We start from the raw sequence: 71,831 nt of genomic DNA on the forward strand, positions 1-71,831 counted from the left end.
TATGGTTGAGGCCATCAGGGATTCCATCAAATGAGCCTCTCTCCCAGTCTCCCCTATGTCTGTGGGGGGGGGGGGTATTGACCATCTACCCCCCATATATGAGCAACCATATGTGGTTAAGCTGCACCTCCACTTCCATCAGATGCTATATGGTTTTTTATATGGTGAGTAGGTGTTTTATTAGATGGCTGTGTTAAATGATTGTGATTTTATCTCTGTATATTTTATCTACTGTTGTGACCTACCCTGAGCCCGCTTGCGGGGAGGGCAGGATATAATAAATAATAATGATGATGATGATGATGATGATGATGTAATCTGTAAGAGCTGGTTAGGAACTAATTTGAAGCTAGATTAATCCTGTTTCTACATATTTGTTAATTGTTCCTAGCAATTATTCATGGTTGTTGCTATAACTAATTTTACTTGTTTCAGATTTGAGATGAAACAGCTGATGAGCATTCTGTTGTTCTGCATGTATTTTTGTGAAGCATCATCAGAGCATTGATGGGGGCAGAATTTTCATAAATCATAAGATCAAAACAAAATTTTATGCTGTGGTTAAGTCTCTGAATCCATGTGCAACGTATCTAAAACTTCATTGTGAGCAAATATGGATCCTCACAAATACAATGTGGCTGATTATATTTACAATTAAATACTTCAATGACAGATGACTGGTATCATAGATTCCAAAGCCCATGCTAGCCCAGCGTCACATATATAATATATCAGAAGGAGACTGCCAAACGAGTTATGTACAATTAAGCCATTTGGTGAATCACTATTTAAAACATTTAAAATTATAGTCTTATGGTTTAGGATGGTTATAAACACATCATTTGGAAATAACTATCCTACTTCCATGTTCAATTTTTACTCATTATACATGCAATGATTATATTTCTCTGTAAAACATGCAGAAATTACCAAGTGGTGAACAATTAGAGGGGAAATTGCTAGGATTCAACATCTTAAAAACATAGTTTTGAAAAGGAGAAGAATTGAGGATTACGCTTGGCCTTTAATATACACTGGTGAGTGTAAGTTTTTGGAAAGCCTCTTTGAACTCAGTTGGATTTGAGTAAACATATAGGATTGCACTGCATAAGGAAGAGACTCATGCAGGAAAATCTTGGTCTTCAGTGTGTGCCGAATGGTAAATCTTGGTAAAAATTATTGTTTATTATTTGAATGTAAAATCAAAAAGAGTCCAGTAGCACCTTTAAGACTAACCAATTTTATTGTAGCATAAGCTTTCGAGAATCAAGTTCTCTTCGTCAGATGCATGGTACAGAAACTGGTCAAATATAGAAGAGGAAGGGAGGAGAGAGAAGATGCAGTTAGGGGGGGAGAGAGAGGGATGGAACCAAAACATTCCTTTGCTAGTAAATGTAAACATCTCCTCTTGGTATAGAGATTAATTGGCTTGTGTGAGGCTTCAAAGGGGTTTGCCGTGTTGGTTTGTGGCAGCAAAACAACCAGACCATCCAATTCCAATGTAGTCTGTGTAAATAATATATACAAACTTTTAAGAGAACCAATTACTCTGTACCATAGCCCTTTAAAAAACACAAGCTCATACCTGGATTAATTCTATGAAATAATAAAACTGCATTATTGTTAAAATTACTGTTACTGACACAGAAAGCCAGTGCAGTGTAGTGGTTAGGCGTGCTGGACTAGGCGTGTTGAGACCTGGGTTCAAATCTTCCTCTGCTAGGAAGTGTACTTGGTGCTCTTGGGCTACTCACTATTCCTCTATTTAATATACCTCACATGATGAAGATAAAATTGGAAGGGTGGAGGAGATGTATGGCTCCTGAGCAACTTGGAGGAAGGCAGGAGCAGATGAGTCATTGCAGTTACCTGGAAAAGTCCTGATGGGCTGATGGCTTGGGGGGCCTCCAACCTCAGCCCCATTTGAGAGATGGCAGCTACCAGAAGCCAAGCTGGCAGCTCTCGTCCTTTGTGAGGTGGGCACAAGGCTGCCCTTCCTTTCTCCTAGGGCAGGGCCTGTGTTTTTGCTTATATTACTCCTTAAATTCCGTGTACATTGATGGAAAGTGAATGAAGAAAAACAATTATCAAATCTCCACATGAAGCCTAGGTGACACAGGAAACCAAGGAAATACTTGTAATTACAGAAAGGGTCTTGCTAACATATGTGTGCCCAAGAACCTCTCTTGGTTCATCTTTTCATAGGGAGTTAGTAATACTGGCCTACCTTGCAGGGACATTTAATTATTATAACAATAACATAAGTGTATTTTGAACATCCCACAGCGCTATCATCATCTATTCTGATACCCACCTCAGCCAAATCTGAGGATATTTAAATCCGGAGATTGGAGCCATGAATGGGTAAGACCAGGGCTTTTTTTCAGGGGGAACGCGGGGTAATGGAGTTCCGGCACCTCTTGAAAATACTCAGCAATAGTGCTTGAAAATAATATGATTTCAAAGAATCCCATATGTTTCTTCATCGTTTCCCTCTTGAGAGTTCCGTCATCTCTTTTCCCAGAAAAAAAACCCTGGGTAAGACAGATCTTTCTACAAACCTGGAAAAATGTCCTAGTTTGCAGAAAAATCTGAAACCTAAAATGAAAGTACATTGGTGGGGTTAACTTCCCTCAAAATAATGAAAGGAGTGTCTGGAGCTTTAAGAAATGGATGATTTCTGGGGCTGTTGCTAGACGACCACAACAGTATTATCAATCCCTGGTTTCTGTGAGGAAAAGGCTGGGGTCCTGGTTTTGACCTTTGTGGAAGGATTCAGTGGGGCCAGGCCTAGCAGCAACCACTGAACAACTTGCACTTGCTACTGCACAACTTGCATGACTCACACAGCACTGGCAGCTTGAACAACAGCCACCCCATGAAAACCAGTACGATGTAGTGGTTAGTTTTGGACTAGGAGGATCAGGTTCAAATCCCCACTCTGCCATGGAAGCTCACTGTGTGTGTGACCTTGGGCCAGTTGCACATTCTAAAGCAATTTACCTCACAAGCTTGTTGCTAGGATAGGGTTGCCAGCCTCCAGGTAATGGCTGGAGATCTCCCAGAATTTCAACTGATCTACAGCCACAGAGATCAGTTCACCTGGAGAAAATGGCTGCTTTGGAGGTTAGACTCTATAGAATTATATCAAGCTGGGATCCTTTCCCTCTCTAAACCCTGCCTTCTCCAGGTTTCACCCCCCAAATCTCCATGAATTTCTCAACTTGGAGCTGGCAACCCTATGCGAGGATAAAATGGAGGAAAGGGAATGATGCAAGCTGTGGGTCCCCATCGTGCAGAAAGACGGGTATAAATGAAGTTAATAAATAATAAATATAACTGAAGCTGGGGGGGGCAGAAAAAAGGCAGGTTGAGTAGGGGAGAAGGAGAGAAGTGGGCAAGGAAGGGGTCGCCAGGACGAGGCAAAGAGGGAAAAGTGTAGGAAAGGGGATAAAGAAGAAAGTGAGGTGCCTCCCCGCAAGTCTTTGCCGGTTCCCCACTATGTGATTGGACCTTGCCTGGACGCTAACACCGCACAACTGGATCATAGTTTTCCACACAACTGAGTCATAGTCTTCTGAAGTAGAGGATGTTCGGATGCAGGGAAAGACGGAGGACAGACAAAGGTAGGTTTCTGGTGGGTGGGAAGGAGGCAAGGGGAGAAGCTATGGGGGATTTCAGGGAGTGGAAAATGAGATACCCCTGCAAGTTCTTGCGGATCCCCCACCTGAATTACTATTATTCCATAGTTTAAGCTACGCTAGTCTGTAATAGAAGAGCAAGATTTGGGTCCAGTAACATCTTAAAGACCAACTAAATTTCCAGGGCCAGAGAGCTCCCTTGACTCTCAAAACCTCATACCCTGGAAATTTATTTGGTCTTTAAGGTGCTACTGGACCTAAACCTTGCACTGTTATTCCATAGGGATGTGTTACAGTGCAGTCTTACGCCATTCTACCTGCAGGATGGCAGTGTGAATCTTCTGTGGCAGTAACAGTGAAACTGATGGGGCACCTTAAATATTTACACATTTACTGTAGCATAAGTTTTTGTCAGATGTTACAGAAAACTTTGTACCCCTCTTATTATTGCTTACTGTTGTTGTTGTTCTGCTGCTCTGATGCCGTGAGGAGGAGCCCATACTTGCCCTGATAGAAAAGAGTCCAGTAGCACCTTTAAGACTAACCAACTTTACTGTAGCATAAGCTTTCGAGAATCACAGTTCTCTCCTTCAGATGCATGGAGGGTAAGAAGAAACTGGTCATACTTGCCCTGTGCTTCATAAAGGAGCAACACCTCATGTTTGCTTCCACCATATTCCTGGTCAGATTCAGAATCATGCTGGCCTGAACCAAGGCAACCAGGTAGAGTTGCCAACCACCAGGTGGTGGCTGGAGATCTCCCAGAATCACATTTGATCTCCAGGTGAGAGAGGTCAGTTCACCTGGAGAAAATGGCTGCTTTGGAGGGTGGATTCTATGACATTATATCATGCTGAGGTCCCTCCCCAAACCCTTCCCCCTCCAGGCTCCAATGTTCAAACCTCCAGGAATTTTCCTATCTGGAGTTGGCAACCCTGCGAACGAGGGTTCACACACTGGATTCTCAGTATTAAGAATTCCGGTGAACTCGGAAGTCTGCATAGTGTTTTGTGTCATTTTGGTAACATAAGGTGTGCCATGGCGTTTGTTTTTCCAATATAGAAGAGATTCTTTTGTCCATCTCTGTAGATTTCCTTCCCCGACTGTAAGAGCGGAACCACAGTCTTCGAGCGGAGGGGAGGGTGGGACCGGTGCAGCGACACTCCCAGCCCGGGTCGCGACGCCAACTCAGAGAAAGCGAGAAAATGGCGGCAGTGACAATGCCCGAAGAGCCGCCGCCTGGCTCTGGGGTTGCCCCTGTCTCTGCGGCGGGCTTCCCCTCCCCACAGGGCCAAACCGGCACCTCCGGATCCAACCCGCTGTCGCGCAAGCTCCGCAAAGTGCTGGAGACACGGTTGGAGGCTGACAAGGTGAGCAGCGCCGGCTCTTCCGCCTCTCCCTCCCTCCTACCAGGCGGGGGAGCTTCTGCCGCCCCCGTTCTCCTCCTAGGATGGGGAGGGGGCGTGCCTGAGCCTCCGCCTCCGTTTCCCGGGGACAAAAACTGAACTGCGAGGTGGATGGCTCTCAGGGGAAAGCCTCCTAGATGCTCTAGCCCCAGCCCTGAAACTAGGCTAGGATTAGTTAGGGAACTGATCTCTGCCATCTGCAGAGCAGCTGTAATTCCAGGAGCAATCCATACCCCACCTGGACATTGGCACCCTTTCCACTTCCCCCTCGCTGATGCATGCCTCTGCACTCATATGGTGTTGGGAGAGCATTATGAATACTGTGGAGTACTATGTTTGTTGCTTGTTTTTATTTATACCCTGCTTTTCCTTCCCATGGAGACCCAAAGCAGCTTGCATCATTCCCCTGCTCATCTATTTTAACAACAACCCTATAAGGCAGGTTAGGCTGAGAGCGATAGAGTGACTGGTCAAAAGTCACTCAGCTATCTTTCCTGGCAAAGAGGAACTCAACCCTGGTATGCCACTCTTAACCACGCTCTTAACTATACTCCCTACCCAGTACAGGTATTATTAGTGTGATAATTTACTAATAAATGTATTTATTACTAATTTAGTAATACTTCCCAGTAAAGATATTATTACCACTTAGCTTAACGAGGGAATGGTCCCTGTATATTTCTTGATTTAATTTTGGATTTTGCATTATTCCATTTTTTCCTGTATTATAAGGCCCCTTCACCCTACTGTCTTTTTTTTTTTTAATACCCCCTACTTATATTTGCCAACTGGCCTGGAGAAAAACACCCTGCCCTGTTAATAGAGGCTTAAGGTGTGGAAATGGGCAGCTGAAGCTTTTCATGGCATGGAGGTAAATAATATCTTGAGTCTCAGATAAAGAACTTCATAAACTCCATCTCAGTAAAGGGACAAGATATCTTTCTCTAGGCCAATTGGCAACCCTGTCTGAAAAGGTTGGCTGTACTCCGAGAATACTAATGCTGAAATGAAATGTTGGTAGTCTTTAAAATGCCTCCAGGCTCCTTTGTATTTTTCCTACAACAGACTAATATGGCTGTTCCTCTGGAGTTACTACATTTCATCCTGCACTTCTTGCATTCCATGTCTGCTTGACCCTTCTGGTTCCCCCCTCCCCCTATAAAATAACAGAATAGTGAGGATCTACTCATTGCATATAAATAAATGAGCATTAGCCCAACAAAGTTTAAATGGGAATTAAAAATCGTTAATCTGTAGAGTGCCATGAGTTTCCTGTTTATTTCAGCCCTAAACTACTGTCTCTGATAATATTCCCACTGAATTCTGTATTGATAGCATGCTAGAGTCAGTGTCTGAATGCCCCATTCCTTTAGTATTGCTCATTGTGGGGGGGGGTGGGTTATTCCTATTTTTTGGCACTGTATTAATTTGTTCTACAGATATCTGATCTTGTACTGGCTTCTAAAGTAAACAGGTATGGATATCTGTTGATCTGACCAGAACTGTCATCACTTTTTAATAGTATGTAATTTAATTTCCCCCTTTATTTCTTTCATTTTGCGGCTTTTTTGATGCTGCTTTTTACTATTTTTTCCTCCACAATATTATGTATGTGTTTGCTTAGTGGCAACTCACTACATGCATCTGATGAAACTGGCTCTAGACCAAGGAAACTAGAATGCCAGAATAAAATTGATTTAAAGTGATACAAGACTATTGTTTACTTAATCTCACAATGGACCCATTTAACCAATAATTGTGTCTCCAAATGTAATCTGCGACATGGACAATCTAGAGAGCTGCTTATGAGGTAGCGGGGGAGAAAGTGAAGCTAGTGGATACCAACAAATCTTTTAAAGTGGTTATTCCTAGGAGCCAGTGTGGCATAGCAACTAAAGTGCTGGACTGGGAGATGTGGGAACAATAAACTCTCTTTTATAGCTGATCCTACCTCACAGAGTTGTTGTGAGGAGAAAATTGCAGGGGTAGGACGATGTATGCTGTCATAAGCTTCTTGGAAGAAAGGTAGGGTGAAAATGGGTAGGTCAGGTTCACTTTCCCTAAACAACAAAACGTGAAAGTTGGACCGTGAAGAAAGCTGACAGGAAGAAAACTGATTCATTTGAAATGTGGTGCTGGAGGAGAGTTTTGCACGGACAGCCAAAAAGATAAGTGGTACTAGATCAAATCAAGCCTGAATTCTCCCTAGAAGCCAAAATGACAAGATTAAGGCTATCGTACTTTGGTCACATTATGAGAAGACAAGATTCTCTGGAAAAGTCAACAATGCTAGGACAAGTAGAAGGCAGTAGGAAAAGAGGAAAACCTAAAATGAGATGGCTTGACTCAATAAAAGAAGTGATGCCCTCCAGTCTGCAAGATCTGAGCAAGTCTGTTAATGAGAGGATGTTTTGGAGGTCTTTCATTCATAGGGTCGTCATAGGTCAGAGGCGACTTGACAGCACATAACACACACACACACACACACACGAGATTTGATTGGGACCAGAAAATAGGGTCAGTTGGAGTGTATGCATTTGCAAAATCAACAGTTGAATCATACAAACATTTACACTGTAGGGTTTTGTTGTGTTTTTTCCCTGAAAATTCCATCTGTAAAGAACGAAACAAAGGTGTTGAATTGGTTTGTTGGATCAATTGACTGCTTTAAATGCAAATTAAAACGCTGGGGAAAAGAGTGCTTTGTTGTGATGATATTTATTGTCCTTTGGGGGGGAGGGATCTTGATCCAGGCAATGTGTACAATAAATTGGTGTTAAATCTGACAAAAGAAATCAAAACTTTGCCAACCATCCTTAGATGGCTGGTTTACTTGATCGTTGCCAGGAGAATGTGAGGAGAACATTGTGTCTGAGGTGATGTAAGTAGATATGGAAGTTCTGACTGACTGTGACTTATCTGGGTGGCCCATTCACGCATCACAGGCATCAAGTGCTGAACATTTACTTGTCCAGATACTGCAAAGTTTAATAATTAGCAAATCCATCTATTACACATTTATAATCAAGGTCACTAATCACATTAAACAATAAAGTTACTAAACTACGATTTTTATTTTATTAAAGGGATATTCTCCTTAGAGTGTGATTACTCCGAGGGCTTCTTTGGAATGCAATCCTTCTATGATCTTCTTGGATCTGCCTGAACTGGTGTGCATTTTTATAACTGCAACAGTCCAAGCTGATACTATAACTGATGTCCACAGAGCACACTGTGAAAATTGCTGATCTGGTGCTTCATGTAACCCTTACCTAGAGGCATTAATTTTTGCCTTCCGTTGGGTTACTTTGTGGAAGCTATCAGTGTTTTGGACTTGGTATAAGGCAGTTCATTGCTTTGTGCCATTTCAGTAACACAGACAGTTGGATCGGTGCAATATTGCCTATCTGTAAGAGAATATTATTACTATTTATGTTTTTATTCATTTAGAAAATTTGCATGCTGTCTCACCAGAACTCCTTGAGGCAGCTCACAACTAAATAAAACAAAGCCAAAACATGACAGTTAAACCATGTCAATAAAAACAATACACAAATCAATAAAACAAGTCAAGTTCATAAAATAAAGTAAGACCAAGTCAATTTAAAAAAAGCTGATACCAATAAATACAGCCAATAAAAGCAAACGAGGGCATAAAAGCATAAAAACCATATCCAAAACTCGAGGTAGTATTTTTGTGTAATTCTTTTTCTCTAGGATTACCGGAAGGGAAAAACTGGTTGAATACATTCTCAAAAAGGATGCTTTTATTGGACAGATCACATTGTTGAATTATGGGAGGTTTTTTAGTCATACGGAGCTAATCCTGAGACAAAGTGTTTAGAAGAACAACAAAAAATATTAAATATGTTTTCCCTGTGAACCCCTTTGCCTAAGGAAGAGCACTGTAGAAGTCTCCAAAGTCAAACATGTTTCTCTTGCTGCTTCTTACACAACTGCAATTGAACATCTTCATTGTAATGCCCATTAGAGCTCTACTGAGCTGGTTGGAGTCTGCATACGGAGATGTGTAAAGTTGTTGGACATAACTAAATGCATGCAACTAGGGCTGGATCAGGGCCATGGAATCAGATTTTAGTCTGTGCTTGCAAAAGTGATTAAGATTATGTGTTTTTTTAAAAAATCGGTCATCATTTTTGGCATGTTTACATGCAGTTCAATCCTATACTTTTGCAATGAGTAGTAAGACGGTTTCACACTGAAACGTGATGGTATCTGAAAATAAGTTCTGTCTTCTTTGATGTGTGCCTTTTTAAAAGGTAAATTTGTGTATATCTTCTCAGTATTCTTCATTATGGTATGTCATGCCTTAGGTGTTTTTTGTTGCCTTAGGCAGCTTTTATTTATTTTATTTTACTTCATGTGTATCCTGCCTTTGCTTCCCAATAGGGATCCAAAGTGGCTGACGTCATGCTGCTCTCTATTTTATCTTCATAACAATCCTCAGTGGTAGTTAGGGTTAGAGAGTATGTGACAAGCCCAAGGTCACCCACCAAGCTTTCATAGCACACTGGGGATTCGAACCTGGGGCTTCCAGATCGTAGTCTGACACTGTAACCACTACACCATGCTGGCACCTCATCATTTACTTTGCTTTCCAAATCTTTGTCAGCCTAATTCTAGTGCTTTGTTTATTGGAGGTATTTGCTATCCCATTGAATTGCTTTTTGTGGTTTGTAATCCACCTTGAGTTTCAGTGAAAGGCAGGCTATAAATGAAGATAATAACAACAGTCTTGTCTTTGTGTATATTTTACAGGAAATGTTGGAAGCTCTCAAGGCTCTTTCAGTCTTTTTTGTAGAAAACAGTTTGCGTACAAGAAGAAATTTGCGTGGGGATATTGAACATCGGAGCTTAACCATAAATGAGGAATTTGTCTCCATTTTCAAGCAAGTGAAGGAGGTATGTTATCTAATTCATGAGCACCACATGTCCAGTGCAAAGTTCATCCTCAAACAAACTTACAGTGAAATCCTAAGCAGAGTTACTCCAGTCTAAGTCCATTAATTTTAATGGACTTAGATTGGAGTAACTCTGCTTAGGATTTCATGGTTAGAGTTCTCAATGCAAATTAGCTCTGGACTGATACAATTTAGAGTTTTGTATCGTCTGCTATTTTTATCACATGATTATATAATTATATATTTTTCTATAATTATATATTTTTCTATAATTATATATTTTTCTATTGTCAGGGGGGACTGATACTTTCAGAACCTTAGATATATTAGTTTGTATAGTCAAATTTGCAGGACGAGTATTTATTTATTTATGTCATTTATAGTCCGCCTTTCTCGCTGAGACTCAAGGCAGATTACATAGTGTGAGATTAGTGCAATCAGTATCCAGGCCATTTCCATACAACGTCAAAGACGTTTCCATAAACAATGCCATGGGGTAAATAAATATAAGTTTAGAAACACATAGCATTATCAAGGATCCAATACAGAGTAGAAGAAATGCTGAAACAGAACATAATTAATTCTAGTACTGACATTAGACAACATGAAGCACAGGAAGTATACAGGAGTACATATTTAAAACAACAAATAATATGTGCGGCAACATAGTGGTGAAGTCTATGGTCCCTCATTAGAGAAGCATCTGAGACCCCCTCCCAAGAGTAAACAAAGACAAATGGGAAATTCAGCTACCTCTGGACAGGGAAATTCACCCATTTTTGGACACAACTGATCTGGTTTCACTGATCTATGTCCTGTAACCTCAAGGATCCAGTCCTTCCACGAATTAAGTGAATTTTCTGCACTAGATGTAGAGATGAAACAGCGCCAAACTGAATGTGATGGCGAACTCATGGCCACGATGAGTTTGCCAGTGCCATTTCAAGTGATTTTAAAACGCCGTGAAGCTTTTTCTCCCACACCCCATGCCTTTTAAAATGCCGAAACAGCTGCAGGGAGAGAGCTCTGGACTGCAGGCCCAATCAGGATTAGGCCCTTGTGATATTTTAAAATCACTTTAAAATGGTGACAGCAGACCCATGGCGGCCACGACTTCACCGTCACATTTAGTTTGGCTCCACAGTGATGCAAGCATATAGCACAATGGTCCTGTAATGAGGATCAGAGTCCATAGGCCTGTCTGTACCTTTATTTTTTTTTTTTTTTAATAAATTTTTTATTGAACATTTGTTGCAACATATCATTTACAAACAAAAGCATTTTTCAAGTCAAGTCAAAAATCCAATCTACAATACAGTATAAATCTTATATTTTGAAGAATATCATTGATGCATCCTTATGACAACTCAGTTATGCTGTTAGTTTAATAGAAGGAAAGGTAACCATCGTTTGTCACAACTTGGAATATTTTTGAGTTAGGTTGCAGATTGTGTTTTTCTATATATTCCAAAAAAGGAAGCCATTTGTCAATAAAACCGGTATTTTCTGTGAAATGTTCTGCATTTTGTATATCGTTACTTATTTTCTCTAAAATAAAATGGTTCCAAATTTTGGAAAACCAAGTCTCAATTGTTGGTGGTCTCTTTGCTTTCCAAACTGTCGCGATAGCACTTTTGGCTGCAATCAAGAGTGAAGCAACGAGTTCCTTTCTAATCTTGGGAATGTACAGGTTTCCCCATAGGTCTAAAAAAATCAGTTTCGGCTCAAAAGGAATTTCATAAGTGGTGATATCTTTAATTTTCATTAACACCTCCTCCCAAAATTGCCTAACTATTTTACATTCCCACCAGCAGTGAGCAAAGGTTCCCTCTTCACCGCAGTTTTTCCAACATTTAGGGGACGATCTAGTTGATATTAGTGCTAGCTTTTTGGGAGTTAGGTACCATCTATGTATCACTTTAAAAGTTTGGAGTTTAGTTACAATGACTTTTGAATTAAATATGCCGGATGACCATATCTCCTTCCAAACCTCTGGGGACTTTTCAATGGAACAGTCCTTGCTCCAGCTGTTTTGGCAGCTGAGATGTTTATTCTCCATTGTGTTTAACAGTATTTTATACAATTTAGCTATCATCCCTTTTTTTTGATATGAAGACAAGTTTAGTATTTGTTCAAATTCTGTCAGAGGTTCTTTCATGATGTTTCTTAGTTTTATTATCTCTGTCATGTGTGAAAGTTGTAAGTAGCTAAACCATTGTAATTTTTGTCCTAGTTTTTCCTCTATTTCTATCTTCTCTATTAGCCCCGACTGTGTGGCGATATCAACTAGTCTGGTAACTTTTGCCTGTCGCAGACTCAGAATGAGTGACTGATCCCACCCCGGCGAGAACCATTCTTGATTTATAAATGTCGAAAATCTAGACAGTTTTGGAATAATTTTGATTTTAAATTGGTCCCACGTCTTCAATATAGACGATAGCATAAAACTATTTTTGATACCTTGTGGTCTATTATTCGTTTTATTCCAAATTATGTCCATGAGGTCCCAGTGTTGTAAAGAGGATTGTGAGATCTTAATCCAATCCGGCAGAGTGGAATTAGATGACATTTGTAGGAGATTGGCTAGTCTTGCTGCTGATTGATATAAAAATAAATCCGGGTAATTGAAACCTCCATTTATTGCTTTCCTCCTCATAGTTTTAAAGGCAATTCTCGGGTGCTTGTTTTGCCAGAGGAATTTATTAAGCAGTATTTGCCATTGTGCTATTAATGATCTGTTTATAGTGAGAGGGATCGCTCTGAACACATAGAGAAATTTTGGTAATATAAAAGCCTTTATCAAATGAAATCTATCATACCACGTGAGTTTTAATTTATTCCAATTAGCAATATCTGATTTAATTTGGTTTGTTAATTTGAGGTGATTTAATTTTACCAATTCATTCAATTTAGGAGAGATATTAACACCCAAATATGTTAAGTGTGACGGGGACCACTGAAAACTATACAATTCATTTATTTGTTGGGTCGTTTTGTGATGGATATTAATAGTAAGGTAGTAGGATTTTGTTTGGTTGATTATTAATCCTGATATTGCTCCAAAATTTATAAGAAGAGATGAGAGGTGGGACAACGAATTTAGTGGTTCAGTCAAGTAGAGTAACATGTCGTCCGCGAACAAACTGATTTTGTATTCTGTGGAGCCAACCTTTATTCCCTTTATATGATTATTTTCTCTCAGGGCAGTTGCGAAGGGTTCTAGAGCAAGTGCAAATAATAGGGGAGATAAGGGGCAACCTTGTCTCGTGCCTCTTTTAATGTATATGTTTTCTGAGTACATAGTGTTTATCTTGATGTTTGCTATTGGTTGATGATAAATCGCACTAATTATATTTAGAAATTTTTCTCCAAATTCCATGTGTGACAGTGTTTTTAAGAGGTATGATAGTTCTACCGAGTCGAAAGCTTTTTCGACGTCTAATGATAACAAAATAGCTTCCCTGCTTTTGTGATTACAGTGATCTATAAGGTTTAAGGATTTATAAATATTATCTGTAATGTCTCTTTTTGGTATAAATCCTGACTGGTCTGTGTGTATGTAGTTGGATATAAATGTGTTTAGACGATTCACTATGATGGAAGTGAAGATTTTATAATCGTGGTTGAGCAATGATATGGGACGGTAGGATGCAGCTTTCAGAGGGTCCTTTCCCTGCTTATGGATTACAATGATGTCAGCTCTTTCCCAAGTAGGTGGCATTTTACCCTTGTCTAGAATTGAGTTGGCCAGATTAGTTAGGTGCGGTGCCAGTAGATTTGTGTATTTTTTATAAAATTCTGCCGGATAGCCATCTGGCCCTGTAGCTTTGTTATTTTTAGCATTTTTTATTGCGTTTGTTGTTTCCTGAATGGTGATGGGTTTGTCTAGAAGTTTTCGGTGTATGTCCTCTAATTTCTTTAGACTTTTTAGTGAATTTAGAAAGTGAGTTATTTTAGCTTGGTCAGGGTTTTTTGTAGAGTATAATTGCGTGTAGTAGTCTTTGAAGACCTTAAGAATTGATTGTGATTTATTCTGTAGTACATTTTTACTGTTATAGATTCTGTTGATATGATTTTGTGATCTTCTTTGTTTTACTTTATATGCTAATAAGCGAAGAGTTTTTGGTGAATTGGACCAGTGTGACTGCTTGACCGCTAGCAACTGTTTATATATCGCGTGACTTTCCAAGGTTTCTAGGATTTTCCTTTGTGTTAAAAGTTCTTTATATGTTTTTTTGCTACCTGTTAGTTTATGGTTGATTTCTAAAGTCTTAATATTGCTTATTAACTCTTGCTTTTGTTTCAGTTTTTCTCTATTTATTTTAGCTGTAAGGGCTATTATGTGACCTCTAGACACTGTCTTGATTGTGTCCCAAAGTATATGCATGCCAATTTCTTCAGATAAGTTTTCTGCGATAGCTGTTTCTATTATTTTCCCAATTTCTTTGGTTGCATATTGGTTGAATAATAAGTGTTTTGGTAGGCACCATTGTTTACTGTACTGAGTTTTGTCGTCCAGGTTTAGTGTCATTGTTACCCATGCATGGTCTGAGATCGTATTACTTCCTATTCCAGTTTCCTCTACTTTGTCTATCGTGGTATTGGAGCTTAATATGTAGTCAATTCTTGTATATGTGTTATGTCTTTGCGAAAAATATGTGAAATCCTTTTCTCCTTCGTGGTAGTGCCTCCATGTGTCTATTAGATGATATTTCTTTAAAATAGTTGCTAGTTTTGTTGTTTTATGAATGTTTTTTGTGTGTAGTTTGTTGAAGTTCGATTTGTCTAGTTGGTGGTTTATTATGTAGTTTAAGTCACTTCCAATTATCAAGTCTCCTTCCTGGAATGTAGTTAATTTTTGTAATGTTTCCTCTATAAAGTCTAATTGATTTATATTTGGAGCATACAACGAGGCTAGCGTGATTTTATGTTCCCCTATTTTCCCTTTAACAAAGACGTATCTGCCTTTTTTGTCCTTAAGAGTTTTGGTATGTTGGAATTGTATGTGTTTTGTAATTAGAATGGCTACACCCCTTGATTTGGAGTTGCCAGTCGCGTGATATTGTGCTTGTAGCCACCTAGCTTTAAGTGAATCAATATTGTTATGCCGCAAGTGGGTCTCCTGTAGAAAAATAATTTGTGCCCTAGTATGGGTTAAGTTCGAGATTACTCTCCTTCTTTTTATTGGGTTCCCCAAACCTCTGACATTAAAAGTTACAGCTTTGATTTTAGAACACATTTCTGAATTGGGTTGTAATAATTACCTGTGTCTTACTCTTTATTTTTATTTATTTATTTATTTCTATTATTATTATTATTATTATTATTGTTTTACTATTACTAGTGTACCACTCTAAAGATTCCGATTTGGCATTGTAGTTTTATAATCCCTATTGTAATTTGAGTTCTCCCAATTATATGCAGTCTTTCTTTATAATACCGGTTTTTTTGATTAATCCTTCTCAAATAAAAAGTGCAATATCTATGTCTTTTTTACTTTCTTTTTAGACAGTATAAAGGTTAATAATAATGACCTTAAAAGATCAATCAATAGTTTAATGTTGTATCACAACTTGTAACTTCTTAATAAAGTATTGTATTATAGTTATTAACAAGGTGTTACTGATATCACTATGTTTTCCCTAATATGTTATTTCAAAAATACTATGTCTAACCACACTCTTCAAATTAATTTATAGCTATCATACATTACCATCTTTCCTTTCTCCTTGTACTATGAACCTTTCAGATCTTTAGAGTACAGTCCAGGTGTACCAATTATACTCCTCCCGCTCCTAATCCTGATTCGGTTCCTTGCCGTATATACACCTTGTACTATTATTCTTTCCCCCTTTTATGGTCTTTCCTACTATTATCTTCTCCCCCCCCCCTTCTTTTAGCTTTCTTTCTTTGTTGCGATCTACAATCTGCTTTGAATTTATCCTTTCCCCCTCCCCCTCCCTGCAGCCACCCCAACCCCCCTCCCTTTTCTTTTACTCTCTTCTTTCCCCTTCTATGCTAGTAAGTTTTAACAACAACCTATAAAATGTGAACTTTAAATACTTTTTTTTTAATACATATGTATATATCTATATGCTTATATAATTTTTCTTTATTTTTTCCCTTGTACTAATTTTTTTTTTAGTTTGTTTTTTTTTTTTATTATTATTATTATTTTTCCTTAGTCTTATTGTTGGAATTACTAACTATATAAATCTATTTGTCTACTATATGCCGTTTATTAACTATCCCAAAATCCTCCCCCTTCCCCTTTTCCTCCCTCCCACCCTTCCTAAGACCACTTTGTACTATAATGAATTGAGTAAAACCACTTAGTGGATTATAAAATCAATGTTCTATTTTGTTTTCCCTTTAAGATTTATTCAGTTTTAACTCTCTCAAACTGGTGAGTTAACTTCACTCACCGGTTGTGGAATTCAACCTCCCTCCTCGTCCACTTATGAGAGTTAAATAAAGTTATATGAGCTAAGTTAAGAGCCCCCCTCCCTCCCCCACAAACCTCTAAATTTCTACCTTTATTTACAAATACACTACTTTTCCTGCAATCAATCTGTTATACTAACGAACATTTACCAGCACGTTGAGAGACAGCGATAAAAAAAAAAAAAAAAAATTAAGTGTCTCTGATGGGGATCTTGCTCCCTTTCTGAGGAGATAGTAGATCAGAGGATTTTCTCTTCTGGTTTTGCTTGGTCGTCTCCATTGGAGTTTCCAGTCCAACTGCATTCAGTAGCTCTAGTCCCGTGTCAACATTCGTTGCTATATACCTTTTGCCTTGGTGAAAGACCATAAGTTTGCATTGATCCAGCCATTTATATCTTCTGTTCGCTCTTTGCAGAGTCTCAGAGATTGGTTTAAGTTCACGTCTTTTGGCAAGCACTTCCTTTGGAAGATCAGCGAAAATATATATCAGTTTGCTTTCATATTTAAATGATCCCCTTATTCTGGCTTCTTCCATTATCTTCCTTCTTGTCCTTTGATCTGGTATTTCGATGATTATATCTCTCGGACGCTCTTTATTTTTAATTTGGTGATAGGGCCCCACTCGGTAGGCTTTTGTGATATAGGGGTAGACTCCTTCCTCAAGCTGTAATTGTTTAGCTAGCCAGTTGGCAATGAAGCTTGTGAGATCTATATTATATGTGTGCTGTTCATCCATCCCCCTTATTTTAATCTGATTTTGTCTGGCATTCAGTTCGAGTTTCATTAGTCTGTCCTGTTGTTCTGTAATTATACTTTGCATGTCGGTGACTTCCTGTTGAGCTTTCACACTCACTTCCATAGCTTTTTCCGCTGTATAATTAACTGATTGTAGATCACGTTTTATATCTGTGAGTTGTGCTGTGATCGGGCTAATGAGTTTGGCCATTTGGTCTATAATATCTTGCCTTAGTTGCACTAGTTGGGGATCCAAATAATTTTCTGGTAAGGTTACCTCAGTGGCGCCTTCTTTTGCCGCGATTTCCGCCATTTTTTTTCCCTCCGTTCTGCCGCGTTCCTTCCCCGTCGGCTCTCCTGAGGCCACAAAGAATGCTTGTAAGTTTTTCACCGCCTTCGGATTGTTCTTCTTTTTCTTGATAGAGTTCGTGAGCATTATTTTCCTTGATTTATTTCCCCTCGTAGTGTGTCTTAGCGAGGTTTTAGGGTCGGGAGGGTCGGAGCGCTCTTAACATGCGTCCATTCCTCTCCGCCGCGACGCCACGCCCCCTGTACCTTTATTTTAATAACAACAACAACAACAACATTCAATTTATATACCGCCCTTCAGGATGACTTAACACCCACTCAGAGCGGTTTACAAAGTATGTCATTATTATCCCCACAACAAAACACCCTGTGAGGTGGGTGGGGCCGAGAGAGCTCCTAGAAGCTGTGACTAGCCCAAGGTCACCCAACTGGCTTCAAGTGGAGGAGTGAGGAATCAAACCCGGCTATCCTGATTAGAGTCCGGTGCTCTTAACCACTACACCAAACTGGCTCTCTTTTGACACTTGATGTTTTTGGCTGTTAGCACAATATTACCCAGGCTTTTTCTGAACCCAGCTGTCCACTCCTGAAAAGGCATTGCATGAAAAATCCATTGTTTGGCTCATCTGTCTATTTTTCTCCTTCCCGCATATGGAGCTAGGAAGAAGCTGGAGGAAAGGCGGAGGAGGTATCCTGATCGTAACTGATATATCATTTTTCAAAATGTTAACAGATACTTGCTGAAACAACAGCTGACTACCCCATCAAACCTCCTAGAGCTCAGACTGTTTTAGATACATGCCACAGGAAGCATGGATGCTTAAACTCATGCCTCTTTCTGAGCGTACACAATTGGTTTTTCAAGGCTGTATGAGGTGACTCATAATCAGGGCTTTTTTTCTAGGAAAAGAGGTGGTGGAACTCAGTGGTGGAACTCAGGACCACACAATGACGTCACTTTGGGTTAGCTGGAACTAGGGGGGAGTTTTTTAAAGTTTAAATTGCCATCGGCGAAAATGGTCACATGGCCGGTGGCCCCGCCCCCTGATCTCCAGACAGAGGGGAGTTTAGACTGCCCTCCGCGCCGCTCAGGACTATTTTCAAGAGGTGTCAGAACTCCGTTCCACCACGTTCCAGCTGAAAAAAAGCCCTGCTCATAATACTTAGGAGAATACTCGGTGTGGGAACATTCCATTAGGTAGTTCTGGTGTTTCGAAAGATGGTGCAAGGAATGGAGGCAGAATAGCTGCTTTTTTGTAAACTAGTGTTCTAGGCCGCTAAGAACAATGTATGCTTCTATACTTTTTCAGGAGCTTGAAAGCATTAATGAAGATGTGCAAATTATGAATAACTGCTGCCAGGAAATGACCAGTCACTTGAAGGTACTATAAAAAAAGGGAGAGCAACTTGTTTTCTGCCCCTTGACGTTTTTCTTTTCTATCATACAGTATTTAAAGTCTCCTCCTCCTTCCAGTCTGTACAACTTAAGAGCCTTCATATAGAAAATGTACAAAAAATATGATTTCAATCAAAGTTTGAGTAAAATTAAAAATCTAACACCACTGTTTAAACGCCTTTGTTAATTTTTTGGGCTTGGATTCAAGCTGTAACATCTCGATGGAAATAGATCTAAATCTGATTCTTGGAAAGATAAATGGGAGAAGGACTCGCAATTATGCTTTTCAGATAAGCAGTGGAAATGCTTGTGTGACGAGCCAATTAAGAATCTGGCTGATACAGCTCCTAGAGAAAATTATTATAACCGTTTGTATTCCACTGCTATGAATTTAAGAAATATTTATAGACAAGTCTTGTATGTTTCTTGGAGATGTAAGAGGGGAGAGGACTTATTTATTCATGCAAGCTGGAGATGTAAAAAACCCTACTGACTCTGTATGATATTATTGAATATAAGCTTAGAATTGTCCCTGTAGTCACTTTGTTGACGCATCTAAGAAAAGAGATTAACAGTGCAATCCTAAAAAGAGTTACACCTGTTTAAACCCATTGATTTCGAAGAGATTAGACTAGAGTAACTCTTCTTTGGATTGCATTGTAAGAACATGAAGAGTTAATTGATTGCAGCGTGCATTCTAGCTGGCAGTGTTTTGAAAGCATCACAATTTAATATTTGTGGGTCCAACAGGGTTCTGTAAAGTTTGGCATCTGATGCTAATGAACAACCTATATTTAAGAGAAGGTAGATTTAATTTATCAGAAGATTTTAGCACATTAGTGTTTTACGGAATATTGAAGAAGGACAATAGCAAAAGAAACTGTAAAGGTTGTATTTCCATCTTTAATGTGCTATGGTTTCATTTGCTTGTGTCATTTAAAGTCTGTAATTTTTGTTTTTATAAGAAAAATAAAGCTGGTATACATGGGTAGAAAAATATAGTTTGAATGAAGTAGTCCCCTGTGCAAGCACCGAGTCATTACTGACCCACAGGGGGACGTCACATCACGTTGTTTTCTTGGCAGACTTTTTTTTTTTGTTACGGGGTGGTTTGCCATTGCTTTCCCCAGTCATCTACACTTTACGCCCAGGAAACTGGGTACTCATTTTACCGACCTCGGAAGGATGGAAGGCTGAGTCAACCTTGAGCCGGCTACCTGAACCCAGCTTCTGCCAGGATCAAACTCAGGTCGTGAGCAGAGCTTGGACTGCAGTACTGCAGCTGACCACTCTGTGCCACAGGGCAGAATATTGGAAATGTGTATGTGTTTACAAAATTATTCTCCATAGATAGTGACTGCGGCTTGGATCCTGCCTAAAATGTCTATGGAGAGAAAGATTTCCATCCACAGCAGTGCTGTTTCTCCACTTCTTGTTGCATCCCAGAATGCCCTCAAAGTGCTATTCCTGGAATAATAGGGGTGGTGGGGGTGGAATTTGCTGCTGGAGGGAGGAATCGGGGGATACTGTCCTTCCCCCTTATGCACATGATTGTACATAAATAAAACCTATGTCCTTTAAAAAAAAAAAAAAACCCTGGAAGGATATTTCAGAAGTGACAGGCCAGATTTTAGCACACAGAGAAAAATCCCTGTGGTGGTTTTACTAGACTGTTTAACATTAGCAAAAGAACACAAAGAAGAATGTTTGTTATGGGAATGCTAATAGCTTGAAAAAACCTTGTCAGTGATTCCGCACTCGTTGGATAATGCACTTTCAATGCACTTTATCAATCGTTTGAGGTGGATTATTTGTTCCGCACACAAAAAAATCCATTCCAAATGATCTATAAAGAGGATTGGAAGTGCATTATGCAACGTGTGCGGAATCACTCTTAGACAAATCTGAGAAGTTCTGATCAAAACCTTCCAGGAAAGAGAGGCTGGGAAAAGTCGGCTATACTGCAGAAATGGAAAAACGGACATTATTGGCTGGCACCATATAGTACAAAGAGCCCCGTGGTGCAGAGTGGTAAGCTGCAGTATTGCAGCCCAAGCTCTACTCACGACCTGAGTTCGATCCTGGTGGAAGCCAGGTTCAAGTAACTGGCTCAAGGTTGACTCAGCCTTCCATCCTTCCGAAGTTGGTAAAATGAGTATCCAGTTTCCTGGGGGTAAAGTGTAGATGACTGGGGAAGGCAATGGCAAACCACCCTGTAAAAAGTCTGTTAAGAAAATGTTGTGATGCGACATCCCCCATGGGTCGGTAATGACTCGGTGCTTCCACAGAGGACTACCTTTACCTACCTTTGACCATATAGTACAATGTAGGTACAGAATCTGTTAATAATAGTTGGGCAAAATTTGTGGAGGTTTGGAAAAAAAACTATAGTAAGTGACAGGTCTGAGAGGCCCCCCCCCCACGCCCGTGTTGTGCATTTTTAAGGGATATGAGAGCCAGAGTGGTGTGGTGGTTTGAGTGTCGGACTAGGGTCTGGGAGACCCAGGTTCGAGTCCCCACTGTGCCATGGAAGCTTGCTGGGTGACCTTGGGCCAGTCCCACTCTCAACCTAGCATACATCACAGAGGTATAAGGACAAAATGGAGAAAGGGAGAATGTTGAGATTGTGATGGTAATAGTAATAATAATGTTAACAGCACCAACAATAAAAATTAAAAGCGTGACGAAGAGAGAGAGGTCTGGGAAAGGGGCAGGGGAGGCTGAGGACAGAGACATAGGCCTTAGGGAAGGAGGGGCGCAAAAGGAGCTGTGGTGAAACACAGGGAGGGCAAGGCAGAGGGAGAGCTGGCTGCAGTAAAGAGACACCCTTTTGAACTGGGGCTGCAGAGAGCTAGGAAGTTTTGCACGGGGTATGCCAGGAGAGGGATGGGGAAATCGTGGAGGGTTCAGGTATGGGAGAAAGCTGTTCTATAAGTTGAGTTATGAAATGGGGCATCTTGAAGGCATACAGATTAAGGGGTGGCAAGAAAACTGGGGAGAGGATGGGGGAAAGAATCCTCACGCCTGTCTTAGAAAGGGGGTTGCTGTGTATAGTTGGTGGAAAGAGGCAGGCAGGTGTGTTAAACGCCGACCACTGATGTTCAGAGGCAGGACATTTCTGGATGCCGTGTGGTGCAGACAAACACCAGGGAGAGCAGTGGCTTGGAAGTGTTCTAGTGGCACGTGGCTGTCTGCTGCTGGAATTGGAAAGCTGGACTAGAGGGACGTTTGATCTGTTGCAGGGAGATGTATCATGGATGACCAGTGCTAAATTTCATTCATTGATTCAAAATACTTAGTTCTTCTGGAGGGGGAGAAGGGCGGGCTGTAGCCCTGGGACCAAGGGGACAGACAAAGTGCATGGATGGGCATATTGATTTCCTTACTATAGGAAAATTAATTCAAGTCTTCTGCCGATACACATTTCTAAAGCATTGACATTGTTTTTTAAGATGCCCTGTGCAGTAATTCTGTCTCCAGGGTCCAGATATAAATTGGAATCTGTATTTCTGCTGGGCTAGGAAAAGAAATGTTTAATTACTTCTAAAACAGAACTGCTTTCTTCCACCTCACCGTGTTTAAATGGCATCTAATTACACTGAAATTAAAACAGTATAAACCATACCTTGAGGCAGTAGGAGTGCTTTAGTTTTAATTAATCTCATCTGTGTTCCAGGCAGCCAAGGAACAAACTCAGGACTTAATAGTCAAGACAACTAAGCTTCAAGCAGAGAAGTACGTATTTATTTTTGTTTATATTTTACATAAAGCAAGAGTGATGTTTAAGGATCCTGCTACTTTGAGCTGCTCTTCACATATGATGATATGTAATACTGTGAGATAAGACAACAAGTTGTTGATTTGGCTGTGCTGGAGTGCTTTAGCAGATGGAACCACATTTCAGGTGACACTTTGGGCAGGCAAAAACATTGTGCTATGTGGGTAGAAGCCTTCCCATGGCTTCAAACTACCATATCCTAGAAATTTGTTGCATGAAGGTAAATCACCTTGTCCAAATTGCACTGAAATCTTGCTACACCCTCCTTACGTGCTTGAAATGATTATATTCATTCCAGCACAAATTTGCAAAACGTGTCACCCAATTGCTACAATTATAAGCGCATCTTTTAGGGTTGGGGTATACAGTACCAATGTCATGGGGCTTTTCAGCTGTTTGCATCTCATGTGTGTAATTAAGTTAGGGCATAACATGGAGGGGGGATTCTATTTGGGGGTTACCAGAACTGTCTTTTGTGAATTTTTCTCCGCATTTAACATGATGTTGTCATTGTTTCCTTCTGTACATGTTTATAAAATTCTTTTGCTCTTCCGCTGATCGGGAGAGTTTCTAAATTTCTGTTAATCCAACCACTTTCCTCCTTTTCTCTAAAGTTAATGATTAGAAAACAAGAACTTTACATTCACTGTCACTTTACATGATATATCCAGAGTGAAGATCTGGCTTGTAGAAGTGTCAAGTTTTTTTTAGAGGGATGGTTGATACGTTATGCCCGTGAAAATATCTATAGGTATGCTCAGCTCAAGCAGTAAGGATCAAGAGGCCCAAGCAGAGATCAGAACACAGGCAGTGTTCTGAACTCTGGAGCCCCTTCACTGTCCAGTTCCGACTCTTCCTTGCAGTTCCAGGGTTCTCGGTAAGTTCGTCTGTCCATGTCACACCCTCTGCTATCCCTGCTCAGAGCCTGGAAACAGCCCTGAGAAGGTGCACTGAAGGCCATACTGGATGTTACGGTGGCCACAGGTCCAACTCGTGTCCCCTGCCACCATTTAGAGAAGATTGTGGCCATTTTAAAATGCTGTGAGGGCTAAATCCAGAACAAGGTGATTTTTTGTCCCGCTGAATCAGCTGGCACTTGAAAACCAGGTCTGGGCCCCCAAAACTGCCAGTCTGCCAGTCTTTGGGGTAAAGGCTGCCTTGGGAGTAGAGACCTCTTTGGGAGCAAAGGACTACTCATACGTAGGTCGGGAGTGCCAGAGAACTGGCATGGCAGGATTGAAAGGGAAGAAGACTAATAACGTAATAATAACATTCGATTTATATTCTGCCCTTCAGGACCACTTAATGCCCATTCAGAGCGGTTTATAAAGTATGTTATTATTACCTCCATGACAATCTCCCTGTAAGGTGGGTGGGGCTGAGAGAGCTCTGAAAGAGCTTAGACAGACCCAAGGTCACCCAGCTGGCTTCAAGTGGAAGAGTGAGGAATCAAATCTGGCTCTCCAGATTCGAGTCCTGCCACTCTTAACCACTACACCAATCTGGTCCCCACTTCTACAAGCCAGTATGAAGAAGGGAAGTAGGAGAGGAAGCTGGCTACTAAGAGTATGGAACCAGGTGGCTAGCAAGGCCTGAGGAGTTAGAAGGAATGAGGGAAGTGGCATTCCTGGCAAAGGGGAAAGTGTGTTACTCTCTTTGGGCCTACCTACCTGAAAACCTAACCCCATGGTAAGGGTACAGTGGCTAGTGGCAGCAATTGAAGAATCCTGAGCAGGGATTTTGTCTTGGTAGCAGGACCTGAGACTTGATGGAGATGGATGGAAGTACCACTGGAAGAGGGCCTCCAGGTTGCAATCTGGCATTTGTGTCTGTTGTTCAGCTTTTGTGACCAAGCTGTGTGAGCAGGCCACAGCTATAGCCATTGCTCTGAGGTCTCACTTTTTTGGGGGAGGGGAGAAGCTGGAAAGTGAGGGACTGCCCAGGTGGACTCGTTCTCCTGGCCCAGAGGCTTAACAATCTACCAATAAATATTGAATAGATTTTTGCTTATAAATACCACTGAAGCAACATCATTGGTGTTGACGGCGGTGCAATTTGAAATAGTTTGTGACCTATGAAATGTAATGAATTGCATTACAATTGATGCTCACCGTTCACAGGGAGCTGTTCTCGGGATTGCCACAAATAGTGAAATCTGCAAATACTGGGAGAACGGGGTCCGCAACCTCTCTGTAGCAAAAGAAACAAATTTCCTGCAAAACCTGAAATAATTAAATCATTAATTAAATCAAATCATTATTTCTTTTTTTACCGTGATGGCACAGGTGGAGTAGGCTAGCGACCACATCATGCGATTGGACTGTGAATAAGTGAAATCATGAGTCACGACGAGCCTATGAATTGTGAGGGTCTACAGGGTGACATTTAAAATGAGCACAGGTAGTGAGATTGTCAGGAAAGCAGAAGATGGTAGCGATGCTTAGATTTGGTTTAAGATGTGGGTTTTAGCTTACAAAGTAATAGTACTCATGTTAAACTTGTATTCTCGTTCCTGTACACAGATGTGGATAAAATTACCAGTTATGCAACATGTTCCGTAATTTGATTAGATAAAGTTAGCAGCTCTCTGCATTGGACCATAGTGACTGTCATGGGTCAGTTGAATGACCATCAAGTGATGATTTGTGTCCAGTTTCTTGGTTTGCATGTCGGCTACACTTTGAAACAGCTTGTGAGCTGTGAATGGAAGAGTGGCCATAGAAAGTGGTACCAAATTACCAACTTTATTCTTGCAGCCAGAGATTAGAATTGAAAGCACAAGTTGCAGATGCTTTCATAGCGGAATTCCAGCTTTCTCCAGAAGAGATGAATATCCTTCGAGGTGCAAGGGACGGGCCTATTACAGAGGTAAGTATCTTAAAATGCATAACACGGGGGAAATCTGGCATGTTATGATAATTACTGTTCTGATTGGATTATGTTTTAAACCAACCCCCCTTTGAGACATCTCCTACTCAGCCGCTTTTGCCTTTCAGTTGTCAATATAAATGCTTTGACGTAATGGATATATGCAGGGGTCATTTCGTAGAAAAAGAGCTGGAGGAATTCATTAGCATAACTTATTAGCATATGCCACCCCTCTTGCCATCACTGGAAGTGTGTCTTTAGCATAACTGATTTGCATATGCCACAGCCCCTGACATCACCTATCCTGGCTGTTTTGGACCCAATCCTGGCCATTCAGGACTGAAATTAGGCCCAAAATGGCGAAAAGGGGCCCAAAATGGCCAGGATTGGGCTGCTGCTGAGCCAAAATGGGCCCAAAATGGCTGAGAGTCAGGTGGGCGGGGCCACCTGTCATGTGACCTCTTTGGGGAACTGCTGGAACTGCGTTCCTGCGCTTTCCCCCTCAAAATAAGCCCTGGATATATGCTTCATTCATCTGATAAATTGAGCTCTGACTTATGAATCCTTATGCTGGAATACATTCTCTTGGTCTCTAAAGTACCGTTGGACACCTGTGTTGTTTATTTTATATATTTATTTATGCTATTTATAGTCTGCCTTTCTCACTGAGACTCAAGGTGAATTACATAGTGTACAATCAAAAGCTGAGACATTCAATAAACAATACAATAGAATATAAGATTGCAGGAATTTGAAAACGAGCAAAAATCTGATACAGAGCTGAAATAATGTTGAAACAAAACATGATTTAACATAATAAACACTAACAGCTGGTACGCAGTAGTGTAGTCTACAGTCCCCATTACTTTATTGACCCACCTCTTTGAACCATTTCCTTACAGCACAGCCCTTTTACCTGTGTATGAAAGCTCTCCTGAATAATTCAGTTTTTCACAGGAGGATGTAAGCTTGCCTGACTTCTTCAGGCAGGTTGTTCCATAAAGCAGGGCCGCTACAGAGAATGTGCATGTGTGCACAGCTGTTGAATTTGCCCATTTTCAGGGTGGTACCTGCAGAAGGCCCTGTTCAAATGAGCGTAACCACCATGGCAGATCATAGGAGTGGTGTTCCCGTAGACCAAGACCCTGAAGGGCTTTGCATGTGATAGCCAAAACCTTGAATTGAGCCCGGTAACTGATAGGTTACTAGTAGAGTGACTGCAGAATAGGAGTAATACGCATGCTCCAGCTAGCCCCTGATAATAATTGAGCTGCAGTATTCTGCACCAGCTGGAGTCTGGGATGATTTCGAGGGGAGACCTATGTGAAGTGCATCACAGTCAGTCTCACCATTACCATGCCATGGATCCAAGTGGTCAAGTTTGGCCATGTCAAGGCAGACTGAGTTTATATATATGTTTACATCTTATAAAAAGTGCTGATAAGAGTTTGTTATCACATTGTGTTGTGTCATTGTAAAAAAGTTCAACCTCCTCCACCCCAGTTTTAGCTCAGGATTGCCTCCCAGCACATCATTAACCCAGCTTCCTGCAAATCATGATTTGCAAACCAGTCTTAAGGGATGTGTACACCTTTCTTTCCTCTCTAGCAATTTTGACACTTCTACAAGCCAATCCCCCCCCCCCATTATTGCTGTTCAGTATGATTTAGAGTGCACCAACACAAGCCAGGGTTCCTTAATGCACCAGGATGAAACACACAGTCAGAAGTGGATTTGCAAATCATGGACTCAGGAGTGAACTTGGCTGATGTTAATTATGGTGTCAGCACACAGATGGCTCTAAACCATAGATATCACGAACAAGGTCGATGAGAGGAAAGTTCATTCTGGAGACGGTCATTGAAGGGAACTATAGAAAGATCCCATACGAGGACAGACGCTGCCGTTGCTCCACTGGTGAAGTGGGATCACTTATTCATATGTTCTTTCGCTATCCTTTCCATCAAGTCTATAGGGACAAGTTTATTTCCCCACTCTTAGACAGACCAATTGCAGAGGCAAATAAGGCCTGCCTGGAGAAACTCCTAATTGATGAAAATCCAACTAAATAGCCAAATTCTGTCTCTATTTGGTTAAATTCCATAATAAAAAGAATAGCCATACATAGTCTGTCCTGCTCTTTTCCCGATTTTAACTATTTTAATGTCAGTGTTTTAAATACTAGAATTACTGCGGTTCCCAGAGAACTATATACATTTTAAGATAATGTTTTAAATGCTAAATGTATTTTTCTATGTCCTTTACATTTTTACGCTGGATTTAACTATTCTATTGATTGCTAAGGATGTATTGCCATTGTTATGGTCTCTGACTGCAAATAAATTCATTCATTCATTCATTCATTCATTCATTCATTCATTCATTCTGGAGACGGGAGGAAAGTGTGGAAGGGAGTGGGCACTCTGCACGTGATCTATAAACTATTGTCTGTAAGAGAGCAGGCATTGCATCTGCACCAGACCTTTCATCTGATTAACTGCTCGGTGTTACAGAGGTCAATATGGAGTTGTCCCCTCGGTCAGGCTGCTGACCAGCGGTAGACCTCCAGAGATCTTTCCCAGACCTGCAACTTAGAATTATTTTAGGTAGTGATGCCAGAGTTTGATCCTGGGATCTTGCCAGAGCTGTCCTTTCAAACTCTAGAACCTTACAAGTGAATAGGGTAGCCATCCCATGATGATGCTGATTACATCCAGATGGGTGGCTTCTGGTACAGATTTTCGCCCGTAGATGGTAGACTCTCAGGGGTCCTGCTGAGAGCTGATTCCATTATGTGTATTTCAGCTGAGTTACAGCATTCTGAAATGATGTGATTATTACTGGGGCTGTGCTGTTCTGGAGTAAGGTGCATCCTTTTAACATGAGAATCACCTGTACTCTCTCTCTAGGCCAGATTTTACAAGCACTTCCCTGGCTCTGCAGCATCCCCCAGAGAGGAAGATAAATGATCGATAGCAACAGACTTAACGTGATTCATGACTTTCATGAGTCATAATATATAATAGTTTTTTGTTTGCCTCTGTTGAATTTTAGCTACAGGCTGGGTGAGGAATGTATGTAACCTTCTTGGAAGTAAACGGCAGGAAAAATGTTCAGAAGTTTGTTTGTACGGAATATGACCGATTTTGTCAAAGTGGAGTTACCCATTTTTCTAAGTGCGTTACGTAGAGCACCAGCCAAAGCGGTTCTGTTGTAGTGTGGTAATCTGAGAATGTTTCTGTGCGGACAGTTTACTTTGTCAGTGCATTAAATCATGCAATCTAATTTTATTACAGAGTTTTTTCAAAGTATTAGGAAGAGTGAAGCAAATTCACAGTGATGTCAAGATTCTGCTGCGTACAAACCAGCAGAGATCAGGGTGAGTGCATGTTGAGTAATTACCGAGGAATAGTCTTTACTTAATTTATTAAATTAAATGAGGCATTAACTGTTTAAATCTATATAGAGCGAGGTGTTAGCATGATCAGAGCAATATATTGAGGACTCTCCATGTATATGTGAACTTTTCAAGACGTTTTTGATTGCACAAAGCACTTTTTTGGTTAAACATTTTGCATAAATTTGCAGCCTAGAAATTATGGAACAGACGGCTTTGCTCCAAGAGACTTCATACGAGCAGCTTTACCGGTGGGCTCAAGGTACGCTTTATTTTTTGGGATAGATCTTTTTCTTTGAGAGCTTGTTTTGCTTCTAAAGCATAGGCAGTTCGTGACAGGAGAATTGTTATCGTCATCATAATTAGTTATTATTTACTTCATTGATATTCTGAGTTTCTCTCCAGTGGGGACTCAAAGCGGCTTAACGTTATTCTTCTCTCCTCCACTTTATCTTTGCAACAACCTTGTGAGGTAGGCTAAGCTGAGAGTGGCCCAGGGTCACTCAATGGGCTTCCTTGGCTGCAGGGCCTTTTTTCTGGGAAAAGAGGTGGTGGAACTCAATGGGTTGCCAGCACAGGACCGCATAATGATGTCACTTTGGGTCATCTGGAACAAGGGGGGAGTTTTTAAAGTTTAAATCGCCCTCGGCGAAAATGGTCACATGGCTGGTGGCCCCACCCCACCATTCTTCAGACAGAGGGGAGTTTAGATTGCCCTCCGCACCGCTCCAGCGGCACGGAGGGCAATCTAAACTCCCCTCTGTCTGGAGATCAAGGGGCAGGGCCACCAGCCATGTGACCATTTTCAAGAGGTGCCGGAACTCTGTTCCACCGTGTTCCAGCTGAAAAAAAAGCCCTGCTTGGCAGAGTGGTTTCATGTAGGTAGCCATGTTGGTCAACAGGAGAACAGCAGAATTTGAATCCACTGGCACTTTAGTGTGGGGAGTCAAACCTGGGTATCCCAGATCCTAGTCCAGCACTCTAACCACTGTACCGCACTTGCAAGAAGTCAGGCTTTTTTCTAGAAAAGCCAACTGTGCTGCTTATTTCTGGGCTGCCATCCTACAACAAGGGTACGTATGAATCCTATTTTGCCATCTCAAAGGCCTTTTTAAGTAGGACCAACACGACACTGGAAGACGGGGAGTAAGGGTATAATGTTCCAACATTTTGATGATTTCATTATTGTTTTGGGATGGGGATTGTGCAGCAGTGCGAAGTTCAGAATTGCGAAATATTTAATATTAGAAAAGCAATTTTAGAATGTTTTGGATTTTTAATCTGATAATAGTAATAGGAGTCCCCTTAGGAACTTGGCACCCAGATGCTAAACATTTTGGTTTGGAAATAAGCAAGCATGACAGCCCCACAGCAGGATTCCATTAGCCCACCCTTTCAAATGAGTGTGCCAAATAAGGAACAGAACTGAAACAGGCTTTCCTGATCGTTTTGTATGGCACCCGTATCCCTGATCATGCTTTACAGCTCCTTTTCTGTCAATCCTTGCAACGACCTTTGAATTAGTTAAGCTTTTATGCAAGTCCACACCAGGAACAGCTTGGTTCTGCTGCTTGCATAGCTTGTTGAAAACAAGCACTTTGCGTATTCTGGCTGATTTTGCCTAATTGAGAGATGCTGTTGTATAGTGGTTAGAGTGTCAGACTAGGCTCTAGAGACCCAGGTTCGAATCCCCACACTGCCATAGAAGCTGGCTAGGTGATCTTGGGCCACTCACACACTGCAGGTCTATTTTAAACTAGTCCCTGGGTATACAGCTGCATCTCAAGATCCAGGATACTGGGTGATTCTAGCCAGGGAAAGTTTTTAAGATTGACTACACAGTCACTTATTGTAATGAAGCAGCCTCTTCTGGTTGGATGAGTACTGCCTAAGAATAGTTTGAAGAAGTACTATCATTATATGCAGACTTTTTTCAGGCAGGGCCCATCAGACAGGCAGTGACTCTGGGGACAGTGGCAGAGGTCCAAGTATAGTTGAATCCTGACCGTTGCTTTAAAAAAAATAAGAATAGCATGTAATCTTTTTCCTTAAGAGTTTTAGCACCTTAGTATGGAGTAGTTGGATGCTGCATACATCTTAACAGTAATGACACAGGGTTTGGATCCAAAGATTGTTTGGTAGTAATGGAAGGGGTGATGATTTATTTTTATTTTTGCTGACTTCTCCTCCTTCCATATCAGACCCCCTCTTGCTGTTCCCTGTCCCCCAGGAAAAGCATTTCAAGATCGCAGAGAGTTGCGGTGGAAGGGAGAAATTTCTTCCCTGCCCATTCTATTGCAGAAGTGACTGGTGGTGGTTGTGGTTGTTATTATTTTTGCTATTGCTGTTTTATAGGTGAATGCAGGACATTAACACAAGAATCGTGTGACGTTTCTCCGGTTTTGGCCCAAGCAATGGAAGCTTTACAAGACAGGCCTGTTCTGTACAAGTATGTTTGTGTGCTAATTACAGCAGTAATGTGTTTTCGTGGCCAAAATCAGGATGCCCGGCCCTTCTGACTGACCTTTGTCAAGAGCTGCTCAGAGCTGTGATCAGGGCTGTGTGCGTCCCCTAATTTACGTTTCTGTTTTAATAGAATATATAACATACACAAGCTCAGGGCAGTTCCAGGCATTACAAAGAAACACGGAAGTGTTGCTGGCCCACGTCTGCCTTCCCAGTTCCTCGTAACACCAAGAATAACACGACACGTTTCAACGAAACTGTGTGTCTCTGCTTGACTTCACTGGCTGTCAGCACCAGAGGGAGTGATGCATATTTCAAGGTGTTACATCGCACATCTTATCTAGCTGTTGCCAAGTAAAGGGGAGAAAGTGTCACAGAACAATGCTGGTCCTCTTGTGATGTTTTGTTATGCCCTCAGCAAGGGCTTTTATTTTTTTATAGACGGGTATCGGAACTCTAAAGCTGCAGTCAGTAGATTAGAGCGGTTTGGAGCCTGATACCCTGTCTTCAGGGTCTTCAGCTGCCATCTCCAAGTACTGGCAATACATACAGTTTTCTACCTGCACTTTATCTCCCTGGCGTCTACAGTTTTCTGTTCCCTTCTGCCAGGAAGTTTCAGAAAATTTGCATCAAGCATGCCCTCCCCCCCAAAAAAAGGGAACAAGAGGAGAGGACAGATGGGAGATAATTAAAAGTTGCCTTTAAATGTTTATTATTTCCCACACATCTGTTAATTAAGAACCAGCCCAAAAGAAAATCTTTAGAGGTTCATGGGGAAAAAACCAAAAAGCAAGAAGCCATGGGGTTGGATTTTGCCGATCTGATCCTTTTAACGGTGTGACTTCCCATCTTCTCGAGAGCCTCTTGTGTCAGAGGATGGTGCTGCCATTTATGGACATGGATCCGCAGAATGCAAACCCTGGACTAGTGGCAAATGCACCCAGTATCACAAGGACGGCGGCAAACAGTCTCATCACATTACTGTCTAGTGACCCTTTAACTCTGTGATCAGTTGGACCTCTTGGCCCAATTGCACACAGTTTAAATCTAAGAATTTTCCAAGTCACAGTAGGGGGAAAAAACGTACAGAAAAAATATAATGAAAATAAACTAAGAAATGGTAGAAGTGCCCCGTGACACAGCAGTTGTGATAAAGAAGATGTAATGCCCTAGGTTCTGCAGGAAGTGATGGTAAAATATATGGTGCTAGAAATCAGAATCTTAACAGTGGGGCTGGAGTCCACCAGATTCTTGACTGGAAGGGGGCCCCCATATGTTCTTCTGCCGGGAACGTCCAAATTCCCTGCCATTTCAGTGTTATCAGTGATTTTTCTCAGCAGTATCTGGTTAATTCCTTTTTGCTCTTTTGCGAGAAGAATGTCTACAGTTTGATACATTAACCACAGGGTGGCAATGTTGGAACAACAGGTTGTTTTCGTAGGAGCCAACCCAAGTAGCCGTGTGCCGCAGGGAGTTGTTTCTTAACCCTTTCCGCTGTGCTTGTGTGTGCTTTATGCTCTCCAGAATGCAATATAGAAGTTAAAAAATGAGATAGCTTGAGGCAACTGATGTACTTCTGCAAGGTTGTTTTTTTTTCTTAACCAAAACGCAGGAGCTGAGTAGGGGGATAGATCAGATGTCCGTCCTGGCCTCTGCACCAGCCCTGATACTAGTCTATAGGCTCAGGTGTTTTTTAGGTACCAGTGGCTGCTAGATGGCTGGATTTTGAAGCCCTGTTGTTCAGTCATGTTCCAGGTTTGTGACAAATCCCTAAGCCTGCCTTTCTCACTAGGGCTCAAGGCAGATTTACACAGAGACAGTGAATTCCATCGACAGGACAGGACAACATCCAATAAACAATACAATAGGATTTGTGTTGTAGAAATCTGTTCCCCTGTGCATGAAATATCTGGTTTACAAGAAACCTGGGTATAAAAAAAAAAGACACACAGCATTCTAAATAAGACTCTTTTATCGACAATTTCCATAGTGATGATACATGTGCCACATATAATCGTTAACATGTTTACTAAGAAATGCAGCTTGTTCTCTAGAAAGCATGTTCAGAATTGCAGCCCTGGTTTGCTTACTTATAACGGGCGTTCAGAGCAACTTAAAATAGAAAATTAAAAATAGCAACAGCACTAAATTGGAACCTATCACACTTTGCTGTAAACTGTAAAACAAACAAGCTAGGAGCCTAACTGTGCATTTTAATGCTGAGTTACTCTAGTATAAACCGGATGAAATAGATAGGCTTAGACTGGAGTAACTCTGCATAGGGTTGCAGTGTAGTAGGGCTAGTTGGTGTCAGGGAATCAATTGGCGAAGGCCAAATACAGCAGTTCACCTTGAATCTGAGAGATTTTTAGATGCTTATATGTTTTTTGTATTTTATTATCTAACCCAATCTGTAAAGCTCAGGGCCAAATAAAGGGATGTTTGAACGGGAAATAAAATAACCGTAAAATACCTAGTTAAAATATAAAATACAATAAATTAGTATCACCTTGTACCAGCTTCAACCCAGCAATTAAGAGCCAAGAAGGTCTTATGGCCCTTAACTAGTAGTATAAGCAAGGGGCAGGCCAGATTTGTAGCCTTTCTGTTGTGGAGGAAAATAACATCTTTCTCTGTCTCTCTGTCACTTAAATGTGGCGGACAGAAGCAGAGTTAATCACAGAGAATGCAGAGAGAAGTGGATCTCTGAAAGCCACGTGATCATGACACCGGCTTGGATCCTTCCCAGGACTTTCATAAGCATAAAGGGGGTGGGGTGTCATTTTCACTAATCCCTGTTCTCGTGAGAAACATCTGACCCCCCCCCAGCAATTTCTGGGGGTCCTCAGTCCCCCAGGAGCAACATTTGAGGAGTGGCCTTTCTGACCAGTTTCTTCTTACCCTCCATGCATCTGACGAAGAGAACTGTGATTCTCGAAAGTTTATGCTACAGTAAAGTCGGTTAGTCTTAAAGGTGCTACTGGACTCTTTTCTGTTTCACAAGAAGGGAGAATTGGCAAAAATCACCCCTCTCCTCCTTGGACCTGTGATGACTGTAGTTAGGAACCAAGCCGCTATTAAATATGCCTTACTTAACATCCTGAAAACAATGCCTTCATTTTTTTGTGGCTTTGTGATGTCACTTTTTTTTTGATAGAGCCTCCATTATCTTCTCAGTATCTAGTCCTCTTGTATTGTTTCCTGCTGATGACATCCTCAGTAGAATCTGTATGATTTTATCATCTGCAACGTTGCTGATTCCAGCGCTGGTTAAAACTCGTCCCAGGAATGATCCTGAATAATTCTACTCTTGCATTTCTGGTGTTTGAATTTTGTTTTTTTTTCATGTGACCTGCTGCCCTCCTACCTTTAAAAACAGTTGCAGTGGCTGCAGTGAATGCCCTGCTTTTTTCGCTCATGTTGTAATTTCCTGTATTTTTCTTTTATCACATATCATGTGCTCACAAATGGATCTTCTGAAAGGAGCCTGGGGTGTAATACTTTCACACCGTAATTACTTGTCTTGGCCATTGAAAGCATTTTGAGAGTTAACTGAGAAAACTGCACAATAATTCTATTTGTAGCATTTACATTCCCCATAAAAGCAGACACCTTGATTACTGTGGAGGCAATAACTATATGCATTAATAGGTGCATGTCAATTTCTACTGTAGATACACACTTGATGAGTTTGCGACAGCCAGAAGAAGCACAGTGGTCCGGGGCTTCATAGATGCTCTTACCAGAGGCGGCCCAGGTGGTACTCCTCGGCCTATCGAAATGCATTCCCATGATCCTTTGAGGTACGACAGTAGCTCAGTATGTTGTACAGGCATTTGCAGGTGGAGGTGTTGCTAGCAGTGCAGCAGCCCTTTATGCACTGGTTACCAGTTGAGTACCGGGTCCGGTTCAAGGTTTTGGTGTTGACCTATAAAGCCCTATGCAGCCTGGGTCCAGCATATCTACAGGACCGCCTCTCCCCATATGTACCCCAGAGGATGCTTCATTCCACAAATAAACAACTGTTGGTGGTCCCTGGCTCAAGGGAAGCCCACCTGGCCTCGACCAGAGCCAGGGCCTTTTCAGTCCTGGCACCAACCTGGTGGAACTCTCTGTCTGAGGAAACCAGGGCCCGGCAGGATTTATTAGCTTTCTGCTGGGCCTGTAAGACAGAGATGTTCCGCCAGGCACATGGTGGAGGCTAGGTTGGGCCCCCACTGGCCACACTAAGGATCTGTCCATCACCCTACATATGAGCTAGGGCTTGAAAAGCAGTATTTTATCATCGCCATCTGAAGAGAAGCTGTATTGTATAAAGTTGTTTTAATGTTATTTGTATAGTTTTATCTGTTTTTAACTGTTATTTATGTAAATTGAAGTGTTGTACTCTGCCCGGAGCCCGCCTGGCGAGGACGGTAGACTAAAAATCTAATCAATCAATCAATCAATGCAGCAGAGTATTTTTGTTTACTGTTTTAGGTACATAGGAGACATGTTGGCCTGGTTGCATCAAGCGACCGCTTCTGAAAAAGAGCACCTGGAAGCCATGTTAAAACTTGTAACTGCCGAAGGTATTACTGATGTTTAAAGCATCTGAGGAAGAAGTATGTAGTGGGAAGGAAGAAAACAGATGAGTCAGAGGCTGACAAGTGGAACGCAGAGGGAGTTGCTTGCTCTCAGAAACGAAGGGAAATGGGGAGCCAAGATAGTGGTTTTTAAGGATGGGGAAGATTTGGGCACCTTTTTTTAAAAATGCAGACTAGAGAGCTAGTCACAGCAAGGACTGAAGATAAGCAAAATGGAGAGACTGGGATCAAAGGAGTTAAATTGGGGGGTTCTTGGTGAAAAGGGAAAATAGGCATTTTGTAATAAACGAGAGGCATGGCAGAGAGTGAAGTAGATGAAGGTACGAGAGTCTGAGATGGCGGGGGGGGGCAGCTATGGGTGGAACTCTCCTTGAAGAAGGCTACAAATAGTGAAAAAGCAGCGGAAGATGGAGGGAATGGTTGGATTGTGAGCCAGTGAGGAATGAGCAGTAAAGATTTTCAAAAAGCAAGAAAGCAGAGAGAGGAGGAAGAAAAGAGAGTAAACTTACTGTGGAGGAAATGTGCCTCATCATATTGTCCTAGATCTGATTCTTTGTAGTAATCTACAGGGCTTTTTTTTCAGCAGGAACGCAGTGGAACGGAGTTCCGGCACCTCTTGAAAATGGTCACATGGCCAGTGGCCCCGCCCCCCTGATCTCCAGACAGAAGGGAGTTTAGATTGCCCTGCACGGAGGGCAATCTAAACTCCCCTCTGTCTGGAGATCAGGGGGCGGGGCCACTGGCCATGTGACCATTTTTGCCAAGGGCGATTTAAACTTTAAAAAACTCCCCCCTTGTTCCAGCTGACCCAAAGTGACATCATTGTGCAGTCCTGAATTCCACCACTAAGTTCCACCACCCCTTTTCCCAGAAAAAAAGCCCTGGTAATCTGTGCTGTATATTTGCAAAGGATACATTTTTTGGTCGTAGTAGTGATGAGAAGTTTATGAGCTTGTCAGATGGAACATTAAATAAGTCAGCTGTGGAACACCTCTGAATGACTCCCATTGTTTAATTTCAGGTGTGGAAGAAACGATGCAAGAAGTAGTTGGACACATCACAGAAGGTGTTTGCCGGCCTCTTAAGGTAGAACATTTTGCTTTATGTGAATGCTCAGTATAAAAGTATATATATATTTTAGAAGTGTATCTCCATATGCCTATAAACAAATAGTGAAAAAGCAGCTTACAGAATCTTTTATAACTATACCAGTAATTTTTCACCTTTTAGTATTATCATTATTTTTAGTGACGTATTGCCCTAAATGATTTCCAGATGATGGTTGATGCTGGCAACACAGTCTGAGGTGTCGACCATTCCAGAATTCATCGGTCTTCACAGTTTGCTGGCCACAGTGTTCCTACATTCTCTTGAAGCTGATTTGTATGTAGATGTTGACTTTTTAAAAAAAGTGTCTGCATGATTAAATGTGTGTTTTTTTCTCATCCTATTTCCTTCAGGTTAGAATTGAACAAGTGATCGTGGCTGAACCAGGAGCAGTCTTGCTATATAAAATTTCTAACCTTCTCAAATTCTACCACCATACCATCAGGTAAATTTGGAACAGACCATGAAGAGAAGCAAATGACCTTGGGTTTTAGGGTATGAGGGAGAGTATTTTTGAGGCAGCAGAGTTGATTGCACCCAAGCGGGGAAACCATGCAGCCCTCATTCTCAAATAGCTGTGATTCTTCCGTTTTTAGTAAAAGAGACATCTTTATTAAATAGTAAAGAATCCAGTAGCACCTTTAAGACTAACCAACTTTACTGTAGTATAAGCTTTCGAGAAACACAGTTCTCTTCGTCAGATGCGTGGAGGGTAAGAAGAAACTGGCCAGATATATATAGGTGGTATGGGGAGGGGGGAGTAGATGCAAATCAATTTACTTCTGATAATGAGATCAGTTTGTTTCTGTTAATGAAATCAGTTACTTCTGATAATGAGATAACCATTCATAGTCTCTATTCAATCCAAGTCTGCCTGAGTCAAATTTACATATGAATTCCAATTCAGCAGTTTCCCGTTGGATTCTGTTTTTGAAAGGTTTCTGTTGAACTACAGTGACGGTTAAGTCCTTGATGGAATGTCCTGGTAGATTGAAGTGTTCTCCCACTGGTTTCTGGATGTTGCCATTTTTAATGTCATTTGTGTCCATTTATTCTTTTGCACAGAGGTTGGCTGGTTTGTCCAATGTACAGAGCAGATGGACATTGTTGACACATGAGGGTATACATCACGTTGGAGGAAGAGCAGGTGTAAGAGCCAGAGATAGTGTAGTTAATGCCATTGGGTCCCTCTGGATCTTTATTCAATGATACTCTCCCCATTACTGGTACTTTGAATGAAAAATTTAATTCTGATGTGATCCCACAAATCCCCTTTAAGGTGTATTTTCCAACCGGCTTCTCCTTTAACGGTACCTTGTTGTTGGTTCTTCTTTTTGTCAGTCAACACTTCAAGCAGTGGCAGTTGCAGTACTGCCCTGGGTCGCTCAGTTTGCCTGGCCACAGTCGTGCCATCGTTTTTGGAGCGAAGTACTTGCTTCTACAAAAGACTCAACGTTAGCGTTTTCTGAGCTTTTCAATTTAGTACAGAAATGGGAGCTGCTTAGGATGACTTTCTGGTTTATCTTTAAAACCATATTTCCTAGAAGTACCCCCCCCCCCAAAAATGTTTCACAATATGAAGGACATAAATTAGCAGTACTTTTGCTGAAACAAAGTCAATTTCAGTCCCCAAACCAGGCCACATGCTGGATTGATTGGGATTCCTACTTCATCACTGTAGGATTGAGTCGTAACTACCCAGTCCTGCTATGTGTTTGTGAACCTGCAGCACCAAAGCAATATTGTTTATAAGCAAGAGGACCACCAGTTGTGAGAAAGTGTTTTGAAGCCTGGCTATAAAGACGAATAGCTGAGAGCTCTTCCTGCTCCCAGCTGGTTTTGCTTAATCACCCTCTCCTGCAATAGCCACCCCCCCTTTACATGTCCTCTCCAGCTTTACTGAAGTATCATCACACCCGTTGAGTATCTATATATTAAATGGCACAGGAGGTAGTGCTGGACCTTGAAGTACCCCACAGGGTAACTTGCATTGAAGTGACCAACATTTTCACAGGATTGGCATCTGAAAAGAGCCTGAAATAGGGGCAGAACCATTGCAAAGCAGCACCTCTCATTCTTAACCCAAAGAAGAGGGTCTGAAAGGATGCCTTGGTTGGTGGTGCTGAATGCAGCTGAGAAATCCAAGAGAAACAACTGCAGTGGAACTTTCCCCCAGAGTTCATGACTCTCTTGCCTTTGAATAGAGCATAAATTCACCATGTAAGAAATAGTATTCCTTATTTTTAGATGTCAAGTATTGCAGCATTAAAAAAAAATCTTAACTAACTAGTAGGACCTGATATGTCTTTTTCAGGCAGGATTAAACCTCTCTCTCTCTCTCTCTCTCTCTCTCTCTCTTTCCAATCTTTAGTAATATCGTGGGGAACAGTGCAGCTATGTTGTTAACAACGATTGAAGAGATGCATCTGTTGAGTAAAAAGATATTCTTCAACAGTCTGGGCCTACATGCAAGTAAACTGATGGATAAGGTTTGTTTCAAGGGTTAGTCCCTCTCCTGTGCCTACAGCCATCAACAGGGACCAGGTTGGGTCTCCTGGATTCTAGTCTTTAACTCTAACCACTACACCATGCTGGCTCCCTTGAGTATAATGAAGCAGTTCCCATTTGTGCTGTGGGAAGATGACTGCATTCTGCCCTCTCTCCGTGCCTGACAGAAGGTGGAACAGATGGGTGCTCAGAAAGCCTCTTTGCCCTTGTAGACAAGGGAGCACTTCTGTTGTTGACAAACCTGGCAGAGAGTTATGTCTAGGAGTGTGTGCCTGGAAAAGATTCAGATTTCTTGCGAGCGGCAAAAAAGGTGTTGCTTTCAAACTTCCTGCCCTGTTGCTTTTTTCACCCGATAGGAAGGGAAGGAGGGAACCCTCCCCCTCCCATCAGGTAAAAAAAGCATCGGGCGGGAAGTTTGGAAACAAGCAGCACTTTTCTTACTGTTTGCAATGCAAACAGCTAGAAAAGTGCTGCGGCTGCTGCCGCTTTGCCCAATGCTCCCTAAGCTATACGAATCACTTTGCAAAGCTTTGCTTCGGGATCCTGATGCTGGGGCTGATTCGGGAATCCCAAATCTTTCCAAATCGGGCCCGATTCAGCTTGGAAACCCGAAGCGCACATCCCTAGTTTGGTCTACAGCTGTGGATGCATAATGCTGGATGGAGAGGAGTGGTGGCTTTTGGCCACCTGAAGGATTTGGTATGCTCCTGCTACTTCTGTCACCTGGCATGATAGGATGCCCCTGTATCTCTTAGTAAGATAAATTTGATTTTGAGAGAGATGCTCACCACAGGATTCAGGATTGCCACTTGCTTTGCAGATTGAACTCCCCCCTGCTGATCTTGGCCCAAGCTCTGCGCTGAATCAAACGCTCAGTCTGCTGCGTGAAATTCTGGCATCCCACGATTCCTGCGTCGTTCCTGTGGATACTCGTCAAGCTGACTTTGTACAGGTAGACTGTTTGGAAGATCTTGGTGTGTGATGCTCTTAGCCACCTGGAGGGGGTGTAAGATGGGGATGGAAGTGCGAGATTTTTTTTTTTGTATAAATACAGTGAATGGGTTAATTGCGGGACTGTATTGAGTGAGCCGAACACAACTAAGCCACAGCTAAAGAAGGATGCAGCGATGGGGTTATCAGGAAGATATTGCCTTCTTTTATCAGATGCCATACATGATTTCCTTTGTACAAAGTTAAAAGGAGAAATGCTGGAGGATGAAGATGGAGCAGAAGTTGCATTTTAACTGTGTACCTACTTTTCACCGCATCAGTAAATACATCTGATGTCTCGGCCACGGTGTCTCGGCTTTTCCTGGGAGGAGTAATGCTGTTCCCCTTTCTTCCCACTCAACCTGGCAGATTAGTTACAGAGCAAACAACAATTTTTTAATATTATTTTAATTTAATTTAATTTAATTTTAATTTATTTGTCATTTTTAATTATATGTCATAATATTATGTCATATTATGTCATAAAGAGCCCCGTAGCTCAGAGTGGTAAGCTGCAATACTGCAGCCCAAGCTCTACTCGCGACCTGAGTTTGATCCTGGCGGAAGCCGGGTTCAGATAGCCGGCTCAAGGCTGACTCAGCCTTCCATCCTTCCGAGGTCAGTAAAATGAGTACCCAGGTTCCTGGGGGTAAAGTGTAGATGACTGGGGAAGGCAATGACAAACCACCCTGTAAAAAAGTCTGCCAAGAAAACATTGTGATGCGACGTCCCCCATGGGTCAGTAATGACTCGGTGCTTGCACAGGGGACTACCTTTACCTTTTTTAATGTCATTTATAGTTTGTCTTTCTCACTGAGACTCAAGGCGGATTACATGGTGTGAGATGAGTACAGTCAATATCAGGAACATTTCCATAAACAGTGCCATAGGATAAATAGATACAAGTTCACAAAGACATAGTATTAGTAGGAATCCAATACAACATAGTGGTGATGTCTATGGTTCCTAACTCATTAGCAGATCATCTGAGATCCCTTCCTTACAATACAGCCCTCCCATTTGAGTAAAAAGCCTTTTTGAATAATTGGGTTTTGTATCATTTGCGGAAAGCCAGGAGAGTGAAGGCTCTTCTGATGTCCTCAGGCAGACCATTCCACAGGGTGGGTGACACCACAGAAAAAGCCCCTGTATGGGCTGCAGTTGATTTTGCCAATGTGCAGGGTGGCACCTGCAGGAGACCCTGTTCGGAAGAGCAAAGCTGCTGTGTAGGAGCATAGAGAGGGAGGCGGTCCCTAGGTATGCCGGACCAAGACGGTGAAGAGCTTTGTAAGTGATAACTAGTACCTTGAACTGAGCACAGTAACTAATGGGTAGCCAATGGAGTGACTGCAGGATAGGAGTGATGTTCATGCTCCTGCTCGCTCCTAGTAACATCTTTTTAACACACTTGAATTAACTTGCTCACCTTACCTCTCTGCCTTCACACACGTGGTGGCAGACTGCAGTACTCAGTGGAGTAAGAATCATGAGTATCATGGCAGAGTGAGAAGAATAAGTTGACAGAAATCTGAGTGAAAGGAGAGAGAAGTGGTTGTGACACCTAAGTCAGAAGAATAACATACCCAGTTTTATTTTCTGAAGAAAAATTATCCAACATTCTGAAACCAATGCGCTTCATGTACTCATAAAAGTTTGTTTTGCTTTTTGTTCACCCCAGAGTGATATGTGATTTCTGTATGCCAGTTTCATCCTCAGGGCTACATAGTCCCTCAAAAGAGCCTTAACACTTGGGAACAATATTCAGGGGGAAATTAATTAACCAGATTGGAATGGAATGCCTGGTGGCAGCAGGGCTTAAGGCACCAAATCTAACCCCACGAAGAAAAAGGGAGTCGTGACAATTCTACCTAACATTTCTGCTGACAGAAGGATGGGGCATTGATCCCCCTGCCCACAGCAGACCTCCAACTCCCCCATCATGCTTTTCCTGGGGATTCACAACCCCCTACGAGTAGCATGGGAGGGGGCAGCATTTTGGTCCGCAGTGGGAAGGGAGAGGTGAAAAAATCACGCTGTGCTGGCAAAAGTCCGAGATTTTCATGAGGACCCAGGCTGTTCATTTCAAATGGGCGCAGGCAGCTTTTCTATAAACTCGAAGCAATTTTCCAAGAGGGGAATTGTCATTGCGAACAACCGAACAAAATGCTGAAAAACGGCAAAATGCATGGCAGTTGCATCCCTTAACTTCGGACATACCCAGCTCAGCTGACAGTGTTTAACCAGCCGGTCTAAAAGCTGGCCAGAACAGGGACGATGTCTTGCAGCCCTTTCCAAAAAAGACGCAGGCCTTCACTGTGAAGGCCTTGCTTGTGGCAACTGAGGTTCTTGCTTCCTGTGATGGTCAGATATGAATTAGGGCTGATGGGATATGGCATGAGGGCTGATTCATGTGATTCCCCTACTCCTTTATTGTTAGGGGATCGGTGCTTTATTGCTCTTAGATGGCAAGCCAGAGCAGCACCTCTTGTCCCTGTTTTGTTTCCAATACAGTTACTATCAGGGCTTTTTTTCAGCTGGAACGCAGTGGAACGGAGTTCCGGAACCTCTTGAAAACGGTCACATGGCTGGTGGCCCCGCCCCCTGATCTCCAGACAGAGGGGAGTTGAGAGTGCCTTACGCGCTGCGGAGGGCAGTCTAAACTCCCCTCTGTCTGGAGATCAAGAGGCGGGGCCACCAGACCGTTTTCACTGAGGGCAACCCACTGAGTTCCACCACCTCTTTTTCCAGAAAAAAAGCCCTGGTTACTATAGATGCAGTAGAAATAAGATTTACAATTTTGGTCCAGTATTCAGAGCACAGCCAGGCATCACTGTTGCTTAAATGTCTCCAGAATTGTTCAGTTCTCAGCATCAAGTGATTTCTTCTTTAAAAATAAAATCCAGAGTTCTGTACCTGTGGTCCTTGTAGCCTCTGAGCAAAAACACAGCAGCATGAAAAAGCAGAGATCCAGGCCCAGGAGCTGCTTAAAGCATCCTAAACAGACGCTTCTCTAACTTTTTCTTGGAAACCTTCAACGGAAGAAGGTTTGCAACCCGTTTTACTGCTGTACTGATCTGGCAGGAAACTTTCAGGAGTTTGACTTAAATTTACATCCTTGCCATTTTAAAACCTTTTATTTTTCTCAGAGCAGCTTTGTTCCTTTTCAGCTTCCTAATCAGTCCCCTCTCTGGATTTGACTGGCGCTGCGCGCATTGGTTAGCGTCCAAAAAATGAATAGGGAAATTAGTCGGGCTGCATTTGAATTTTCAACCTGTGCACCATTCCTACACAATATTCTTTTTATGTTAACAAACACGGCGAGCTGAACACACACTGGACTGTAGTTTTGGAAGTTGTTTCTTTTCGATGGTTGTTGTGGGTTTTCCAGGCTGTATTGCCGTGGTCTTGGCATTGTAGTTCCTGACGTTTCGCCAGCAGCTGTGGCTGGCATCTTCAGAGGTGTAGCACCAAAAGACAGAGATCTCTCAGTGTCTGAGTGTCTCTCAGTGTCCGACACTGAGAGATCTCTGTCTTTTGGTGCTACACCTCTGAAGATGCCAGCCACAGCTGCTGGCGAAACGTCAGGAACTACAATGCCAAGACCACGGCAATACAGCCCGGAAAACCCACAACAACCATCGTTCTCCGGCCGTGAAAGCCTTCGACAATACATTGTTTCTTTTCCTTTCAGCCGTTGTCCTTTTGCTTTGGAGTATTAATAGAACAATATGTGCATAAGAAATGCCATCAGTCACAGCATTTCTTCTGTGGGTTCCCCCCCTCTCTTCAGGTTCTGTCTTGCGTGCTAGATCCTCTCCTGCAGATTTGTACTGTGTCCGCCAGTAACTTGGGGTCTGCTGACATGGCAACCTTTATGGTGAATTCACTTCATATGATGAAGACGACTCTGGCCTTGTTTGAATTCACCGATAAACGGCTAGAGATGTTACAGTATCAGGTAACTGTCCAAAGTCAACCTCCTGGTGTTTTCTTTGTCATTAAACATTAACGTGGAATAAACATAACAGTCTTCTTAAAAATGTGTAACATTACAGCCTTCATTTATAAAGTAAACACACAGGTGCATACTACTGCAAAAAACACAAATCTTTGTTAATGGGGAGTTAAAAGAACCCCCTGAAGGAAATGCAGCAGAGCAGAGAAATGAAAAGGTCAGCCAGAGCTGCAGCATGATGAACTATTTTTAAAAGAAAGTGTGCAGAGATGGCAGCTGTTATCCAGTGTGTATGATGCAGGGGGGGGGGGAGTCTCCATTTTTAATTTATAGGGTACGTCTTAACAGGACTGGCCAACATTTCCTCGATTTTTTTTTTAAATCAAGCCCTGCTCAAGCCAAGATCCACTGGGTCTCAATAACTTGATGGACATGATCAGTCCGGGTGGAGAAGATCTCTGCAGTGCTGGGAAGTGGAGACCGAGTTGCAGAGGTCACCTAGTTGTAGCTGCCTGGTTTGACTCCGCTGAATCATATCTGTAGCCATCTCCCAGAGCTTTGAGAAGCTCTTTCATGGGTACTGGCACCTAGTGTGACCATGTACAGTAGTCCCTGAGCCAGGAACTGGCTTTGAGAATGGCGACAGATACAGAAATATAGGTAATGCACACCATTGTCTTGTTGGCAGTAACAGGGTACAAATATAACTTGTGCACAGCCTTTCATAAAAAGAGGGGACTGTGTTTTCTGTGCATGGTATAAATACGTTGCAAGTCAAGAACAAGAATGTACAGAGGACAGGAGAGTGTTGGAACCTGGAATGGATTTTTTTAATGGGAGCAGGGTGGGAAATCATGCTCTTGAACAGGTCTTGCATTATAGCATTACAGTGATCACTTCTGTCTAAATTCCACATGTGCGTATTTCTAGGCTCCTCAACTTCTATGCTGTAGCTGATTAGCAGTTGTTAAAGGAAGGAGGTTACATCAGTGGTACTCAGTGGCTCTTTGACATGCCACCAGTGGCTCTTTGGGGCACTGTTCCCTCAGTAAGGCTCCTGAAAAATGGGGCTGGTAAGTGGGCAAGGCGCTTGCCCAGCGGGGCTTGTGGTTTCCACCTTGAAACAGCTACTGTTGATCAGCAGGATTTGAGTCCAGTGGCATCTTAGAGACCAACGTATAAACTTTCGAGAATCAAAGCTCTGGTATCTGAAGAAGGGAGCTTTGGCTCTCAAAAGCTTATCCCTTGAAAATCTTGTGGCCTTTAAGATGGCACTGGACTCAGAGCCTTCTGTTCTACTGAAGACCAACACAGTTATGCACCTGAAGCTGCTTTTTGAAAAACCAGCATCTTGGTAGTTGAATAACTTAATTTTCAGCACAGTCAGAATTCCATCCGCTGCACTTACTAGTTTTCTTCTGTCTTGCTTTGGCCCAAAAACTGTCATCTTGAATACAATCCCCAGTAAATGAAGATGTCTTTCTTCTTCCATATTTTAGATTGAAGCACATTTGGATACGCTTATAAATGAACAAGCTGCCTTTGTTTTGACAAGAACAGGCCTGAGTTACATATACAATATTGTACAGCAACACAAACCGGAACAGGTATGTAGTAATTTGGGGAAACAGTGAAGATCCAACCTTTCTGATCTAAACTGTATATGGTGCAACTCAGCCATGGTCTGTTAACATGACAAGTAAATATAGAGGAGTTTCTCAGTTTTTATTAAGTATATATATTGTTTAGAAAGTCCCTATTGTGATATAGCAAATCATTTCAGCGAATAATCAAAAACACTGACTTGCAGACATAATTTTACAGTATTTTGCTGGGATTCCAAAGAGGTGCACCTAAGTTTTTGCACCTTCAAATAGAAGTCACACGCACATGCACAATGTCACATAATAATCTGCTTGTAAGAGACCTTTCAGAGTGAAAATTGACCTGCTGTGTGGCACCATGTGTGCGTGCTGTTTAAGAAACAAAGTCAAAGCCTCCTTCGCTCTACAGGACTCCTGTATGGTTCTTTGGATCCTGGCTCAGGTTCAGATCCGATGAGCCTCTAGTTATCCACAAAGATATTCCCATTAGTAAAAGGAAGGCTCACTGATCTCCACCCTGCCATGTTGCACCTTGCACCATTCCAAAGGGTCACCTGACCTTCAGGAGTATAATTCTGTAAGGCACAAGAGGCGACAGCATGAAGAAAAGGCAGTCACATTCTGCAATATGAGAATTCTGCTTTCAGGATACCAAATTTTCTCTTTCTTTGGATTTTTAACCCACCCCTTTCCAAAGGTTCAGAGAAGCTTAATGAGTAAATAGTTTATTTATAAAAACATTACAGTATTAAGATAGGGAGGGAAAACTGGCGTATCCTGCAGAAAACCTAGTGGGATCGTCCTCGGGTGCCTCCTTTTCTCCCCGCCTGCCTTGAGCTGTCAGGAATTAGCTTGTAGAATGTTGTAATGCAGAGACAAGATTTTGGGGGGGGAAAGCCAGATATTTGGGGGGGAAAGCCAGATATTTGGGGGGGAAAGCCAGATATTTGCCGATCCGGCTAAATCCGGCTTTCCCAAATCAAATCAGAGAATCTGGAATCCAATCTGGGAACCTGGATCCAGGCCCCTGGTTAAATCCGGGAAACATGGCTTCAGCTGCTGGCTGGCTGCTTCCTGGGTTTCTCCCACTTTTTTTTCAAGAGGGGAGGCAGAGGAGGGAAGAAGAGTGAGGCAAGGAGCGGGGAATGACTAGCCAATCTGTACAGGAGCTCTTCTTGCCTGCCTTGCTTCAGTTTGATTTGGATGGAATTCTCTGTTTTGACATGATTCTCTGGTTTGATGTTGGTCCCCTTGATCACTTTGGTTCTGTTGGGTTTCCTCTTGCATTGGGGAGTGTGCCTTTGGCCGCTGGCAGCCTTGCCCCTGTGTGTTTCTGCTTGGGAGCCTGCTTGGGAATGTTTCTCCCATAGGAAACAATGGAGAGTGGCTGGGCACCTTCTTCAGGGGGCGTAGAATTGGACTCTGGCATCCAATCTTCCTGAAACTTGGGGGGATTTTAGAGGATCTTCAGGAGTATGTTCCTTGCAAATTTGGTGAGGGCTTCTTGAAAAATGCCCTTCCCAGTCCCCCAGATAGTTTTCCTCATGGGGAATAACGGAGAGTGGTGGGGGCACCTTCTTCAGGGACCCACAGAACTGGACTCCAGGGTCCAATCTTCCTGAAACTTGAGGAGGTATTTAGAGGACAGTCAGTAGTAGGTTCTCTGCAAATCTGATGGCATTTGCTTGAACAATGACCTCCTCTCCGCCCCCCCCCCCGGGATAACCCCCAGATAGTTTTCTCCTTAAGGAATAATGGCTGAATAATAAGGAATAATGGCTCTGTCTTAAACAGATAAGAGATTCTTTCCCATATTTCCAGAATCCCCATTTTTTTTGAGATCCTTGCAACCTAGATCTGGATTTCCTAGATTTGGGTGGGGGGGAGTGCACACCCCTACCAGCTTTGGCAGAGGTCTCCTCCTGGGCAGCTGGCCTGTTTGTCTGCCTGCTGCATAGGGCGGTTCCATGGCATGGGGAGGGAAGGGTGTGAAGCCTGTTGCCATGGCATTCCCAATTTGGGGGGGGGGCGTGTTGGTTGCTGCAGATTCTTCCAGGTAAGGGGTGAAGCAGCCCTGACCGGGGCAGCTCAGGCTAGCTCAATTTTGTCAGATCTTAGAAGCTAAGCAGGGTCAACCCTTGTTAGTACTTGGCTAGGAGACCACCAAGGAATGCTGAAGTTGCTACACAGAGGCAGGCGATGGCAAACCACCAGTGAACGTCTCTTGCCTTGAAAACCGTACAGGGTTGCCATAAATTGACTGTGACTTGTGATGCTGAAGCAGAGCCATAAGCTTGAGAATCCGGCAGAGCTGGTGAATTGGCAACCCCCATTCCCCATGAGTGCTGGATAACAAAGCTTTTGCCGTTGAACGCAGTCTAAATATTTAATAATTTGAGGATGTTTTGATTTTCAGTGATATGAGTGTTATGCATGAGGCCGTAGGCTGAAAGCTGTATGTCAAGCTGAAAAATCAAATGTCTGCAAGGAAGAACCGCAAATAAACTAAATTAGCACAACTTATCCACAAACGGTTGCTACCGGAAACCAGTGTAAATGTTACGTAGCTATCACAAGGTTTCCGTGGATATTAATATGACTCAATATTCCTAGAAAAATATATGAATAATTGCTTGATACGAGAGTACGTGGCTCAGAGCACTTATGACAGACGACTGCTTGATGGAATATGAAATGTCTTAATTTCCATGTATTTCTCTTTTTAAAACTATAGAATTAAACATAGTAGTACACCATGAGAAATTAGATTTTAATTATCACAAAACCATCATCGTTTATTATAACTCTGCTTATCAGCCTGTTTGGGTGTTATGCAGGGCTTTTTTTCTGGGAAAAGAGGTGGTGGAACTCAGTGGGTTGTTCTCGGAGAAAATGGTCACATGGCTGGTGGCCCCGCCCCCTGATCTCCGGACAGAGGGGAGTGTAGATTGCCCTCCACGCCGCCAAGCAGCACGGAGGGCAATCTCAACTCCCCTCTGTCCGGAGATCAGGGGGCGGGGCCACCAGCCATGTGACCATTTTCAAGAGGTGCCGGAACTCCGTTCCACCGTGTTCCAGCTGAAAAAAAGCCTTGGTCTTATGCTATAATACATACGAGCAGGTGCCCACAAGGAACTCACAGCGGAGGGGACATGATTCCACCCACCATTTCTCCACTTGCTTCATTCTGCTTTCTCCCCCTCTGCGACTTTTTCTCATCTTTCTCTGACCATCTTTCCCCTCTGTTGCTGCCTCTTTCTCACTTGCCTGCCCCTCCGCTCAGCTGCTGCTGTTTCTTCCTCCTCTGTTTGCATGTTTGTTAGCTCCCCCATTGCCACCACCTTTCTCCCTCTCCTCCATTCGTTGACCTGATGCTTCCCCCTCTCAGCTGCTGGCATATTCCTTTCCCTTCTCCTGCTGGCACCAGCTGCAGGCCCTGCTCAACCATGTTTATGGAGTTAGTAAACAACCCTCAGAATGACAGCTGAAATCTAATGACGCAGTGTTGCAAGATCTCAGTTTTCTTTAAGATAATTTTGGGATCATTAAAAAACTCACTTTTAGTTCTCAGATTTTTTTTTTGCAGCCCTTGGGTCCCCCAAATCAGAACCATGTACATATTTGGGGAAGCCCAGGGCTGCCCCCCCTCCAAAAGGGAGGGGGACTATGTACAATCATGCAGGGTTTTTGGTCCACACTCTGGGGCCATGGTCAGCATTAGATATAAAGGTATATGGGCATCAATCTTTGGTAGTAAAGAAAAAAATGGGAAAGGTTGGTGGGGTGAGAAGAAAAGGTTTATGAATGGTGAGTATGCAGTGCGGGGCATGCTTGATGCCCTCATCTTCGTGCCCTCTGACAGATGGTTCAGATATGAATGTGTTTTTTCACTACATGCTCCAAACTAAGTAGTTGCTTTTCGGCAACCCATAGCGGCTTGGCTTTGCAAATCATGACCGCAGATCGTGAATACTTCTGAACTGTTTCCAAGTGTGTGCTCTTCCATGGCATGCCTCTCTTCTTTTTCTTCCCCCACTCCTTTCCCACCTGCATCTTTTACTGTGATTCATGCTGGGTTTATTTGTATTCTCATTCAACCACAGAAACTTATAATTGTGATTCACGTTACGTTTCCTAGGATCAACCCTCTACGTAATCTAAAGACTCTCAAGAATGTTGCATCTTATGATAACTGAACCTCTTTCTCATTGTCTGTGAAGGCTGATCTAGAGTAAAGGTTGTTGTTTTGTATTAAACCCACACAGGTGGTTTCGACTTATCTGTGGGCCAGAAAGTCACAAGGTCACAACATGTGCCTCTATTTTCTGGTTTGTTTTTACCAATGATTTTGGGGGGGGGGGTTGTCTGTACTTTTAGGGTCCCTTGGCAAATGTACCCAGTATGGATTCCACATCATTAAAAGCTGCAATGGTAAGGCATTTTATTAAGTTGTTCATTTGGGTGCGTAGTTGTGTTGCTAACATTGCATTAAAACATTGTGAGGCATCCTTCCGAAATACATTTAGTGTTTGTATATATTTAATGGTGTTGTAAAGAAATTTTAAACTATAACTTCATTTCCATGTGGTTAATCTGTCGAACTATTAACAAAAGACAAAAAAACCCGTGAAGGAACCCTGTTGATCTTTGTACCCTGTTTGCAAGAGCTCAGCCAAAATTGTGTTTTTGTTTTTTTCTGTATTTTGACGTTTTCTTAAATCACATTTTCATCTTGCTACAAGACCTGTTATAAAGTTACACTTCATGAAGAACAAATTTTTTAAAAATCCCCAAAGTATTAAAAGAGACACCACACTTTGGTACAGATGGTCAGATACTTAAAAAAAATTATTGACATTTTTCAGCAGTTTCTCATAGCAAATTTCTGGCTCGGAAAATTATTTTGACTAACAACTAGTACATTCAGCGTTGTCTCAGACCCCATAAGAGTAATATCTACCAAATTCCATTCTGTCACAATAGTTCCACTGTGGTGTTTTGAAAAATCACCATTTGTTTCTCATAATTGGTATCTGGGATTGATTTAATTTAAGCAGCTGAAATAGAGTTGCACGCATAGCTGTTCACATACGAGTTTTACACCTTGGAAATCCACAAACAAAATTTTCTCTCAAGGAGTATTGCCTCTGTAGTTTATCTCAAATTGCTGAAAGCAAATCTTAGTTTGCCAAGAACATGAATTAGCATTTTACCCTACAGGAGGCAGGGCACATCTGGCTTGCGTGCAGAAGGCCCCAGGCTCAGTCCTTGGCATCTCCAGTTAAAAGGTAGTAGGTGGTGTGAAACACCACCACCTAAGAGAGCAGCTGACAGTCAGTACTGGCCTTGAGAGACCAGTGTGCTGACTCAGTAGAGGGCAGTTGCACATAGAATCATAGTGTTGGAAGGGACCTCCAGGGTCATCTAGTCCAACCCCCCGCACAATGCAGGAAATTCACAACTACTGCCCCCCTCCCCCACACCCCCAGTGACTTCTGCTCCATGCCCAGAAGATGGCAAAAAACCTCCAGGATCCCTGGCTAAACGGGCCTGGAGAAAATTGCTACCTGACCCCAAAGAGGCAATTGGTATTACCCTGGACGTGTAAGAAGGGGCTGGGAGAACTAAGCATTGATGTAACCCTTCCTGCCCTCCCTCTCATGATCTGCTTAGGTTCACAGAATCAGCATTGCTGTCAGATGGCCATCTAGCCTCTGCTTAAAAACTCCCGAAGAATGAGAGCCCACCACCTCCCAAGGAAGCCTGTGTTCACGTATTCAAACTTGGCTTGGCATCCTGTAGCCCGTTGATTCATTCCCTTGAGGCATCCAGTAAGGTCAGGGAAGAGGAAACTGGCTAGGCCAGCCTGCTCCACAGCACAGTCCCTTCCTTCCCATTCTTCCACTGTTCTCACCCCCACACCTCATATGCCGGCCCCCTCCTGTCCACCAACACTGTCACCACCTCCTCTAAGACACCGGCTTGGGTTGCTATGGCAATTCAAATTCCACCTGAGTGCTTGCTTTAAAAAAAAAAAAAAGAATACATCTGCACATGCCCAGACATTGTTCTTAACACTGAGTTGGGTGCGCACTTGCAAATTATTATTAGAAATCATATTTTTAATAAATAGTGTTTATTAAAATAAGTTTTTATTAATTTAATATTGTGTTTATTAAGAAACAGTGTTAATTTTTTTAAAAAGTAATGTTGTTTTATTGAAAAACCTGTAGACTCCCCCCTGTTCTGCTTAATCATAAGCGGCGGCTGTGCCAGGCCCTGCTGCGTGGATTTTTTAAAAAATCTGCACATGGACCATCCCTTGGTGATTAGCTGTAAGGGCTTGTATACTGTTCTGTGGCTGAATCACACATTTCCTATAGTATGTTCTTCTTTTGTTTAACACTAGGTACAGTTTGATCGTTATTTGTCTGCTCCTGATAGTCTGTTAATGCCACAAATAAACTTTCTTCTAAGTGGTTCTGTTAAGTAAGTATTTGAGTTTGCTTCCTGTCTTCAATTGTAAATGAGGACCCAGTTCGTAATTCATTATTCTGTGCTTTGGCAGTGTGCCTACAGGTGCACAAACATAGGGAGGTTCTACAGCTTGAACTGAAAGCTAATACTGCCCACCCACTGGGCTGGCAGCCAGATATTGGCAAAGGATGGCAGCAGGCTGTTGAGGCAGCTGCAGATTCTTTGATCTGAAGTAGTCTTGCCTCGAGGAGCTTGGCAAAGCCTTTTCTTCCAGTTAGGATTCTTCGGTAAAGTTTTTTAGTGGGTTCGTTGTACCCGTCTTTTACTCCCAGCCCTTCTGTGGAGGGTTACACCCTTCTCCCCACCGAGCAGTTTGTGTTGGGGCAAAGCTCCGCTCTCTTTCTGAAAGGACTCCAAGAACAGGAAATTAGTCATTTTCATCCTACCCCTTGAGTGATGAAAGCTGGCAACCTTACTTCCGTAATTAATGTGGAGGTACGTGAAAAGTCAAGACATTTCTGGTGGACCCCTCACCCATGCAGTTCTTTCGGTGATAGTCCTTTGCTGCCAAACTGATTGGTAGGGAGGGAGTTGAGTTCAAGGGGGTACAAACCAGACAGAACATCCTCAACGTCCAATGCCACCTGCAAGTACTTCCTTGACTAGTAGGTCAAGGCTAACATCTGCAAACTCCCTGCAGGTGCCAGGGATATTCTGGTCGTGTGAGGGAAGCATGTGGTTCTAGGGAGCAGCACAGTAGACATATGGCTGCTAAAGTTGTGCGTGCGTGTTATCCCTTGCGTGTTGTTGTTGTTTTTTAGACAGCACATCATAAAACTGTCCACAGAACTCATCTGCAGAGCCTACAGTGAAGTATATTCAGCTGTGATGAATCCTGACAATGAATATAAAGATCCCGAAACGATCCTACAAAGATCTCCTCATCAAGTTCAGGCACTTCTCTCCTAGGCTTATCGGCTCCAAAACTTTTACTTTGGATTTTCTTTTACTTTGGAATGTATCCGTGCCATTACAGAACAGGTAACAGCGGTTTGGTTTTCTTCTCGTTGGCAGCCCTGTTCAGACCTACGTTCTTGGGTTGCTGTTGTGCACTGCTGCCGTACACAGAAATTCTGATGATTGCTGCAAGATTTAAACCACCGTGTTGTTTGCCGGGTTGTGCCTGTATCGGTAGATGCTTAATCGAGGGAGGACCATCAAAGCATTTATTAGATTTAAAATTACTTTTGCATTATAATGAAACTCGAAAAGGCGTTGTCAGAAAATCCAGGCTTATTTGCGTGAGAAATAATCCATAGTATTTTATTTAATTATAAAGAGAAATGTAGTGTAATGACAATGTTTTCTACTTCTGTTGCTGATATTCCAATCTTTGTGCAGCCTTACCATATTTTCCCTGACACATTTGACAAGACGATGCAAACCTTGAGATTAAAGCAGGGTCTGAATTCTTCTCCTAGTGTTTTTTTTTCCCCCAGTAGTCTGTTGACAGTGTGCTGAATCTCCAGAATTGGCTGAATCAGTTTTGAGTATGAGCAGGTGTCATTTTGTAGAAAAAGAGCTAGAGGAACTTATTAGCATAGCTCATTAGCATAACTCCTTCACATATGCCACGCCCTTTGACATCGCCAGAAGTGTGTCATCAGCATAACTGATTTGCATATGCCACACCCCCTGACATCACCTATCCCGGCTGTTTTGGACCCAATCCTGACCATTCAGGCCCGAAATTGGGCCCAAAATGGCAAAAAGGGGCTGAAAATGGCTGAAAAGGGGCCCAAAATGGTCAGGATTGGGCCGCTGCTGAGCAGGAGAGTGATCCACCACCCGTCAGAGTCCTGATCCGAGCTGTTTCAGCCCCAATCCAGGCCGAAATGGGCCCAAATGGCTGAGAGTCAGGTGGGCATGGCCACCTGACGTGATCTCTTTGAGGAACTGCCGGAACTGCACTCCTGTGCATTCCCCCTCAAAATGAGCCCTGAGTATGAGAACTAAATGAATCAAAAATGCTTGTAATTGTGAAACAAAGTACTAGGGTTTTTTGGGTGGGGTGGGGTGATGGTTTTACTATTCTAACAGGTCAAAGGTTCTCAGTGTCTGGATGGAGTTTATTATCTCTGCTGTCTGCCTTGTCTCAATCTCAGTCTAGTTAGTACTTACGGCTAGATTTCAAATTTGTCTCTAAAAATCTTTGGTACTGTAAAAGTGCTTTGGGAATCACAGGGTTGGGTCCTCCTGGAATGCGCTGGTGCAAGAGGGAGGAACAGCCAACTTGCCTGGATCTTCTCCTTCAATGCAACCTTTTCCACCTGGCTTTTTTGCCCTGTGATCTCTCTAATTTCTTTTACAGGGCACACAAAGGGCCCCTGCTCTCCCTTGCACCAACAGAAAAGCTGCTAGGATCCAACCCATACACTTTAGCCACCACTTCTGATCAACAAGGTTGTCTCCACCTATCCTTCAACAGAGAGTTCCTTTAAAAATCAAAAGAGATGGGGGGAGAGCCAGTGCAGTATAGGTGCAGATCCCATTTGGACGAAGCTGTCACAGGACCTCTTGGTCACTGACCGCCTCAGTAAAAAGAAAGAAAAGAAAACAAAGCAACAATAAGGCCATTGTGCTGTCACCCATCATAAGCCTTAGGAATAGAGTGCAAATCTAAAGTTGTGAAAGACGCCACAGTAGCTGTTATCGCTGACTCGCTCAAGTCAACAAAACAAGATTATTGGTATTCAGCAAAATCATTAGCGCTCCGCAGACAAAGCATTCCTTGATGGCCTTGCTCACGGCTGTGGTTTTGCCAGACAGTAAAAGAATATTTGACGGATAGCATCACCGGTTATATTTAGAAGGAAGTAATTCAGAACAGGCTATTTATAGAGCGTAGATAAATAGGCACAGCCTTTAGCAGCTACAGGTGACCCGAGCAGTGATTTTTCAAAAGTAGTTGGCCTAACTTCAGTACCCCGATGCATTTTTTAAAAAATAAATCCATTTAAACATCTTGACTTGTGCTGCTATTGCAGTTCACTAATGGCAGCTCTGGGATTTAGGAAATGTATGTATTGCAAATCAGCGTGCGGTCCCAAAGAGATTACTCTTAGAATAAGTTGGAGCAGCAAGGGCTCTGGCACCAGACCCAAGTCAGAAACTTGTGGATCTCCACACAGTCAGTGTGTCTTCGTATTTATTATTTCAGCCACTTGTATATGGTAGATTCTTCCCGTTCACATTTCATTTCCCTTATCGATCCACAGTCTCGTGTAGTGCGTTGAGTTGGCAAGGCTGCAATTTGTATGGAGGAACATGCGAGCTCTCCACCTGTGCTCAGAAACATCACTGCCTCCAAACCAGGATACCTCCTTGAGAGAGCTAGACCTTAGACAAAAGGACATGCCATGTCTGAAAAAAACTTGCAAATATAGAAGTCTTCTGAGGATGCAAAAGTAGTTAGATTATGTCATCAATTCCCCCTTTTTTCAATATGCTGGATCTTCCCATAGCCCTTTTTTGCCACAGGAAAGTAATGTATATAAATATCCCTCAAGTATCTTATGTCATTTCCCTTATTCTTGTAAGTATTCTTTTTATATATTTTTTTTTTAAAAATAAAAGGACTCAAACACAGTAGTAGTAATAATAACAACAACAATGATAATAATATTTGATTTATATACCGCCCTTCAGGACAACTTAATGCCCACTCAGAGCAGTTTACAAAGTATGCCATTATTATCCCCACAACCAGGGCTTTTTTTCTGGGGAAAGAGGTGGTGGAACTCAGTGGGTTGCCCTCGGAGAAAATGGTCACATGGCTGGTGGCCCCGCCCCCTGATCTCCAGACAGAGGGGAGTTGAGATTGCCCTCTACGCCGCCGAGCGGCGTGGAGGGCAATCTAAACTCCCCTCTGTCTGGAGATCAGGGGGCGGGGCCACCAGCCATGTGACCATTTTCAAGAGGTTCCGGAACTCCGTTCCACCGCGTTCCAGCTGAAAAAAAGCCCTGCCCACAACAAAGCACCCTGTGAGGTGGGTGGGGCTGAGAGAGCAGCAGAGAGCTGTGACTAGCCCAAGGTCACCCAGCTGGCATCAAGCGGAGGAGTGGGGAATCAAACCTGGCTCTCCAGATTAGAGTCCCACACTCTTAACCACTACACCAAACTGATACACCAAACTATGTGAGACCATAGAGTTCAAGAATAAAAGTAAGCTTTGTTGCTACTACTACTAAGGTATAGAAGCTGACAGAGGAACAAAGCTCTGAGATCCTGGCCAACAAGATCCCAGCCTGACTTGGATGCCAGTATAATGGATCTTCAAAGAAGAAGACGATTTATTTGCTGTGGCATTTCTGTTAGGTGTGTACAAATGCTTATATTAACACCACTATTACACTGTTACAGGCATCAATAAGAACAATTGGTTTTGAATTAGGAATACTGATTTGCTCAGGGGTATACCTAAGGATTTGGTTCCACATGAGAGCCTATAATTTTTGGATTTAGAGCTCCTTAAGGAATCAGGTGGGATGGACAGTCATCCGTGTTCACAGCGCAGCTGGTTCTCTACATACAGCGAGATGACTGCATCAGTTACGTGCCCTGTCTGTGGTCCACTGCAAAATCCTAAATAATACTGCAGATAGTCAGACTTGCTCACAAGCAAAGTCCCTTGGCATAAGTGGTTTTGATCCAGTAGAGTGTGTCCGTGGGCCAAAGAAGTGCGATTTTCTTGTCCTGCAACCCAAAATGCCACTCTGGTCCCCAAGTGGTAACAGGATTCCCCAGGAACAGCAGGGGAGGGCATTTTGTGCTACAACAAGAAGGGGAAGGTGAGAAAGTTGTTCCGTGCAGGCAGAAATGCTTCCACCCGCAGAAATGCTCCAATGGAGCCAAGGCATTGACTGACTATTAGGATGGCGGTTGATACATCTGGGGCTGGTTGGTTACAGGGTGTTGCCCCAAGGCAAGAGGGGGACTATATGCATACACATAAAACTCATACTGAATCAGACCTTTGGTCTGCCGAAGTCAGCCTTGTCTTCTCTGCCTGGCAACAGCTCTCTAGGGTCTGGAGCAGAGGTCCTTCCCATCTTCTACCATCTGACCCTTTAACTGGAGATTCCAGGGATTGCCAAGCAACGGCACCATTACTGAGCTATGGCCTCTGCCACCCATTGTCTCGTAGGTCTTCACTGCCAGTTTTTTTGTCAGGATGAAACTCTCTTACTTTGCCTCTCCCCTCTCCTAAGTCTAACTCAGTGACATTGGGAGGCTTTGTTGGTTGGCAGCCTCCATTTAGTGCATCCAAGCATGCGGTTATGCATACAGTTCATTAAGACAGCAGGAATGCCAAGCTAGTTTCAGCGCACCCTTCCGGGACTGCTGCTGTTGACTCCCAAGTGCTTACTCATTCCCTAAGCAGAGTCTCCCCCCTTCTAAGCCCGTGGGGTTTAGAAGGGTGTGGCTTGACTCTGTTTGGAATTGCACTGTGTATCTCCCTGACAATTCTGCAGATAGCCTAGGACAGGAAGGGTTCTTTTTGTGGCAAGGCCTTATCTACAATCGGTTCCACCCCCCCCCCCCAATCTATGAATGGCCTTTACATGGAAGCACATGGCGTTTGTCAGTGTTTCAAGGGAAATAAAAATGGTCGTGGTATATCCACAAAGCCATGCAGCCCTCTATGAATAGAGGCATTTCTGTGAAATGCTTTCCAGCCGGGGGAGCAGTGAAATTGTTGGCTTTTTGTCTGCCGTAAGGTACTGGAAAGAAAGTGTTTTTCTAAACTTTAAATACCAGGAGCCAGCAAAAATAGACAGTTCCTAAAGAAACATTGTGGGTGAAAGGGTTGGCTCAAACAGCACAAGTTTATCAAGCATTCAAGGGGCCCTTTTAAACATACCTTTGTAAATTGCCAGCCTGGATGGAAGTGGACCATTTCCTGTAAATCAATGTACTCTGCATTAGACTTTGGCTCCATAACATGTCTGCCCTTGAAAATAAATAGCACGACAATTATTTTTGACCTCTGCATGAAAAAAAATCATGTCAGCTTCCCCACTTCCCAGAGGACATTTGTGTTCTTAATAAACCTCATTAGTCTTTTAAAAAAAAACAATAAATAGTATAATTCAAAAAGAATCATTGGACAAAAATAATTCTTTGGCTGTTTTATTAAAGGAGATGTCTTTATTAACAAACACACATGCTTTTAAGTCAGTCAGAAATTAAGGGCTGTATTTGATTCTCTCGGTCCTTCCCTTCCAGTTTCTAACGGGCTTATTCTGTTCATTAAGCAAAGTTAAATGAGTCAGCAGGCTGCTGAAAAGAGAAAACATCCAGCAACAGAATGAAAAGCAAAAGCCTATTAATTTTCATGATAATGCTCAAGATAGAAGACTGGGATTTTTTCCCCCCATCTCTTTTAGACGTACAATACTACCATGTTTCTATGGCTTCTCTTCTGAACTGCTGAGAATCAATAGACTGATGAAGTCACTGGTTGCTTTAAGTAGCATGCATACCTCGAAACCCAAGTATAGAGCCTTATCGCTTTTTCATTCATTTGATCTGTTTAAATAAACTTGTAGCTCAGTCTATCCTAATCACCTGGAACAGGCCCAGCAAATCCATTTTTTTAACGTTTAAATTTGTGCACAGTATAAACAAAATATAATTAAAGCACGGAAATAAATGGGTCTATCTCCTGCCACCCTGCTCAGCAAAGTTCGAAGCCTTCCTCCAGCTGAAGTAGTTCTGGCAAACCTCAACCAGTTTCTCCCCATCCTTCAAAACTCACCCAAAACATAAATACTTTTAAATGCTTCTGAAAGATGATCATGCTTGAAAACTAGTCAGTTTTCCAAGGGGTGGCAGCTCCAGATGTCTTGGTGCAGTTTAGCTGTTCGGATCTTCGGAGAGTCAATCTCATGTCATGGATCTTTGGTGGAGGCGTTTTAAGACTTGAATGCTCAAAAACAGCTCCTTGAGTTAGATAAGGGCTTGGGTCTGCTGGCGAATTCTACAGGCAAAGGGGACTTCATCCTCTGCCTGGAATTCTGTTCCTGGGGGAAAGGGGACAGTCAGAGGGCTGCAGCGGCAAGCAAGGGAGTCCATGGATGCCCATAGAAACCCTCCATAGGAGGAAACTAAATAGAATTCGAACACCAGTAAAATTTGCTCACAGGTCTCATATATCCCCAGTATCCTATTCTCATTAAGGATCACTCTAGACATGACTTCTTTTATGAGTTCACCATGGAGCCATATAGTCACACAGCAGCTCCAGGGAATGGCCTCGATAAAAAAGGAGAGCATAAATGGGCTCAGAAAGCTGGCGCTAGGGGAGGGAGAGCTGCCTTTCTCCCAAGCTTGCTTCCATGTGCAAAAGCAGCTCAAGGGGGGAGGGTTCCCATTTCTTGTGTCACACGTGCACACAATACCTCCACGTGGAGCAGCAAGAATGGGGAAATGTCTCTCCTCCGCCTCTGCACTGTTTTTCAATGGGGGAAAAAAACTTGGGAGAAAGCCAGGAGCTGTCCCTCTAGAGGCAGCTTTCCAAGCCCATTTGCTCTCTCCTTTTTTATAGAAGCCATTTCCCAGAGGGGCTGTCTGACTGCGCAGAGCACAGGTTGGCTTTGTGGCGAACTCGTAAAAGAAGTAACGTCTAGCGTGACCCTAAGAGGCAGACTTAACATAATGGGTGCTATCTGGAGTTTCCAAACCGGGGTCCCCAACATGGTGCCCGCTGACATCTTTCCTGATGTCTGCAAAGTGTTTTTATAAAATGGGCGGGGTTGCTTGCTCACAGGTCCAGCAGCGCCTTGCCTTTTCTTGAGCAGCCATGTGGGTGAAGAAATTGACGCTGCTGGAATCTTTCCGTCTCTTGCTGCTCCTGAATGAGCTGCTCCCCCGCCGCCCACAGCCGACTGTAGTCGGGTGTGTGCTTTGATCAGCAATCAGAAATAGACATCTCTTCGAATAGAGTTAACCACTGCTTTGTGTGTGTGTAAAGTGCTGTTAAGTCGCAGCCAGCTTATGCTGACCCTATAGGGGTTTCAAGGCAGGAGGTGAACAGAGGAGGTTTGCTGTTGCCTGGTCTTCTGTGGTGGTCTCCCGTTCAAGCACTAACCAGCTCCAACCCCGCTTAGCTTCCAAGATCTGATGAGATCGGGCTAGCCTGGCCCATCCAGGTCAGGGCACACCACTGCTTAAGGAGATTATAATGATTTTCTTCCCCCATAGTGAATGAAAAATATAGAAGGACTCAGCTCCGCACCACCACTGTGTGTAGGCAACTTCTTTTATTGTTGCACCTATTGTTTCCATTTCAGAGCTGAGATTTCCAGTGGGTGCATCCAGAGGCATTCCCCACCTCCTTGAAACGAAAACCACACGTGTGATCTAGTGGCTCTGTTGCCCTTGATGAGTCAGTCTGTCTGTATGAAGTCTTAACGTAACAATCCCATAGTTAAAACTTGCATACAATGTACAGTCTTATTTTTAGGCGAACACATTACAGTCACCAATTGTCACAAATATATCAGCCGTTAAACGCATTAAGTAGTCGAGTCATTAACTAACTGAAAGTATCTGAATTCTCCTGGCAAGTTTTTAAAATTAATATTTGTACAAATGATTTGTGTTTTTCCTGGTCACCGTTACTGCCTTTTTTTCTTACACTTTTATCATTTTTGTATACCTGTCATTTCTCATTGGCCAAGGGCTTTATGGATTCCCCATTTATATACTCTGTATTATTTATGTATTTATATTTAAAACATTTCTCTGCCAGCTTTCCACAGGGTCTCCAAGGCTGCAAACATTAAAATATTTCAAACATTAAAACAGCATTTAAAATGCAAATGTGTATAACATATTTAAAACAATTACATAAAACGCGTAAACATATAAATAGGGAGGAGAGCTAATAAGAGTTAATGAGGGAATGCCAAACGAAACCAAAAAAAAAGTTTTTCCACACTGTTGGAAGACACCAATAGAGGGAGGCAGACGGATCATCCTAGGGAGGGAATTCTAATGTTTCGGCACCACAACCAAGAAGGCCGTTTTTTGGATTGTCACTTGTCTACCTTCAGATGGCAGGAGCACCCAAAGAAAGCCCTTTGGAGATGACCAGAGCGGATGGGTAGGTTTATATGGTAGATGGCAGTCTTTATATGGAAGGAGACTGATGTATTCTTGTGTTCTACACACACCCCACATCTGCTATCATTGGTTACCACGTAAGTATACCTTTGCTATAAGGTTAAAGTCATGATCCTATCCTTCATGCTGTGCAGGACTCCCGATTTTCAATCATTTCTTCAGTGTGTAGATTTCTTGCAGAGATGCAAAGCTTCTGTTCAGGTGTGTTAGCTTCTTGCAGTTAAAGATGCTAGTGTGGCAGCCCTGATTGAGGTAATGTCAGCCTCCAGGTGGTGGCTGAAGAACTCCTGGAATTACAACTCATCTCCAGGCCACAGAGATCAGTTTACCTGGAGAAAATGGCTGCTTTGGAGGGTGAACTCTATGGTATTGTATCATGCTCTATGGAATTATGTCATGCTTTCTCCAGGCTTCACCCCCCCCTTCCCCAAATCTCCAGGAATTTCACAACTTGGTGCTGGCAACCCTAGTTTGGGGCCATGAGATGGCCCCAACTGTGCATGCTACAGAGGCAGAGAGAATGGGTGTATGGTTGTTTTGTGCTGTTACCTAGCTATCTACGGAAGTGCGGGACTTTAAGACAAATGGCTGAGTTTGTTGATCCACAATTGATTGAATTCTATCAAATATAGTCACCATTCTATTAAAGTAATTTAGGGAAGCCAGTCAGATGGATGTTGCTAGCTCTTGATATTATAACACACAACAATTGGGGATTAGGGGGGCGAGGCCACTGGTCATGTGAACATTTTCAAGCAGTTCCGGAACTCCGTTCCACCACGTTCCAGCCGAAAAAAAGCCCAGAGCTATCCTCACACTCCAGTCCCACATCATTTATATGAAGGCCCCATTTGGGTAAAAGCAGCATGTTCATCAGTTCGCTGTCGATACAGCCGCTGTGATTTCCACAATTGCATCAGTGCTGCTGCGTCTTTCTGCCCCAGCCGCTAACTCTGGCCTGCAACCAAGTGACATCATCTTCCCAGCATCGAACAACACAGAAGGGGACTGGAATTCTTCCCCCCCTTTTTTTATTAAACAGTTTTATTGTAATCAAATACAGAAGATACAGATTGTAGTCATTTACAGAAAATTTTAGATTAAAAAACTTTACAATAAATTGTAATAAAATATAACAATTGCTTATGAGAGTCAAAAGGCGAATGAATACTATTATACGCAACAACATACATAAAAACCCTTAAATTTAGTAAGAAACAAAAGTAATTTACACACATGAATGTAAATAAAACTGTTTTAAGCCTGGATAGGGTCTATTAATTTCAAGATATTCAAGGAAGGGAAGCCACTTTTCTAGAAAATTTGTGGTTCTTGGGAAGTACTCCATCTGGAGGATTTTATCATGTAATTTCTCTGAGATGAAGTGATCTTATATTTTCATATACCAACTGTTGATCGTAGGGTTGGCATTTGACTTCCAGAGTTCGGCAATTGTACTCTTAGCGGCCACTAGCAGGGTTTCAATGAGGTCTTTCCTTATTGTGGGTATACTAACTTGACAATTGTCCCACACGGGTCATTTCATAGAAAAAGAGCTGAAGGAACTCATTAGTATAACTCATTAGCATATGCCACACCCCTTGCCATCACCGGAAATGTGTCATTAGCATAACTGATTTGCATATGCCACAGCCCCTGACATCACCTATCCTGGCTGTTTTGGACTCAATCCTGGCCATTCAGGGACAAAATTGGGCCCAAAATGGCAAAAGGGGCTGAAAATGGCCAAAAAGGGGCCCAAAATGGTCAGGATTGGGCCGCTTCTGAGCAGGAGAGTGATCCACCACCTGTCAGAGGCCCGATCTGGGCCGTTTTGGCCCCAATCCAGGTTGAAACAGGCCCAAAATGGCCGATAGTCAGGTGGGTAGGGCCACCTGTCATGTGACCTCTTTGGGGAACTACCGGAACCGCGTTCCTGCCCTCGAAATGAGTCCTGGTCCCAGATACCTGAAAAAATGAGTTCAGGCAACAATGGAATATGAAAGTTTGTGATTTGGTGTATTTCATTAAGAAGAACCTCCTTCCAGAATTTTTCTATGTATTTACATTTCCACCAACAGTGATCAAAACTACCTATTTCACTGCAATTTTTCCAGCAATTTGGGGACTGTGCAGACGAGAACTGAGAAAGTTTTTTCGAAGTTAGATACCATCTATTTAATATCTTGTAAGTTTGTATCTTGGTGACAATTGTTTTGGAATTATATATATTGGAGGAGGAACTGGAATTCTTTCTGTGCCAGCAATACGTTACGATTTTGTGTTTCTTCTTCTTGAAGATTACGTGGTCTTTGCGTGGTTGTCTAACCAGATATGCACTGCAGTGGATGTCTGGGCAGTGGGCATATTTGTCAAGTAAGTAGGACGATCCATTTCAAAACAAAAAGGGGTTCCAGACAGCTTGTCTGAATGTGTCTTGGAGCTGCTTAACTCCCCATAGTTTGGGGAATAGTTGATCGTCTTCGTCCTTCTGTGCAGCCCCACATTGGGACTGCGCAGGCGCAGGCCAGCCGCGGAAAAGATTTTTCTAGCTCTAAGAGATGTGAGGGGGACGTTCGGATCCACCGCGCATGCGCGCCGGTGTTCCCGCCAATTTTGAATGCATATATATCCGAACGTCCCCGGCATTCCCTCAGTTCCTTTTTCGCCGCCGTCGAAAAGGTTCTTATTGTCTAGCGTTCGTTTCAAGCGTCTCTTCGGAGTTTTGGATCGTTTCTTCTGCTGGTCGGTATTTTCCCCTTGTCATCTGTCGGGAGATACCGTTCACTATGTCGCAGACATCTTTGTTTAAAAAGTGTCATAAATGCGGCACTAAGATGACCCATTCGGACGGCCATGAGCTCTGCCTCATCTGCCTGGGCGAGGGGCATGTTGTCGAGCGCTGCTCCATTTGTATGTCCTTCACTCCGAAGGCAAGGAGTGATCGGAAGGCCAGGCTCCGTGCCTTCTTGTGGGATGCCAACCTTCTCCCCCCCAAGCCGTCAGGCTCTTCGGGAGATAGGCCGCGCTCTGCCGCTCCGTCACCGGCGCCGTCTCGTAAGTCGCCAGAGCCGCTCCCCTCGGAACCGACGGGGCAACCCGTTCCGGAGGCCCGTCCTGATTCCGGTTCCGGGGATCGTCCTTCGAGCCGGAAGGCCAAGAAGCGTTCCGCGCCCAAGCCGAAGTCCTCCTCCAAGCCTTCGGTTCCGGAGGCTGTTTCGGAGCCCCCGTCCAAGAAGGCCAAGGCGAAGTCGAGGGCCAAGGACCGTGCATTGTCCCCAGCTCCGACTGTGCTGCCTGGTTCTCCGGCCGAACCAGTCCTGATACCCGACGATGTGGTGAGTCTCCACACCCCGTCGCCTCCTTGCACGCCTCCTCCGTCGGTTCCCGAGGAGTTTATGCCGTTTCCGCCTTTCCCGGAACCGTTCCAATCTTTTGAGCGCTCCCTGCCGTCCGCCCCGGCGCCTTCAGAGGCCTCCGTTCCACTGCCGTCTACCTCGTCGGTTCCGATGCCTCTTCGCTGGCCTGCCCCGGTGCCTGCTCCTCTGCCCCCTTGCCAGCCGGTCGCGGGGGTTGGGAACATGACCTCCTGGCAGGATTTTGTGGCGTGGTTCCAGCAGTCGCTGCCCTTCCTGCAACATCCGTCGGTTCCGATGGTCTCCGTTCCGGCTCAGCCACTCGGGCTCCCAGCACCCGCTCCTCCACCTCCGGGCTTACCTCTGCGACCACCGGTTCCTGCAACTTATCCGTCGGCCCCGACCGCTCACCGGTCTTCGGTTCCGACGCAAACCTCGCCGGAGTTTTCAGATTCCGAGGATGAGGAAGGTCTGGCGTCACCGTCGGAGTGCTCTTCAGACGCGGCCTCGGATCCTTCCCCGGATGACACCGTGGGTGGGCCCCGCTCATCGTCCCCAAATGACGATTACAGGCTATTCTCCGAACAGATGGTGCGGATGGCCGCCGCGCTGGAGATAGACGTCTCCTCCACGACCTCCAAGCCCAAGAGTAAGCTGCTGGAGGCGCTGTATTCCGGGTCCCCCGCGTCGGTGGCGTTTCCCCCTGTGGAGGATTTTGTTGATAACGCTCTCGCGCTCTGGCAGGCGCCGGCGTCCCTGTCCGCGACGGCAAAGAAGGTGGAACGGTACTACCGTTTAAAGCAAGATGATTGCCCGTACCTCTTCAATCACCCGAAACCCTCGTCGATCGTGGCTGAGGAGGGTCAGGCTCGGTTCCGTTCCGGTTCCTCGTCGGCCCCGGCGGACCGGGAAGGCAGGAAGCTGGATGGCGTGGGCAGGAAACTCTACTCATCCGCGTCTCTGGGATTCCGTATTGCCAACTTCCAGGCCATAATGGGATCCTATAATCTATTCCTGTGGAAGAGGCTGTCTTCTTACCTCTCCGACCTCCCGGAGGATCGCCGCCACCTGGTTAAGGCCCTCCAAGCCGAGGCCGTGAAGCTGTCAAAACAGCAAATGACAGCTGGCAAGGACGCCGCCGACTCTGCAGCGCGAGCGATGGCAACTTCGGTGGTCCTGCGTCGGCACGCCTGGCTCCGGTCCACGGCCCTGCCTCCAGAGAAGAAGGCGAAGGTGGAGGACTTCCCGTTCGAGGGGCCCCAGCTCTTCTCGGAGAAGACGGATGAGTCCCTCTCCCTGATGAAGAAGAATCAGCAGACGGCCAAGTCCCTCGGGGTCGCCCCCTCAGCCCAGTCGTCGGGTCCGAGGTATCGCTATGGTCGGTTCCGATCCTACCAGACCCCTTACCAGCCTTACCAGCAGCGTCAAGGGCGCTTCTTCTCGGGCCAGTCCTACGGTCACCGATCCTACTCTGCCCAGCAGCGTCACCCTTCCAGGCGCTCCGGCCGGTCCAAGGGCAGGCAACAGCCCTCTTCGCCCAAGCCTTCGACCTCGGCGCAGAAGCCCTCGGTCTTCTGACTGCGCCTGAACGCTCCCCCGTTGGCCTCCGAGGGTGCTTCCTCTGCTGCCCAGTTTCTGGACAGGCTTCGACCTTTTTTGCCCTGTTGGCAACGTGTTACTTCTGACGCTTGGGTCCTGTCCATTGTGGCCCATGGTTACAAGTTAATGTTTACGGATGCACCCCCTCTCTCTCTCCCTCCCCGTTGTTCTCCATGTTGTGATGTTGTGTTACACAATAATGTTATGGAGTTGGTTACCAAAGGTGCTGTCCGGGTGGTCAATGTCTCTACTTCCCCATGGGGATTTTACTCCAGATACTTCCTTGTGGATAAAAAAGGTGGAGGTTCCCGGCCCATCTTAGACCTTCGAGGCCTCAATGGTTATTTGAAGGCTGAGAAGTTTCGCATGCTGACCCTGGCGCGAGTCATGGAACTCCTGGAAGTGGGCGTCTGGCTGGCCATTCTAGACCTGAAGGATGCCTACTTCCACATTTCTATATTTGAGGGCCACAGGAAATACCTGCGGTTTGTGTATGGGGATTCTGTGTATGAATATACAGTGTTGCCCTTCGGGCTAGCCTCTGCACCCAGAGTCTTCACAAAGTGCATGGCCACCGTAGTGGCATACCTGCGGTCCCAGGGTTGCTTTATCTACCCGTACTTGGATGACTGGCTCCTGGTGGGACCCTCGCCTGACTCTCTCCAGGCCCATATTGCCCTCACTTTGTCCGTGCTGGCTAGGCTGGGCTTGGTGGTTAATGGGGATAAGTCTATCCTGACCCCAGGCATGGCCATTAGGTTTATTGGGGTCCATTTCAATTCCCTGCTGGGTAGAGCCTACCTGCCCCCTGACCGGTTGGCCAGGCTTTCCGCTTTGGCCCGGCATTTTATGCATTGCCGGTATCAGACTGCCCTTTTGGTTCAGACTCTGTTGGGCCTTATGGCCTCCACCACAGGGGTGGTTTTCTTTGCGCGCCTGCGTATGAGGCCTCTGCAAAACTGGTTTGTCCGGAGGTACAACCCCCTCACCATGGGTCAGCACCAGAGGTTTTCCATCCCCAGGGTGGTGCTGCGCTCTCTGGCCTGGTGGACTGTCCCTGGGAACCTGTCTGAAGGTTGTCCTTTCGGCCCCTTCCTAGCCGAGGTCACGGTTTATACCGATGCCTCCAACTTGGGATGGGGGGGGCGCTGTGGACAGCTTTCGGCTCAGGGCATCTGGTCCCCATCTGAGGCATCCATGCATATCAACCTTCTTGAGCTTAGGGCGATCCGTTACTCCCTCGCTTCTTTTGCAGATGCCATTCGGAACAGGAGGGTTCAGGTCCTGTCGGACAATACCACGGCCTGCTACTACCTCAACAAGCAGGGAGGGACGGTCTCGCTCAAGCTCTGCAAGGAGGCAACAACTCTATGGAATTGGGCCATGGTCAACAACGTCCTTCCCAGAGCCGTGCACATTGCCGGGGATCTCAACACCTCGGCGGATGCGCTGAGCAGGGTGTTTCTGCCTCAGCACGAGTGGTCCCTAAACAGGGTTTACCTCGACCAGGTTTTCCGCACATGGGGCACGCCGTTGGTCGACCTCTTCGCCACTGCCCGCAACAAACAGGCCCCGCTGTTCTGCTCCCGGGCCGGCATTGGCCGCCACTCCCTAGGGGATGCCTTCCAAATACCTTGGTCCCCAGGGCTCTTTTATGCCTTCCCGCCCTTTCCGCTCCTGTACAAGGTTCTTTCCAGGGTCAGGGCCTACCGAACCCGCTGTATCCTCGTTGCCCCTCGGTGGCCTCGCCAGGATTGGTTCCCCCTTTTGCTCTCCCTGTCCCAGGGGCGATGCCTCCCCCTGCCTCACGCCCCGGACCTCTTAACCAGGGACGGGGTGTGGCATCACGATGTGGCTGTACTGAATCTGGCTGCCTGGCTTCTGGGCAACCGGGAATGAACCTCTCTTCTGGGGTGCTTGGGGTGATCTTGAATGCCCGGAAACCGTCCACCAGGTTGTCCTACCAGAGGAAGTGGTCACGTTTTTCCCGGTGGTTGGCCCCAAAGGGGGTTTCTCCCTTTAGTTGCCCGCTCCCTGTCATCCTGGACTACCTCCTGGATCTCTGCTCCCAGGGCCTTGCGTTTTCCAGTATTAAGGTCCACATGGCTGCAATCTCTGCCTTCCATGAGCAGATTGATGGGAAGACAGTTTTTACTCACTGGCTTTCCAAGCAGTTCCTGAAGGGCCTGTTCAAGACCTTCCCTCCTAGGGCCCATCCCATTCCACAATGGAGTCTCTCCCTGGTTCTCTCCCAGCTGATGCTCCAGCCCTTTGAGCCTCTATCTTCTTGTCCCCTGCCTTTGCTCACTCAGAAGGTGGCTTTCCTGGTGGCAGTCACGTCCTCTAGGCGTGTTGGGGAGCTGTCTGCCCTGCGGTGTGACCCTCCCTTCCTGCAGTTTTTCCCTGGTACTGTCATGCTCCACACTAGCATGGAGTTTCTGCCCAAGGTAGTCTCAAGATTTCACCTACAGCAAAAGGTGTTCCTCCCCTCCTTTTTTCCAACACCTTCATCCCCAGGGGAACGAGCACTACACACATTGGATGTAAAGCGTGCTTTATTGTTTTATTTGCACCGCACCAAATGTTTCAGGAAGTCTCCTGCCCTGTTTGTGTGTTACTCTGGCCCTCGCAAGGGCTCACCTGCTTCTGCCCAGTCCATCTCTCGCTGGATTGTGTCTACGATTAAACTTTGCTATCAGCATGCTGGAGTCCAGTGTCCCTTGTTGGTTACCGCTCATTCCACTCGAGCGCAAGCTGCTTCTGCTGCCTTCCTACGAGGAGTGCCGCTCCGGGACGTCTGCCAAGCTGCGACATGGTCCACTGCAGACACTTTCATCAAGCACTATTCTGTGGATGTGCATGCACGACGTGACTCGGCTGTGGGCACAGCTGTCCTGCAGTCCTTGTTCAAGTAGACACTCACACCCGCCCCCATTGGTGAGATGCTAGTTACTCTCCCAATGTGGGGCTGCACAGAAGGACGAAGACGATAAACAGGGTTTCTCACCTGTAACTGTTGATCGTCGAGTCTCTTCTGTGCAGACACACATTCCCTCCCGCCTGCCCCGCTGTGAGTGCTTGGTTTCTTCCATTGTTTCTCCGGCGGCTCAGGTGAACTGAGGGAATGCCGGGGACGTTCGGATATATATGCATTCAAAATTGGCGGGAACACCGGCGCGCATGCGCGGTGGATCCGAACGTCCCCCTCACATCTCTTAGAGCTAGAAAAATCTTTTCCGCGGCTGGCCTGCGCCTGCGCAGTCCCAATGTGTGTCTGCACAGAAGAGACTCGACGATCAACAGTTACAGGTGAGAAACCCTGTTTATCTGATTTTACCACTGGACACTAGATGGCACCCAAAATCTGTGCACTGAAGGAAAAGTAGTTCATATGTTGCTCTCAAGAACCTTGCAGCTTCAGCAGGAGCTCTGGGGTGAGGTCAGATCTACCTCTGTCCAGAAGCAGGTGCAGTTGTTTCAGCTGCAAGTGAGATCTGTGAGTCTCTCTGGACGAGACAGCTGACATGCGAAGAACAGGAGATACAATGCTCGCCGGGAAACGTAGTTTTAAAAGACAGCCGGCAGCAGGGCAAAGGTTTTGCTATACACTGGAGCTGTGTGAAGAGGCTGAGAAATGCCAGAAGGGAAACCTAATCCCAATATAACCTCTCCAGGTCCAAGCCCAGCTCTGGAAGGCAGCTCCAGTCCATTTCCATTCCTCGCTGCCCTCTGGTTGCAATCCCACACAGTTTTAGGCTGGAGACGTGAAATTGACAGAGCCTTCAGGGAGGTGAAAATGAAATTAACACACCCTCTGAGGAGCGATCTCTGCCGGCTCTGTCTTTTAAAACTATGCTTCTTGGCTAACATTGCATCTCCCTTCACTTGATGAACATGCGCCGAGGCATCTCATGTAGAGAGAGACTGTTTCTCTCTGTCTTCCTATGTTTTTGGTTCAATCTCCAGTGGGGGAGTTTTGCACCTCCCTCTCCAACTTTTCATAACCTTCCCCCCCTTTGAGTGCCTGGCGTAGTCACCAATTTAAATATTTGTCTGGCATTTTTAAAACCCTTCAGGGATTTTTTAAAAAATTGGTGCATTGATCTTGGTGTGGGAGATTTGGGGCGGGGGTGCGCAAAAGTCACCCAATCAGCACTCTTGCACCGTTGGCTTCTCCTGGAATTGATCCTGGCTCTATTCACTTTGCAAGTTTGCCTGCCCAAAAAGCGTGGAGTGGCCCCATAGAACACTCATTGCATAAACTTTGTACCATCAGTCTTCATCTTTAAATGTATGAAGTCACCTTCTATGAGGTATAACACCTAAAATGCTTTATTCCTTTCGATTTGCCCTTTCTTTGGTTCTGGAGAAGGATTCCCTGAGACTTGCACATTTTGTCAGCCTCCTCAAAGAATTCTAGTTCTTTTATAACTTTCTTCATATATTTCTCAAACTGCATAATGCAAGTATTTGACAGTTATGGTCCAAGGTCTTGTGGAAAAGAGGGGCTCCTCGTGAGCTGGATGCTTTCTTATTTTTAAATCTTTGGCATCAGGAAGATGGAGAATTTTGTACAAGAGAGAATCCACACCTGTTGCCCTCCTTTTCTCACACCCCAAGTGTGGCTTTTACTCTGTCCTGTTCCCTCAAAGTTAACTCATTTCTCTCTCATTTGATGATCTCTCGGCGTGCAGTTTGTTGCTGTGGTGCTCCTTCGTGTTCTTCTGCATCTGGAAACATGGTGTGCATAGGTACACACCCTTAGCCCTCATTTGTTTTCTTTCATACTGTATCACCATGACTGGATAATCAATACCATTGGGATTGTTTGCCCATTGGAATGTCTGTTCCCATTGCCCCAAATTTGTTATCTCCCCAAATCACTCCTTCTGATGCTGCTGACCTCACATAGCAGACAGAGGTTCCCTGGGGAAAAAAACCTCTTCCATCTGTTGCCGCTATGGGGTTCCATCTTGGACGGTCACCTCATGATATTTCTGCTTGTAATTCCTTTTTCAGCCCTCCTCCCCATGGAATCAGATCTACTTTCTTATTCTAGCTTCACAACTCTGTTAAGATCAGTTTGAGGCTCCTGAA

The 71,831-nt window shown here is 43.9% G+C and overlaps 1 protein-coding gene across 2 annotated transcripts; it reads left to right on the forward strand.

Annotated features, from left to right (window-relative positions):
* Positions 1-4,825: 4,825 nt before the first annotated feature.
* On the forward strand, positions 4,826-54,063 carry COG6 (component of oligomeric golgi complex 6). Of its 2 annotated transcripts, XM_054996909.1 has the most exons (19): positions 4,826-5,011; positions 9,827-9,970; positions 18,768-18,839; positions 22,530-22,588; positions 25,388-25,499; positions 28,796-28,878; positions 29,088-29,158; positions 31,252-31,345; positions 35,037-35,165; positions 35,842-35,933; positions 36,970-37,034; positions 37,409-37,500; positions 39,427-39,544; positions 40,384-40,515; positions 44,344-44,511; positions 46,008-46,115; positions 50,490-50,543; positions 52,522-52,601; positions 53,411-54,063. In XM_054996909.1, exons 1-19 carry the CDS (start codon positions 4,847-4,849, stop codon positions 53,556-53,558), a joined length of 1,986 nt encoding a protein of 661 aa, XP_054852884.1. In that variant the 5' UTR covers positions 4,826-4,846; the 3' UTR covers positions 53,559-54,063. The 2 variants fall into 2 exon arrangements, with proteins under 2 accessions (XP_054852884.1, XP_054852889.1); XM_054996914.1 differs by lacking the exon at positions 18,768-18,839.
* The last annotated feature ends 17,768 nt before the right edge of the window (positions 54,064-71,831 follow it).

The sequence above is a fragment of the Eublepharis macularius genome, chromosome 1, assembly GCF_028583425.1.
Source record: "Eublepharis macularius isolate TG4126 chromosome 1, MPM_Emac_v1.0, whole genome shotgun sequence".
Classification (NCBI taxonomy): Eukaryota; Metazoa; Chordata; class Lepidosauria; order Squamata; family Eublepharidae; genus Eublepharis; species Eublepharis macularius.

What these genes read in the sequence shown, in the direction of transcription:
- COG6 (XM_054996909.1), top strand. Translation starts at nt 4,847, where the DNA reads ATGGCGGCAGTGACAATGCCCGAAGAGCCGCCGCCTGGCTCTGGGGTT. An exon ending in GACAGGCCTGTTCTGTACAA is followed by an intron (nt 31,346 to 35,036) that starts GTATGTTTGTGT and finishes TTTCTACTGTAG; the next exon opens with ATACACACTTGATGAGTTTG. An exon ending in CATTCCCATGATCCTTTGAG is followed by an intron (nt 35,166 to 35,841) that starts GTACGACAGTAG and finishes TTACTGTTTTAG; the next exon opens with GTACATAGGAGACATGTTGG.